The following is a 72,089-nucleotide window of genomic DNA, read 5'->3' on the forward strand; positions in this document are numbered from 1 at the left end:
GTATAATTTCGTTTCTAATAATTCATTGAAATCGACCTAATATTACAATCCATTACAATCGATCCTAATATTACAATCCATTAAAAATTCTTTCAAATTGACTTTTAAAATAGGATGCAGAATTTTTTTATATTTTTAATTGCTAAAATTTCCACACAAAAAAAATTAGTGCAACTGATGAAAATATAGTTTTATTCAATTATATTTTTTAAAGTATGGATAAATTTCTCCTTTGTTCCAAATATTTCAATTTTTTTTTTTTTTAAATAATTGGAAAAATTTCAACCTGTTTGCTAAATACTTCAAAAAAAAGTTAATTAACTTAATTCAAAGCATACATAAAAAAATAGTTCCAAAATCCAACATAAAAATATAATAACCTGAAAAATAAGATATATCTATTCGAATTAAAAAAAAAAAAATGACACCATTTTATTATGCCACTTTTTTTTTCATGTAAGAAAAAAAATTTAATTGTAAAAATTAATCGCATTTTTCCTATGATTCTGATAATTGAAATACTTCAATTATGTGTAAATGTCTATAAAAAATTAATTTCCAAACGATATTATAAAAGCTTGAATGAGTAAATAATGCTGAAGGAAAACATTAATAATTAGCATCAATAATCAATTTCTTAATACTTCAGAAGGGAAAAACTGCATTAGTGCTTATGCACTGCATTCTTCTTTTTCTTTTTTTTTTATTGTTGTCATTATCTTCCGCAAATGCAGTCCTTTAACTTTCCTGGAAGACGCAGGTGATCATCACAGATAAGTAGTTACTCACTTCTTCCCGCGCTCAAGGCTAAGGATTTTTTTTTTTTTTTTTTTTTTTTTTTTGTTTCAAGCGTTCTTTTCTTCTCTTTAAATTGCTAAATAAAATTAGGCGAATACAATTAACTACAGACTTAAAATGTGAATAGAATTGTTAAATATTCTAATTTATACATCATCACCCGTTTGTTGATGTTTTTGTTCCGGGAAAACGAAATCGCAACTGCTTTTTTGAAAAGTCGCCAACCAATGTGACTGTTTGCAAATACTTTCATCTCACTACTACAGCAGAAATGATCGAAACACAGAGGTCTCTCAAAAATAAACCTTGAACAAATGTTTTTCGCATAAACAAACAAAGGAGCATCTAGTTATAAAGGATAGGAGTATAGCAGAAAAATAATATCTTACTAAGCGGTTTTCGTCCTCTAGTGGGAAAAAAAAATCATTCTAGGAGACGTTGTTTTCGTCGCGTGATTTGTGACATGTAGTTGCGTTTTCTATTTATAGACCACTTTCCAAACATTGGCTAGGAGAAAAACCATACTTTTTTTTGTTCAAGTTCATCGACGGTGAAGCCTCACCACGCACTAAATGCCTGGAAGAAGCACTGTTCCCCTGCGTGCACGTAGAGTGAAAGAATCCCTGATACTCACGTGCTGGATGACTGTCAAATTTAAATTGCAGACTGGTTTTGAATACACGGCAACCTACATTTCACGTGGTCGGAGGCTGAATGGGCCTCTTTCAGTTTCAATAACCTGTAATCAATTTTCTTTTTTTGTCTATAATCGTAAGATAAGATCATTCGATAAAAGTTAGAATGGTTCTTTTTAACAATGATAAATTTTAAGGGCCACATTAAGATGACGAATGAAAACTGGACTAGTTAGGTATAAATAGATCATTAAAAAAAAGATATCTTGAGTCATAATGAAATAAAGATTTTAAATACTACATTAAGCACATTTGGGCTAGTTAAGTATAAATTGAACACTAAAAAAAGACGTCTTGAGTCATAATGAAATAAAGAATATAAATATATATGTGCATTAAGCAGATGAAAGGGACAAATTCTTAACAGAACTGGCAAAATACTCATGGTTTTAGTTAGGAGGAGAGGGTTGGACTCGATATGTTGCAATTACACAGTCACATAAACTTGCTAACTATCGTTTCCTACGGGACTGTAAACATTTGTTGGGAGATGGGGTGGGAGGGGATGTATACTGTCTAGTAACACTGCTAAAATGTTCGGCAGACGTCCCTCAAGAATTGAAAACATGTTTGATGTTAAAGCAAAATAAGCATTAATCACAGTTTTCCATAATAGTGTGATGGGGGGGGGGGGGGGGAGAAACAAAATGAACACATGGAAATGGAATTTACATATAGCTTTGAAATGATCGATCCGATACAGACTTACATGTAAGTTCCATGTAAATTATCTTTTTTGAATTTTTGACTTTTATAGCATTTCAAAAAATCTATTCGATATTTTTTTTTTTAGTCAGATAAATCTATAATTCCACTTTTATTTAACAAGCACGTACAGTAATTATAACACATAGTTTCTTTTCTTTCATTTCTTATGTTACAGAAATTAAAAGCGCATTTCACCTTTTGTACGAGAAATAACTAGTTGTATAGGCATTCAATGAATATAGCAACACTCATTTAAATGTTTCAAGACAAAAAATAAATAAATAAAGCAATATAAGTTGTTGTTATTTTTTTTTTTTTTCGAAAAATTAATCTGTAATTTCTAGCTTTTAATTTTTTTAAACTATTGATGTCAAGAAAATTGATGTACCGGCTAGAATATTGTTAAAAAACGCCTTTGGAATGCAGAGGGTCAAGATATAAAAAAATGCACTAGATGAAATTAAAATAAATTACCATTCAAGAGAAATTCCTAAAATATTATATGATAATAGACTTTTACGCAACAATAATCTCTCATATTTTATCTAGAAAAATAATTTTAAGAAATGATGCCTAAATTTTGTAGTACAATGATAAAAATCTAGACTTTATTTGGATTGCAAAATGAACAATCCATGAAAGCTCCAGGTGAAAATGTTGTGGAAGGATGCTGTTAACTTGTAATTACCCTACTTTTAACAATTTCCCGACTTTTACAACACTTTTTATTGATCCCACAAGAAAAATTTAAAATTAATTAAAAAATATTAGTAATTTAATTTTTATTAAATTGAGAATTCATATTTCTATTTGCACTTTTTTCAGGTATACACTTCCTCTTGAAAAATAAAAAAGGAAGTAATACAGTTTGAAGATCAGTTCTGATAGTTCAAGAAGTGATTACTGAATGGAATGAAAATTGAAGAATACTTAAGCATTCAGAAAGATATAATATAGAAAATATAAATGTAAAAAAATTAAGTTCTCTTTTACCCTCTATTTTTCTATTCCACAGTTAAGTGCATTATGGAAATGAAATCGAAACTATTTCCATTTTTTTTGCCATTACAGAATAAAATCAAAGGCTATTTTTGCTTTTCATTCGTTAAATCTCATAAATAAGTAGGGAATTTCAAATCAATTTTGAAAAAAAAAAAAAAATCAATTATGGATATCCTCAAATAAATTTAACATTTTCAGCTTTTAAAAACTTATTTAAAAGAACCTATGAGTGTAGTGAAAAATTATAATTTCTAATTTACATGTATTATACCTGATAAAAGGGTTTAAAAACTCATTTATAAATAAAGTATATTGATGTTTCTAATACAACTAAGGATAAGCAAATCAAGTCAATTGACATCTTATTTCTCTACATATCTGTACTTACAAGAAGGTTTTTTAAAAGAAACTGGCCCAATTTGAGACATACATGAAAGGAAACTTGTCATTTCTAATCGTAAGAAGGAATATGAAAAAAAATATCTTCACGAAAGACTTTTGAGAGAGAAGTGCTCCAAATTAGAAAGATATATATGGTAGGAAATGGTAGGAAACCTATCAAAGCTTATTACAACAAACTTTATTTGATTATACATTTTACCAATTTATTTTCTAAATTATAGTAAATATTAGTAAGGTAAATATGGAATGCAGTATATTTTCTAGCAAATGAATCAATTCACTCAAACTATTATACAGTGTAGTTCACTGGGATAAGGATTTGCTTAATTTGCAGATAATAATCAAGAATCTCTCAACAATTTGCTCACAAAAAAAAATCTAATAAAGTTAATTTAAGATGCATGAATTATTGTTTTTGTGAAATATCAACCAAATATAGAGTAATAAAGAACTATAACAACTATAAACTTTAAAAACTTTATTTGGCAAAATAACAAAATAGAGATAATATACAAATTTGTGTCCTAAAAGGAACATAAAATCTTGTCAAGACATTTTTCAAGACAAAAGGACATTTAAAACAAATATAATACAAAAACGAAGCCTCAGAAAAATATATAAATCGAACAATCTTGAAGATTTTAATACACATAAAATTCTATCATTATTATTGTCCATTTTGATACGATAAGGTCTTCTGCATCAATATAATTGTGCAATAAGAAATATTTTCAAATAAATATTACCATTTAAAATTAAGTAAAATAACAAATTGATTATGATGAATTTTAAATCTAAAATATTTTTAAAGCAAATTTGCTGGCAAAAGCTTTTTACTTAAATAAAAAACAAAACAGTAAATAGACATGATGAGACAATTCCTCAAGTATATGAAATAGCTTGCCAATGACTAAATCACTATGAATAGTCAAGTTCTGAAAAATAACTTAAGGAAAAGGTATTATGCATATTATACAAAAATAAATGAAATATTTACAAGAAAAATTAGAAAATGTAGTCCAGTATCACTGAACTTGCATTCTCTTTACTCAAAAAACAAATCTAAATTTTCTGTGCTTTTGTATCTCTAATTCTATGTACCCAGCGTTCAGGATCAAAGATTACTTCATTATTTCTAAAAGCTTCTTCGTGATACTTGTAAAACTCTTCAAGAGAGAATTCAGGAAAGAAGAATGCAATTTCTCTTCTAGCTGTATCAGGTGAATCTGAAATATAACATAAATGTTATAAACTGCAATGAATTTGCCAAATTTGTCAGTTGAAATGCTACTATGTTTCATTAAACAATATTTACCCGAGCCATGCACAGCATTCCTAGTATCAGTGAGACCAAATTTTGCCCGTATTGAATCAGGAGCTTCATACTGAGCCCTAAAAAAAGATAAAATACCATTAAAAACAAATTAATTCACATAATTTGATCATTTTCTTGAAATTTTAAAAATTTAAATATTTGTTACATAAAAGCATCAGAAATTAGATAAGCAACCCATACACAGCATGACAATCATTTCTCTGACTGCAAAATTTCTAATGTGAGGGTAAAAATATAGCTATTAAAGTCTTATCAAAGAGATAGAGAGAGAGAGAATAACATATTTGTAAGAGAATAACGAACTTCCAAACCTTTTCCACATTACCGAAACATGAGCTGAACTTATAAATTGGAGGCCTATTCCATGCATTTTTCTGACTATATAATTAAAACCAAAATTCAGGATTCGTTAAATAGTTAAAATTAATGCCACACAGTTTTGAAATAAATAGAATTAATAACACGATAGAGCCATTTTGACAACAAGAAATTAACTTTCTTCCATTAAAACCTTTTCTATTTACAATCCCCTTTTCTCAGAGAAAAAACTTCCAAGAATTCAATTCTGTTTTTATCCAGACAATTTTGCTCTAATTGGAAAATAAAGAAAGTAGATAATAACCAATATTAAAATGTAATTAAGTGGAAAGTAATTATTTAGTATCAACATTCTTTTCTTACTCAATCCGAAAAAGATGTTGATATAAATTTACCAATTCTATTTTTTTCAGCACAATCCCATTTGAGTTTATAAACCATAATTTGAGAAGCCATGTTTTAATATACTGCAAAATTCTTTTATAAACTAAAACTAAAGGCTTATTTTAAATTCTGAAAACTTTCTTATTTAAAGAGTAATATTTACATAATGAAAGACTTGTTAATGCATTCCTTGTCTTAGAAAAAAAAAACTAAACTTTTAGGTAAATCAATGATTACTTTTTTAGATCACATTTTTAAAATGAAACTGCTTACTTAAAAACATGTGTAGGTCCCATTAAAGCCCTCCAGTCTTTGATAGCATTTTCTTTTGCTAAAATATGGGCAGACATAAGGCCACTGAAAAATAAAAACAAAATTTAAATCATAAGAACTAGAAAAAATAGTAATAATAAGATGACTATTAAATATTTCAGAAATACAAAAACTTCCAAAACCTGAAAAAAATAAATTTATTTATGCCCCTCCCCCCAAAATCTGATGTACTTTAAAAGTAAAGCACTAAAAAATCTAATATTAATAAAATTTTCTATGGAACTTCTTAGTTTAAAAAAAATATATTTCCTTTATATTTTTAAAGGATATTAAGAAACAAATCATATGTAAATTTATTGATTACTCTATTAATTATTACTCTATTTCTTATTTACATTTTATTTCGGTGTGCCAGACCAGTCTATTTAAATTAATCTGCAGGTTTTGCATCTAAAATACAACACTTTAAAGTTTTAAAGGTACATTATGAAATTTTTAAAACAGTTAATTAAATAAATATACCAAGTAATTAACAAAACTTTCAAAACCATTAATTTTAATACAAGAAACCAGAAAATATGTAATTTTTTTAATCAAAACTTTTCAAATCTAAATCTTCATTCAAATCAAACAAATTAATAAATTATTACAAATCATACAAAACAATCTCACAGAAAAATTGTTATGTGAAAAATTAAGATTTTTAACATTTAAAAAAATGATATTGAAATATATGAATTATCAATAAAAGCATATTTACCTTGACATAAAAGTAACAAGGCGATTATAGAAAAATTTATCTGAAAAAACAAAACATAAAATAAATAATCACAAAACGGTAAATTTTGAAATCTAATTTTTAAATAATTCTAAGTAAAAAAAAAAAATAAATAAATAAATAAATAAATAAAATTTTATACAAAATATTTATACATAAATTAATTAGAAACTAATTAATAAAAAAATTATAAAATTACTTTTATGCTCAATATAAAACTTTTCAGCTTCAACTTTGCTCAGCTGAGTTATCTTTGTGCCAACAAAATAAAAATTCTTCTCCATAATAATTTCACGTATCAACTAAAAAAAATAATAAAAGAAAATCAAAAATTCACACACTAAAATTATCTAAAAAACTTCATTCATATCATCTACACATCTGAAAACAAACTAAAGAAAATTAATGATAAAAGAACATTATCATAACACTCTTATCATTTCACGTCTTCTATTTTGATTTACATGTTCAGAACACGTGCTTTAAGGATGTAAATTGATCTACTGTTTATAATATGGCTTTAAAATAATTTGGGAATATTTTATGAACTAAAGATATGAACAATGTGAATAAAGTGCATTTTCCAAACGCACCAGATCATAAGAGTCATAATAAAATACAAATAATTATAACAGGTTGTAGATTGATATATGTGCAGATCAATTCCATTTGAAATTTCATTTCCTGAATAATTTATTAGCTTTAAGAAAGTTTAACTTTATGAAATAAAGAAAAATATATATATATATACATCCCATAATTTCTCACATGCCTTTAAGTTATTATTTTAATGATATATTGTTTATAACTCTGCAAGATTAATTGTTTAATTTAATGTAAATTTTGCAGAGCTGAATAAAACAAGTAAGAAATGAAAGGCCATTCATTATCTTCTAAACTGTTATATTTTGATAAATTTAAAATATTTAATCAACATGATGCACATTATATAAATATTTCAGACTGAAAATACACTGATTTAATTAAAATTTAGCTTATTTCCTTTCAAAATGTATTATAATTTTAAAAAAATGGAAGTGTGTCAGTGTCTGCAATGGAAAAATGTTAATGGAAAAGAAATCTAAAAAAGTAATAATCAATTTTAACAAAATTAAATTTAAGAAACAAGATCAACTGCTGACATTGCAAAGTGTATGTGTTAACATACAAACATGCAATATTGCAAAAGTAAGCCAAAAAAATAAGTTATCAAAACAAAAATGGTAAACTTTAATTTGAGATTAAAGAAAAACTCATATTCACAAGTATTAGTGAGACTCCAAAAACGTTAAACTTTTAATATTGTCAATAATTTGGAACGATTAACTATGTACGAAAATAAAGTGCATAAATTTGATACCAAAAATTACAAGACTTTAAAATTAATACCAAAAGTCCACTTATTAGCAAGTTTACGATGTTTTAATAATGCGCATTTCATAAAAAAGACAGGTTAAAAATTTATTCTTGTAATGTAGCGATCGGTTTTAATTCGGATAAAATATTTCAATCTCAGATATTAAATTAAAAAATACCGGTTCAATTTTTTAAATATATATGTTTACGGCAAAAAAAAATATTTACCTGTAAAGTATACGGATTTCTGCAAACATCAGGTTTTATTATAGCTAAAGTCAATTGAAGCGGAGCCAAAAATTTCGACATGTTCGCAGTTCAAATTTACCGCAGATTATGAGAACGAAACACCACACAACTTTCTGCGAGAGCGATCTTCAGAGCTTTTGAATCGAAGACAAGTTTTATTCACTACTCCCAGACATTATCTGTTCACATGGTTGCATCGTGAATTGTTTATCAACACATTGACCTGGCGCTGCAGGTCTGTAAAAGAATCTATCTGGCACACATTCCAATCAAAAATTTGTTTAGAAGATAAGTAGGAAAAGATAGACAAAATATTATAAAAGAAAAATTAACAGAATTATTTCGTTGATAAACTATATTCTTAAATTTCATTTTCTTACAAATATAGCGCCAAATTTAAATACGCATTATGTCAAAACAATGAACACAAACAAACTAATTACTGCGCATCTTCTTCAACCGCTTTCTTAATTTGAATTTCGTAAGGCTCGGCGTTTGTTATTTTCTACTTAACTCCTAGTTTCGTTATTCCTTAACTCTAAAAAAATTTATTGTGTAAAGAAATGAAACGAGAAACTGCTGTGATTCTACAAATAATAAGAAATGGGAAATATTCTGTGTTGTGCGAGATCATACTATCCTTATGTCATATTTAAGGAAATAATAATATATTTTAAATAATTGCATAATATCTCTTATTCTAATCCAATTCCTTAGTGACTTTATAATAATTTTAGAGTAGGAATATTATTCTTAACTTTCTAATATTATGACTACATGTATGAATTAAAATTTATTTAAAAAGGTCCTCAAGTTCGAATAATGCCACGAACTCTTATGTGCTTTTGACAAAAAAAAAAAGGAGGGGGACTACTTTTTAGTGTATAAAAAGAGAAAGTCGGAAAATGTGGTATATTTTATCTGTACCTCAAGATCTGTATTTTATTTTCTTCATGATAGAATGAAACTAAACCCAAAGAGTGAAATATTGCTTATGCTTACAAAAAAGTATGCTCGAGGAGAGAATATTCCTGCTAATTTTTGTCCACATATATTACTACCAAGCTTTTACATTTTCTCTTAGTTTACACTTTTTATTGGTTGATTCAGAATAAATTTTAAAAGAAATTAATTTAAGCTGTTTCTCACTTTTTACGTTTTCCGCTGCTTACACCTGCATTCCTCTGGCCTCCTGAAAAATTTCAGAAATGGTTTCATAGTGTATTTTTTTTTCTCTCCTACATGATTTTTTAATCCAAAAAATTTCTTTTACATAAATTTTGCAAATTAAAGTTATGATAAAGCAATAAACAAGGGAATCTATTTTAAAGATATAAACTCATAATTTGAAATAGGTTAATTTACAATCGGACTAGAAACTATTAGAATATTACACTGCAATGGTATTTACATTATTAGCATAAAAAAAAAACTTTTCATTCAAGCTAATCTAAATCATTTTTCGATTGTCACTAATGCATGAAATTATATAATAAAAATCGGGTTAAAGTAAAAAGCAAGTAACATTGAATAAAAATTGTTGCTTGCAGTTGTCATTCTATCATCAATCGTTCCTACTTGAGATAAAGCCTTATTTTTACTTTGATTCAAATAACTGCGTCCTTGAAAGAAGACAAAGTCGATAACATTTGATAGGGGGGAAAAGTTACGATTAGCCTGCAAAAGCTGTTATCATGATGGTGATTCTATTCGTGAGAGTTGATTCCTCTCAGATAACAGATTCTTTCAAGTGTACTGCCATATTTAGAAAACACATCGCAAAAAATGTCAGTTTGAAATACGGTGGAACTTATTCAGGTTAATTTTATATGTCGTAACTAAATTTTAATTTATATGTATAACGAAAACGATACTTTTCTGCTATTCTCATCAAGGGAAACTCCATATTAAAAAAGATTAGTTTAGGATAATGTATGCGAGAAAAAGTAACTTTCATCGGATATGTTTGAAGATCTCTTCTTTTCGGAGGATTATTTTGGAAATGCCGATTCAGATTCATTTAAATAAATCAAAAGAACAGTTAAGAGATCTGGGTAGAGCTGAAATAAATATTAACTTTTGTTCAAATTTAAAAATAACTGCTTATTTTATTAATTATAAAAAAAATCTATAAAAACAAATAAACGATATTATTATCAACTCCTTAGCTGTTTTGTGCATTTATCCAATTAAAAGACAGCCTCCTTTTATGAAATGCAGTATTTCTAATTTAACAGGAATCCATAGAGTACTTCATGGCTTTGTGCGATTTTTCCATGGCATCTATGAATGATTCATTTTCATCCTAGAAGTTTGTGAAGCGATAAATCGATAACTAATATGAAGCAAAAACCACGACGTTTAAAGAGTTAAAACATCTGAAATATGCAAAATATTTGAAAAAATTATAATTTAAAAACAACTACACAAAGAATCGGCAGCAGATAATTGTGCAAATGAAAGTACTTCATAATGTGCAAAATTTTGTCAGGTATTGTAAGTTTTGGAATTGTTAACTTTTATAGTCCAAACGTTTCTTATAAATCTTACTGATGGAAATGTAAAAACAGTTTGATTGATGGGCCCATTCTCTTGCAATACACGCAAATCTTTGATCATGGCTAGTCTTCAGCTTTAAGTATTATGTTTCATCTATAGCTAAAAAAAGAAATCCATCGGTACGAGATCCTGAAAGGACGAGTTCAATACATCGCTTTATTCTCATCATTTCCTGAACAAAATTCTATCTAATTAAAATATCCAGCCGATAGAGTAATTTGAAGGTGATCCATCTTGCTGGAAGAAAATATTCCTTCACAAATCTCTCTTAAAAGCATTGAATAACATATTCTTCTACAAGTTTAATTAAAGCAAACAGGTCTAATTAATTTAGAGTTACGAAACTAATTTATACAGTTAACACCTGATAAATTCTCAAGGTATTTCATTGTCAAATAAGAGTTATCAATTGTCATGTAGCTGCAATTGGGGCAAATGCATGAAGCATTATTTTTGAAAAAGTATATTTAATGTAAATTAATGCTATAAAAATTAATTAGAATTGTGAAAATTCCTATAGCTTTCAAGATTTTACATTAATATTAATTTGAATTATGATTTAATTATTCATACGTAAAATATAACAATTGAATATCAGTTAACACATCATTATTGTTCACATATAAGAAAGAGTTATTCAAAATGTGAATACTGTTAAAGCCACCTTATATTAAACACTAATGTAAATTCATTTATTCTAATTTGTAATGAATAAAATCGATCTTTAAATGCTATATTATTTTGTAAAATATAGTACTCATAAATGTTCAGTGAAATTTCAAAATCTTTTTCCTTCCACCCTCAATCTTTCATACACAAACACTAATGACAATACAGGAGATGTAAATACCTCCATAAATATTCAGCATAATTTAATGCAAACATGACATCTTTTATTTAAGTTTCAAGTTTCTTTATAAAGTCTAGAATGATGAAATAACTTCATATACATGATTGAAATTTTTATTTTAGCTAAAGTTTTATTCATAAATGACTAACATGAGAAAAAATTTGACAAAAAATTGTAATAATCTACTGAATTACCATCAATTAGGTACTTGTGCCACTAAACCATACAATCAATCGGTATGAATTCTTCATTAGATTGATTTTAAATGCAGTAAGCATCCAACATTTAAATTCTAGGTCAATTATTTACATACTAATTTGAAATTAATTCTATTATAAATCAATTTCTAAAATTTGCAAGCTATATAATGAAGTATATAACTGTTATATGTTAATCTTGATAAGTCTTAATTTACTTATATAAAATTTTTAGTTAAATATTGACATCTGAAACTACAAAAATAAAGTTAACTATTCAAATTCTTCAAATTAACATTAAAAAAAAATTCACTATGAAAAATTCAATTTTAAATAAATCATACTCACAATTTCTTGAAAAAAGCAACTATATGGAATCAGTATATGTGATTTCAAAACAGTTAATTTTATACAAACATCTTAATTATTCACAAATCAGGAAGAATAGATTTGCAATTGCTAGTCACATAAGTAAACTTGATGAGTTCATATAGAAGTGGAAATCTGTAGATGTTACTTCTGTTGTAAAATTATTAAAATTACACTGAGATAACTTTAAAGTATCTGAAATTCAAACATCAGAAATTTCCCAATGTTGTACCTAACAATAATTAATAAATACAGAGTAGAATAAAAAAGAAAAAAGTAGAATTACGAATGAATAATTTTGGATTGATTTTCAAATCTAATCCATGAAATATGATGGAACATTTGCTCCATTTTAATTTGTGTCCTACATTTATAAAAGGCAAAATAATTAAACAATTTGAATGAAATGAACTTAAGGTAATCTGTACAGAAAATAATCAGATATTAAATATCTATTCCCAAATATAAGATTCCAAAAAGTAAAATACAATAGGGAGAAAAATGAAAATTAGTTTGTACAGAGATAAAAGTATATTAAAAAGCTTTAAGCCACTAATATGAAACAAATTATTATGACGACCTGTGAAATGTTTTAGATCTATAATACTTCATATTTTTAAAAAGTAATAAATAATTTTACATTTAATAATTGTGGGCCTACATTGCTGGGTGTCAAATCTTAAATTTCTGGTCCTAAAGCTAGTCAGCTATCATAAACAATATGCAATTATATTCTTTTAAATGATTTTAAAAATTTATGAACAGAAAATCCTTACTTAACACATACATGATGTTGTACATTAATGTATTCTTACATATTAAACCAATTTTCAAAATAAATAAAGTAAACAATCTACATGGTACTAAACAGTAAATTAAAAAAAATGTGATTAGTATATATAACCCAAGGAGCAATGGACAACAAATAAAACAAAACAATGATATAAAAATTGATTTATTCACATTTTTACAAAGAAAATGAAAGATACTTTGTACACGAATCTATTAACACAATTAAAACAAATAGATATTTAAAAGATGGTAATGCTAGAATTTCTATAAAAGAAATTTTACAATGTTTCTGTGATACATTTCTTTGATAATGAAATCAGCCTCCAAAAAATTTAAGACTCAGATTTGGTTATAACTAAGTCTCCATAATAGGCAGTGATTGTCTTAACTTTCTTGTTAAGAGCATTTTGTTCTATTTCCACATGATTTCCTTCTCCTGCCAATTGAACCAACTAAGGGGGAAAAATGAAAACAGAGAATTAAAAGTAAATACTTAATATAAACAGATAATTTTCATTGCCTTAATGCTAATATATTAAAATCAACAACAAAAAAATAGTAAATAGTTTAATAGTAAACCAATTTTATCTTTAAAAAATAAAAACATATTTCAACAAATAGAATTCATCTTGTTGACCTAAATGATAACTTACCATTTCACTGTGAGAAAATCAACACAAAATTAATATATAATTTTAGAAACAAAATTAAAAATTTAAAAAAAAAATTAATAACAGTTAATGAACATGATACTAAAAAAGTACTCACATATCGAGGAGGTAGTAAAGTAATAAAGTAAATGAGTGGCATAAAAGTAACACATGTGGTAAAGTGAAAATATAAGGTGACATAATTGTCAGATATAAGAAAGAGAGATATTGGTTAATGAATGAAAATTTATAACAGGAATGCAAATCTCACTACAGTATAAATTAAGTACGCAAGTGGACTAAGTGACTATTGAAATTGTGTCTGACGAGTCAAAATTACTGAAAATGAGGATATTATATATATATATACCAATAAAAAGAAACCGGATAATTGCATATAAAAAAATTGGCATAAAGGATACAAATACCAGATGGTGACAAGGAGATGAAAGAAAACCATATCAATTAGATTTGTCATAAATTAGCTGAATGTCATCTATAAAGTATTTATAATGGAAACAAATGATACAAAAAAGACAGACCAATTGTATTGATCAAAAGCGGGGAAGAGTACTTTCATAGAAAAAAGATTTTTTTTATTGTCTGATTTAGATCACATATCTGCTATTACCTATTCTTTAGTCAACATCTTAGATATTGACCATTACAGAGATATTGATATTATAAGCAAAGTATATATATATATATATATATATATATATATATATATATTATTGCATGGATGTTCACAAATTTACACCTTGGGAGGAGGAAATTTAGACATACAAACTGACTTATAGCTAAGATATTGCAGGAATAAACAAATGATCACAAATTATCAAACAACATACACATATACAAACTAAAGATAAGAATGAGAAAGAAGTGTTCAGGGAATTTTAGAAGCATTCTTCAGAATTATTATTATTTTTTTTTTACCTGGTTTATGACTGTATTCCTTGGCACAAACAAAGCAACATTATTTGTAATCTGCTTAGCTGCTTCAAAGGTTTTATATGTAAGCAAGTTAAAGAAAACAACAAATTTTAATGAAAATACAAACATAGTGAATTTCATTTAAGATAGTTTTATTTCATTAAAACCAATATAAACAAGTGTAATAATAAATTGTCTTGAAATATTAAATCAACAACTATAATTTTCTTGAAAAAAAATCAAATACTACTTTCAATGTCTGTACTGAACAAATATTTATTTTAATGCTATTGAAACGCAAACAATTGACATTTTCTAAGATTCCTTTCCAATGATTTAAAATTATAAAATCAATATATTATTATCTATAGGCAAAAAATTATTATGATACAAAAGAAATCTTATGTACTTGCACTAAATTTTCAATGGTTTAATTTGTAATTATCCGAAAAACTACAAATTTGCATTTTTTACTTATTCTTAAAAACTAACAAAGGAACAATATCATATACTGCATATTAGGTAGATATTAACGAATATAAAAAAAGGATATATGTCTGGCTCTATTTTGCTGATGTCATACTCTGAATCCTGCAAATAACCAGGACCACCCCATGGTGGACTCAAGAAAACAACATCTGCCTTTAGTTTGGGTGCAATACTGAAGAAATCTCCAACAATGAAATCGATACGATTCTGAATACCATAAACTCTTGCATTATTCTTAGCTAATTCAATTTTCTTAGGGTCAATGTCTATGGCAATAACTAATAAAGTAGAATATAACTGTTAAAAGACATACAAAAAAATGGGCAATACAAATATTCACATAACATTTGTAACATTCAAAGGCACAACTTTGAAATGAATGAATAGTTACAAATAAGCTGTAAATTCAATATTGTATCCTCTATTAAGCAATATGTAAAATTTTTCCTTCTTCTTTGTTTTTTTTAAGAAGCTTGGAAGATTACTGATTTTAAAATCAAATTGACATAGAAAAAAAATTTTTTTTTAGTGGTATCAATTATTAACTTATTAGATTACTTTCAACTTAAATCGAGAATTTCTAGAATTAGATAATAATAATACAGAAATACAAAACTTAACATTCTACTGCCAAAAAGTGTTATGATTGTATTTCATACACTGTAAACAAAATGCACCATAAAAAAAAAAAAGAAGAAGCCCACACTAGTATTTGCTTTCTTTTTGAAAAAGAAGTTTAGCCTTTAGAATGAGCATTCTGAACACATTATAAATATTAAAACACAAAACAATGCTACAAGCAAAACACAAGCTACAAACAATTTTTTCAACATTCCGAGTAAATTTTTATATTAACCATAAAGAAAGAACTAAAACTTTTTACAAACAGAAAGAATTTAAAAAAGAATTATAACAATTTTTTAATTAGAAATAATTCAAATTGACACAATATTAATTTAAAGTATTACAAATTGCTCAAAATCTTATATAAAAACAAAGAGCAATTCTTTTAAAGATCAAAACAAAATAATCTCACAGTTAAGAGCTTTACAATTTTTTAAAACTTTTATTATTCTACCACAAACACTTGCCACTTTTTGATGAGCAATGTTTCACATATAAAAGAAAAATTTAAAAATGTAATATTATACAAAGAGAAGGAGAAGAAAGTTAACATTCAATTGCTGCTAGGAATTAATACACTAAGCAGATTAACCCTTAGGGTGCATTTGACATATCAGAACGTTCTGTATTTCTTTGAATTTATGTTCCCATTTTTTTTTTCTTTTTCTAATTCTAATTAGCCTAAGTTCAGAAAAAAAATTCTTTATAGATATCATTAATATAATCATATTTTTTCATATGCATGATACAGACATACTAAGGAAAAAGGACATTACATTATGCAGTTAAATTTTCTGAGAAATTTTTTTGTTAGAACTAAAATATATACATAATAAATGCTGCCATTTTCAAGACAAAAAAAATCTTTTAAATAAAATAGTCTTTTAAAAAAATCACACAAAGAAGACCCTGAAAAATGTTAAGACTTTTTTTTTTTTGTATAAAAATTCTATAAAAATTACCATGATGGCAAGTAAATGCAAACTGAATAGCATTCCCACCAGCTCCACAAAATGCATCTACTATAATATCACATGCACATCTTTCAGCAATATGGTATGCAATCTTCTCAGGAGTTACTGAAAACCACGATTCTAAATGAAAGAAACAAAGATCCTTAATATTGAGCAAAACAGTTTCACTAAAAATGAATAAAACAATTCATTAGTACTTCTGTCATACAACTTGTAAAATAATAATAAAACTTACAATTAAGTCTGTCTAACAAAATGTGTATAATTCTTTTATGGAGCTCTCAAAAAACATGCTATTTAGCTATAAAATTTGGCAACATCTAAATGCTTGATTATGTGACTTCTCTTTCAAAAAACACATATATACGAATTTTGATATAAGCATTATTTTAACGGATCACCATTATTATTAATACATGAATCTTGGCCATCCTGTAAAATATTATTAAACCATTGATAAAGGAGGAAGAATGAATACAATGAGCAATGGAAACAGAAAAAGTTTCAAAAGGTTTTCAGGAAGAAGGAGTAGATAGTTTCAAGATGCTCAACACATTTGCATACATGTGAATAGTCAGCATATTGATGTTGAAATTATTGATGTTGAAATTATTCATATTGGAACATTGATAGAAATTATGAGGTCTGTTTTTGGAAAAAGAATTGAATATCAACCAAATGCTGTTATGCTGGCATGGTGTGCTTTCAGGTATTATTGACAGATAATGGCTATGATTAGCTATATACATTTGAGATCAGTGAAACGAATACTATCTGGATATCAAAGAATGTTGGTTGCAATCATGAAGCTATGGGAAGATTATCTTTCTTGATGTATAAATTTATTTGCAGAATGTTACTCAAAAATATATTAAATTTTTCTGAAGAATCCTTGAAAAGACGTGAAAATGATTTTCATGAGGATTCACTGATGAGAAGATAAAATACTTGAATAGTAAAGAATAAAATAACTGTAATTTTTATTAGAAATAGTAATGGTCAGTCAGAAAAACATGATATTAGTATTTTTTTTCCATTGCTGATAATTGCTAAAAGATTTCACTGCCAATGTTCAAATCATATGGTGTATCCTCTTCTCTTTCCTCATGGAAAGAGCGGTTGAAAATCCAATATGGAAGCTGTTAAATAAAGGAGATCTGCAAAAAATGCCAGAATAATCTGATTACAATATTATTTAATCTTATTAGCTTGCTGTTTTTAAAGAATCCTTCATCTGCCTTCACAATACCTGCATTAAACAAAACAGGCCCTTTTTAGAGCCAAAACTTTTTTATACCATATTGATGAATGTAAAGATATCAAAAAGATTTTTTGACTTTTATAAATTCACAAAATTAAATTTTATAAATAATTGAACCTAGATGACACATAACAAATTCTATATCATTAAATCAACATATTTTTTTTCAGGCTTCTTTTTAAACAATCTTGAACTCTTATCTCTTTTATATGTACTTTATGATTTTTTTTTTGTCTTCTTCATTTGTTTCCAGATATTTTTAAAAATAAACAACAACAACAAAAAAAATATTTTTTAAGAACAAACATCCTTATTCAGTTCTGACTTGAACTACAGCATCATATGCAAATAAATTAAGATCGCACATAAGTGTTTTCTACAATGTCTATGGTAGGATCTAGGGTTCTTATCATAATGAGCATGATTCTCTAAACAAATCCTCCTAATCAAATATATTTCACTTTAAAAAAACACAGAAAACTTTGTAATATTTTTATAGATTTTTTTTTAAAGCAGTGGAATTTACAGGAAGTGAAAATTCAAAATAGTTCCCCTTTTAATTCTAAGAAGGGAGGGTACACTGTAAATTAACTTGACAAAAATTGAGGTCAATAATGTGTAACATTAAAAAACTCTGAAATCTAAAAAATACATTGTTTAAAACATCAACATGATTTAAAAATGATGTCAAGTTTATACATGTACACACACATTAGTAGTCAAAATTATGGAAATCTTCTGCAGAACAAATTTTTCAAATTAGTTGGCCTATAGCAATTTTATTAAGATAAATATTTTAAAGTTATTAATATTATCAAGGTAACCTAATTAAAAATTTTACAGAATAATTTTTAAAATAGATAGTTGGAACAGCAGTTATGAAGAAGAAAATGGAAACTAATAATAATAATGACAATGTTCAAAAATTCTTAGTTGGGCAAACTTTAATAACAATTATGACCTTCTGAGGCCATCTTATAGAGTCAACCAATGCTTTTAGTTCCTTAATTAGTATAAAGTGATGATTGAATAATTGCTTTAACTAGTTGAGTTTTATTGCTGGTTTGTTCCCATGCAATAAGTTTCTTCAGCAAGCTTTATAGATTTTCAATTGCATAAATATTTAGGTTATTCCCAGGCTGTTTCAGTAGTGAAATATTATTGTTTTGAATAAATATAGTGACAACATGATATGGAATTGAATCATGTTGAAATATAAGTAGTTCATTATCTGAAAAATGTCATTTACAGAAAACAGCATTTCAGGAACATACTACATTAATGCATTTTTGGGCATTTATAATCCCATTAATCACACAAATTCTGTCCACATCTTTCGCTATTATAAAGCATCAGATTGTCACTAGTTAGGTAAACCCTTTGATTACCAATTTTTAAAAATCTTTTTCTCTGCTATCGTGTAGAAAATGAAAACAGCTTTTCTATTCGATTTTTCCCCCAAATATTTTTAAACCCCTGTAGCTAGGGCATGATGGCCAAATATACCCTTCCTCCCACCAAAAAAAAAAAATCTACTTTTACTTAGAACTACTTAAGCTGATTTTAAAAGGTTAATGGGATGTATATGTCCCATTGGTAGTCAAAGGGTTAACTGATATTTAATAGTAGGTGTAATGTAATCAGGATGAAAAATCTCTTCCTATTCTTCTCATATATTTTATATCATCACTGCCTAATAGTGAGATTCTGGTATCATCATTCCAAATCAAATTATCCGATTGTTCTGTAGTACAGCTAACATGAGAGTTTGCCAAGTTCAATCTCTTCAAAATTTGTTTCATATTTAATAATGACTTTTTCATGGAATTGAGATAAGATTTCTGCAATTTGAAATGAATAGTCCTCACATTTATTGCATTGAGCAATTTTACATTGTGTAATCCCATATAATTTTCTTCTATTGCATAGATACAGTCACTAAATTATTCTATCATTTATTGTTTTGTACCTTACCATGCTTCTATCAGCTCCATTTCCCAATGATTGAATTTTCTAATACTTATTCAAAAATTTAGAATGCTACCCTTACATCTTCTTTTTAATTAATTAAAATTAGAACCTTGTTTATGCAATAGTAAAATTTTATATGTTTTCAAGTGAGTAGGCAAGTTTGTATGCCATAATTTTTTTTTTAATTTTATTTTATGCTCTGACAACTCTCATAAGATATTATACAGATTTAAAAAAACATATAAAAATAGTGATCAATTTGATAGCAGTCACAAAATTTAGGGGGGTTGAGAGGAAGTGCTGAGGGAGGAACTGAGCTTATCTCAGCAACAAAAAGAAATCTATTGTTGAAATAACAAGATCTTCCTTTTTGGCAGTGTAGGCACTATGACTCATTGGCTACATTCGGATGGGAAAATGCTCTCTTATAAATGAAATCAAAGTGTGCTTTTTTCTTCTAATTATTTAACTATAACTTTCATAAAAATTATGATAAGTGAACATAATTAAATGCACTGCGTTTTTGGTAAAATTATCTTTTAAATATAATATCATGGTTTGAAATTACACACAAAAAATAATAAAAGGAATAATCACTTGAATTAAAAACAGTTAAGTAATAATAAATGGCCTTATATATCCATTAATAATAAAAACCGCATACCAAATTGGTTAATATGCATAACAAAATGATTTTCATGATACATTTCTAGAAAAACAACAAAGGCAATAAATAAATAAATAAAATCACAAACAATTTTACCTTTATCTAACCTGATGCCATCATCAAAAAGACTGAATAAACGATATCTTTGAGCCCAATATTTTTTAAATTCTTTACTATTTGGGTTGAAAATTTCTCCATTTTCTTTTGGCTCATCTTCAAAGGCATTAGAATCCTCTTCTTTCATTGCATCCTCAGGACACTTTTCTTCTTTTCCATTAGAATCAATACATTCTTCACTCTACATATAAGAAGAAAAATATATGAAATTACAGAAATGATTTCTAATGATTAAATTTGTTAACTAGTCAACAAAGGCAGGAATATAGATTATTTGATTTAAGATAAACAGTTTAGATATAACTTCATATCTATTATTATGCTAAAACGATATTAAAACCATATTATTTCAATTATATTATTTAAGTTTTATTTATTGTGCACATAAACTTTTCAAATGGAGACAGTCTAAAAACGTCATAGTGTGATGAAAAATGTAAATATACGGTTTACCTACCTTATAAATTTTGCATATATTAATTTCACTTTTTATCTTGTAAACTACACAGATATTAAATAGAATCATTCTTCTTTAGTTTTTAACAATAGAATAAAATCACATGATTAAATATTTATAAACATTAAACACAAACATATGTGACACAGAAATCATACTTATTACTTGTAGTTGAAGGGTAGCAGTAAAATGTAAGCAAACATTCATATGAACAGGGGTGTTTGTGGGACCCCCAAAAATCCCCTGAAACTTTTACGGACTTACTACCGACATTTTGGAGTTTTGAGAAGGGGGGGGGGGAGAAATGAAAAATTACGATTATGAAGTATTGAATGACCTAATTATAAAAGTTCAATGAATTACTTTTTTTGCAAAATTAAGACCTTTGAACCCAGGTCACGTGATCGCACATCTGGTCGAACGAAGTATCTCCCTTTTTTTTCTGCCGCGCCTACTTGCTGAAAAGAATCCAGAAGAGAATGTCCGAGATCCGGGGGAATGAGTCATAACTCGCAATAAGGAAAGAACAAAAAAGAAGTTTTTTCCCCCTTTTCACGCATTATCACTGCCTTTGGAGAAAGAAAGGAAAAGTTTTCACCACACACACACTGACCTTGCGTTTTCTGCTTTCAAAGCAAACAAAATTACCCAGATCAAAATAAATAATTCATTATTATTCCTACTTCCTTTTGAACGACGATCCCCGGAATTTCCGGGTATCGAAGTTCAAAATCCCCGGAATTCCGGGGTTTCCCCGGAGCACAAACACCCCTGTATGAATTTCAAACTGCTTGAATGAACATTTTCACAACTGCATTAAATTCAAAACTTCATGCAGTTTATGATTGCAAAATATTACTAGAAATTTTCTGAAGATATTCATCATGTCCCCAAAAATTACATTGTAAGAGGAAAGAAGATATAAAAGAAATCAAGAAAAAATGTTACAAACAAAAAATTGAATCGAGAACAAAAATAGATTTAACCATTGGCAGATGGTTAGTAATTATGACTTGCCTACAGAAATTGGTGTTCTTATCTTACAAAAATAATCCTTGTATTATCTTAAGACTACAAAAATTATTGTTTTAATGATATCAAATTTATTTCTGAAGAATTTTTTCTTTAATTGTAATAATATTTTTATTTCAATTTGATACACTATATGTACATCATACACTCAAATATGTAATGGTACACTCAAAACATTCAATCATGTGTTTTTCCAATAATTTCTGTAGTAGGTTTTTCACTTTCCTTTTTATTTCATAATAATGCACTTTTTAATTTGCAGTAAGCTTATTTGATTGAATTCATGCTTTTCAATCGTGTCAAATAACAAGGTGAAATACTTTTTTTAAAATGTATCTTATAAATCATTTAACATCCTACAAAAGTCAAAAATCTAGACGAATTTGATGAAACAATGAAAGTGGCCTGAATTTCAGAGCAACAATACAGTCAATTGTTGGAAATTAAGGGGGGAGGGAATCTCAAAATTCGGCAAAAATATGTATAGCTATTAATTAATATCATTAAAAAAAAGTTTTTACAATTTGCAAAATTTATTTTTGTGCAATAATAGTAAGGGAAAAGTGTCAGAATTTGTACTATATTTTAATGAATTAAAATTTTAAAAATTTGTTCGGAGATGCATCTTGGCAGTTCTAAGCCAGTTCTGGCCTTTTGAATGCCAACAAATAAACACACAAATATTTATTAGTACTATTTTCCATCTTTATTATTAGTAAAAATTTTTTGCTATGGGTTTATAGCTCATCTGTCATAAATTAGTTCCATCATACTCATTCTTTAAAAAGAATCACCAGATAGTAGATAAAACAAATTCTTCACTGTATTTAGAATTCTTACCTCTACTGCAGATTCTTTGGCAATTGTTTTCTTAATCATTTCAAATGGGCATCTCCTTTTTGACTGTCGTTTTGTCTTCCGCCGTTTCCGCCTACTCTTTATTCTAAAAGAAAACATATCTTAAGTAAAGTACATTATAAAAACCAGAAAAACAATATAAAATTAAAATCATTAGACTTAAAAAATTGAAAGTAATGAAAGATTGTTTTCAGAAGAAAAAAATACTTGATAGTTCAAACTTTCAATATAAATATATGACTTTGCTTTTATCTAGATAAATGTTCCTATAGCAAATAGAAAGACAAACATCCTATATTACTATGTGACTTGCCTATTCAGAACTGTCTGAATGAAAAATGTGGATTTATACAAAAGTTTGTTGACGGAAAGTTCAAAATGTATGAAAAAAAAAAACAACATTAAAGCAAAGTGAAAAATTACAATATAATCAGTTAAAAAAATACTGTTCAATGTTGCCCACATTATAAAGGTAAAAAGCTTGAAAATTATGAATAATAACCGATTGCATCTGAATATCTGTGATTCTTTATATATAAAAATATTATATTATTCTTCAGACCAGCCAATGTTTCAGTTAATGTTCATAAATAATAAAAGTTAAAAAAAGCCCAACAACTAAAATTATATTTAAAAGAAACTAAAAATGACAACTAGGGAGTGCTAAACAATAAAAATTGATGGATTAAATATCCAATTAATAATTAAAAATATCTATAAAAATGACACAAACAAAATTACAACAATATATTAAGGCAATCATAATGCATTAGTCAAGAGAGATCTATTTATATTTTAACAGATTTATTACAAAAATATGCTTACAAATTTTACTAACAGTTATCTTAATGAATATTTAAGCATGAAACTTATTTTACCATTTAAAAATATACTAATGCTTCTGCTTATTCAGAAATAAATATTTATATATCTTGCATAAGTATATTTATGTAAAAAAAAATTAATATACAATTTAATGGATACTTTATGTATAAAAATACATCATTTTGCTTTTTATTTTAAAATAACAATATCTAATATTAATGTGTAATATGACTTTTAGATATACACTATATTTAATATTAAGATGTGAATATGCACCTTATAAGTGACAAAGATTGGGAAGAGGGGGATGCAAAGGGAATATAGATGTCACATGCTAGTATTAGAGATAATCAAAAAGGCCTTGTGATTTATGTAACTTGATACTGAACAGCCTCTTAGCAACAGTTGAGAAAAAGAGGAAAATAAATAAATAAATAAATAAAATACAAACTGGTAATAATTTTAATTCCAGAAAGAAATTCATAAATCTACGCATTGACAAAGCAGAAAGCAAGTAAAATAACAAAAATTGATCATGAAATTTAAGGATTCGTTCAACATTAAAGAATCTGGATTATAAATTGTAGTGTGTTTTTTTTATTTATCTTTATATACCAATGCCCACATACAAATGAACCACTCTTCCTCAATCAGGATGCAGTAAAATACAATTCTATATTCCTCCATAAGAATAGATTACAAAATAGTACACAGTGCACCCAAAAAATCCCACTCAATGCTTTCATGTTCAAAATCTTTCTAGTTTTTTGAGTTGCTTGCAAACCCCTTGGATTTGATACTCACAAGTTTGCAATCCATCAGAATCAAAAGAAAAGTCCACTAATCATGCACTATAACTTGTTATGTGACTTGAATTCCCAAAGTACAGTGATAATATTGATTCCTACTATAGCAACCTATATGCATCAATATAAACATTAACAACATGAATCCTGAATGTTATTAAGCAATATTTTGCTTAAAACTAAGTTAAATCTCTCTCTCTTTTTTTTGAAAAATATGGTTTCCATTTAAGCAACAGATTGTTATAAATATAAAAAAATCTATAGATAATAATTCTTTTGTAATAATGTTTGTAACATAATTTACTCCTAGCAAATAGTGCTACTTCAGTGTAATTACTTGCAATTGATTATGGAAATATAATTTTTAAAAATATGAAATCTTATATAAAAGTTATAAAATTATATAATTGGACAGGATATTCGAATAATCATTAAAGAAATTATTAATAAATCTCTAAAACATTTCCTTTTATTTCTAATTTTAAAATGTTTATACAAGATATTTTTAATATAATTAGAGCTAAATTTTCAATTTATACATTTTTTGTTCTTACAAGGAAATAAACATATGCATAATTTAATATATTTATATATATGTTTATTTTGCAAAAGATATAACATCTAAAAATACCAGATATTTCATTAATTAAATTCTTATAAAAATAATAAATTTTTAGGAATACTTCTTGCTTATACAAAAACATAAATATAGAAGGGAACTCAAATTGTATGTATATTTTCTCTCAGATAAAATACATAATAAAAAATAATACCACCAACTTACACCAATGATGTAGCTGGTTTAACAACTAATCCAAGACTTTTTATACACTGGTCAGGTGGTGCATCTTCATCACTATCTGAAGCATGGCTACAAAATGGGGGAAAAAAATCAACACCTATGAAACTTTTACATTGCAATTTCAAGTTATTAAATGAACTGCAGTTCCAAAAAAAGTAAAAATTGAAGTACTATAACACATTTTTAGAAAATAGAATTAAAAGAACAAAATTTAAATTTTGAAAATAATTTCTTTAAATGAAAATAATAGTGTAATTACTGTTTCCTAATTTTTTCCATCAATTAACATCCACATTATTATTTTCCAAGTAAAGGAAGAGGGTTAGGTTAAAATACATTGAAGATTAAATACTGATAGATCAAAACATAAGACAGAATTATTAATAAAACATTTATAATACAGGCATCACATTATTTAATGTAGTGTTTTTTTCCCTTGTAAAAAATAAAACTATTTCTAAAATTACATTAAATTTGTATGTTAAATGAGCATTCTAAAAGCAAGAATTGTCCATATTTAGGAATTTTCTTTTTCATACTAATATTTCAAGCTGTAAATCAGCAGTCAAGATGAAAATTCAGAAAAACCGGATTCCCCTCACAAGTAATTTTTTGCAAAATTGTCTGCTAAGTACACAGCAGATATTTAATCTTAACTGAATATGAAATTTTGATGGCTTAAACTAAACTAAAAAAAGTAAACATTTTGATCAGACAATCTGCAGAGTTGCAGCAATTTAATAAAATTATTAAATCTAAGAATTTGCAAATTACATTCACAAATTTCTTTTTTTACAATTTATTTCATCTTATATATTTTATAAAATTAGGTATCAGGAAGATGTATGTCAGTGACTGATAAATTTACAATTAATGCTCAATATAATAAATCCAAAATGTAAATAAGGGTTTCTTTTAACAAAAATAAAATACAATAAAAAAGTTTTTACTTGAAAAGTAAATAATGTTATTTCCAGTTTACACTAATCATAGATGGAAATTACAATAAGTACTGATATAAAGAAAAGTTGAGATGTATAAGGTATTAAAACTTTAACAAATAAAGTTAATAGTAACAGAATATAGGTAGGATTCTACATGATAATCAACAACAACAACAAAAAGCATACATACTCTCTTTTTATTTTTATCGGTTGTTGTAAGGGTGCTTCATTATCACTAACTTCCATTTTCAGGGATTCTTCTGTAACTTTAATTAAATTCCTGCCTGTAGGAAGAACAGAACTTTCAGAATTATCATCATCAGCAAAAATTTCTGATTCAAGTACATTTTCTATGTCATTTTCTCCATTAGTTTCAGTTCTGGGTATGTCCCTACTCATTTTATCTGCAGTAAGACTTAACTCGTCTAATAATTCATTTTCATCAACTTTTGTCCCACAAAAGATACAATTTTGTCGACCACATTCATCACATTTGTTAGAATGTAAACCCTCATTATTCTTCTCAGTGAATCTTTTTAACAAATCATGGTAATGATTTATAAAATATTTATAATGTTGATCATATTGTTCTTGTCTGTGTTGCATCCACAAATCATCCCATGCTTCATCTGTACTAGGAATAGATTCAATAGGATCTTCAAGCTTAGCCTTCAAAGAAAACATGTTATCATACTCTTTCTTGGATTCAGTTTTCAAGATATCATCATATTCTTCATCTTCATATTTTTCAGAAAATTGTTTTACACTTTCAACAAGTTCAGGATCACAAGCAGTTCCAGCAATTTCTTCTTTAATACTGGTAGAATCAGAAATGTATTCCTTGCTGTCAGAAAAATCCTTCAATATATCAGTTTTACCAAGAACTACATCAGATTTTATGATATTATCTTCATCATTGTCATCTGCAGCAACGTCCATGGTCTGCAAAGCAAAGTCATCATTTTTTTCTTTTTCCTGTTTGCTAAAATCTACAAAATTCATTGTCTGAAGCTTATTATTTATATGGTTGAGTTCAGTCGTACTTGCAAGTTTTGCACTTAAATTGGTTAAAGCGTAAACATCTTTAAGATACTCCGGATTTATATAATCTTTGTACTTCTGAATCCAACTATTTAAAATAATACTTTCACCATTGCGTTCCCAATATGATTGCCATTCGTCATTCATTTCAACAAATTCAGAATCATTATTTGATTTAAAGTCATTTGTATTTGCTTCTCCATTTTCATAATATTCACCTTCTCCATTTTCGAAATATGCATCAGGTTCATAATAATTATTTTGACTATCCATCTGTTCATCCTCATTCAGGTCTTCTTCCATCTCTCTTTGTTGATACTGTAAGTAAAGAAGAGAAATTAAATTATCATTCCCTCAAAACAGTTTGTTTTACATGTTTCAATTACAATATAATATTTTTGGTATGAAAAATACCAAGGTAAAAATATAGAAAGAAAAAATTTATTTTAATATAAGACATTCCCTTTAATTAAAGTAATGCTATAACTAAAGAAGATACAAAGAGTGGCTGTTAAAATTAAGCATGCACCGTTTTCTCTCCTCATTAAAGATAGAAAATGGTATTATAAATTCCTTTTAAGCTTAGAAGGAAAAAATAAAAACATGCTAAGAAAACATAAACAAAAATAGAAGATTGATAATATTTAGCAATACATTAGTTACACTCTTCTATCATAAAAATGAGTTTGCACTTAGTATGAAACCTTAATAACAAGGAAACTAACAAAAAATAATGTTTTGCTGCATATTCTTTTACATCCAAAACAGCTTCAAAACAATGTGACAATGAATAACTAAGAGTTATTTCCTCTAAAGAATGATTTCTGCCCATTTTTCTTGCAATATAGTTTTTAAATGCTTTAGTTAATATTTTGTTACATATTGTTTTACGTTCAAAATGTCTTCAAATAGTGTGGCAATGAATAACCAAGAATTATTTACCCAAAGAATAATTTTGTCCCATTTTTCTTGCAACATAGTTTTTAAATGCTCTTAATTCCTAAAGTTAGCTTCCTAAACAATTTTTTTTTTCAATTAAAGACTGCAAATTTTCAATAATAATGAAGTCTAGAAGCTGAGGTATATTTTATAATTCTATAATACCAATTGCTTCACAAATTTGGCTGCATGTTTGGGATTGATATCTTGTTGAAAAATAAAAATTAATTTAGTTTCTGTGCATTTTGATTCATTTTTTCTTTAACATATCTAAATATTTCATTCTATGAATTATGCCGTTAATAAAAACTAAATTTCTCACTGTATGTTGACTTGCAAGGATCGAGTCTCAATCATACTTGACTACATGAATAATGTTTTGGAGAAGCAGTTGAGAATTAATCTTCAGACTTATATTGCTTTAACCACTGATTTAAAAATGCTATACTTATTTTTTCACTGACTTTGATGTTCTTCCAAATATCTTCAGGCAGTGAAATATGTCTTTTCAAGCATAACTAATTATTTTATCTATATTAATACTGAATGAATGTTTTCTTCCACCCTATTTAACTTATTTTTAAAATTTAGCTTTCCTCAGCACCATTCTAGTTGTTTTACCTGAAATTCTAAAACTCATTTTAGGAATTAAAAAAAAATCTCATAGTTATTAAACAAACCTTCATTCAGATCAGAACAAATTCATTATACTGATTTATTAACAGAAAATATTGGTGGCTGAATTCAAATCTTTAAGAAATATATACACAATTTTATGATTCAAATATTAAATTTCAACATTAAAATTGAACTGATTTAAATTACCATCATTTCTTCAATTTTATTCCCTTGCTTAATACATTATTAAATAGTCATTTTTACATTTCTAAAATTATTAAATTAAAAGTAATAATTTAAATTTTTATTAAAGATTTTCAGTGCTATTTTAAACATTTAATAAAGAACCTAAATGGTGTTAAATGAATTTTGAAAGTCATACTGAATATGCTTCATAATAAAATTTTAATTTGACATATTCATGTTTAAATTATAATAAAATTACATATTTCATCAAATTGTCTTGTAATATCATTATCATATTTTTAATCAATTACTTTTTTTTTATTTTTTTTAGAATTCATAGTTTGGTTACCTTTATACAAGTTGATAGTGTTCTCAATAAGCTTTCTAACAACTTTCATTGCATTATACAAGTATTTAAAATTGCATTGTTCACAATATAAGCATTATTTTAATAAGTAATATATTTTTAAAGTCTTAAGATCTTTGCCAATCATTTTCATGTTGAATCAAAAACAAAAGCTTACAAGATTTTCAATTTTAAACCTGCAAGAATAAATAAATCGCAAGACATTGCAATTGATTCCAGGTTTGGTAAGCAATTGAATTTTGCAATGCAGCTTAAATTTTCAGCAATAGTAAAATAAAGAGCTGTCAAGTTCAACAACTCTTAAATCCCTCTGAATGAAATATCTACATTGATTACACCCTCAGCCAAATGCTAACATTTAATTCAAAAGCATAACATTTAATTAAAATAATACACCTTTTAAAATATATTAACACCAGAAAGTTAAACATCATTGATACAGAATAAAAAAAAGCGATACCAAATTATTTATCATTTAAAAACAATTTTAGAGCAAACATTTTATAATGAACCCTGTCAGTATCATTTTCATGGAGAAAATTTGCAACATCCATTTATTTTCAGCGTTTTTGATGCAGTATCATAATGTGCACTTGAATATGAATCACCAATATTATTGTGAGCATTCCTGATTATTTAAATCAATTATATTTATTGAACTTCCTTAGATTTATATAAAACATAAGATGCTTTTATAAGCAAATAATTAATGCAACAAAGGCACTGAAGGGATGAAAAGTAGTACAAGTTGATTAATTTGGAAATTAAAAGGATTATGATAATAAAACAACATATTATATATATATATATATATACACACACACACACTAAAAATAGAGAACAAAGCTTTATATTTATGATTTGTAGTCCTAATAAATAACATATAATGAATAAATAAATAACGAATTTTAATAAAGTAAAAATACTTATTGTTAAAACTTTTAAAAAACGTATTTAATATTTAATTTATAAAAATTTCAAAATACGAAACACTTACTATTCCAGTTTTGATTTGATACACTGAAGAGCAGTTAAAGTTTTAGAATGAATAAATAATCTTAATAATGTATTTATTCAAAGTCATGGAGGGCACAAAATACGGACGTATTTACATACCCTTCAACAATGGTTACCCAGTCATTAGAAGCACTTCTTACTGATATATTATATATAATGTTATGTTATATTCCCATATTCATTTTTGTTACAAACAGAAACTCCAGCATTTTTGTATTCACACTTTTGTAATTTTCTGCATACTTATACCTTTACTTTCTTTTTTTTTTTGATAGTTTTTCCATATATATATTCTTAATATATATTTATATATTGCAGCTTTCCATAGTTTTTCATCATAGATCTGCAATTTCATAGTTTTCATCTAATTCCATAGAACAGAAAATCCATAGCTAATGGAAGGTATGTATTTAATTAACAAAAACAATAAAATATTCATCATTGGATCAAAGAATTAGGTAAAATTTTTGAATCTTTGATTAATTAATTAGCAGAAAAAAATCCCCCCCCCCCTCCCTTTCAAGAAACCAAATTTTTTAATAATGTTAAAGAGGAAAAACACTGCTTTAATCAAATAAAAGCTGAAAACAAAGGGTTAAAAATGGATCAGGTTATTTGATGTTATTCAATCGATGGTAATTGATATTAAAAGATACACAATTAAAATTCAAAATTGTTTTTAATAACTAAAGAAATTTCCTCCACACTTAAATTTGTTCATGCATTATGTAAAAATAGAATCCTCAGGTTCAACATCAAATTCATAAAAATTTTAGAAGCAAATAATTTCTTCAAATGAATGAATTATGGTGAAAGTTATATGCAGTGATATTCATTAAAGAACTTTTCATATCTTTTGAGATTTCTTATGCATGCAGTTTGGAAAATTTTGTTCAGAGAGAATTAATATATGTGAATGTTCTATTTTTTCCAGCAGAAAAAAAAAATGTAGAATAATTCATAAATGTTTAATTGCTTTTAAAGACATGTAAGGAATATAAAAATAAGCCAAAGGCTCATAAAAAAATTAAAAAATGTTATTTCAGTTTTTTTTTTGTATTTTTACTACAAAATTAATATATTTTTCTATAAATCAGAATAATTAAAAAAAATTCTAAAGACTTAAAGAAAACTGTGTTGAAGATTTTTATTTAAATCATATAAAAGAAAAATAAGGAAGAATTATATTAACTAAAAATGCTTGCATTCTTTCTTAAAAGCAAAATTACAGTTGTGCATTTCTATAATTCATTCTATTTCAAAACCTAGTTGTTTACAAAACTCAGTTGAGGAATTATTAATATCTTGTCAGTATCAAAAGCTGTTAAAATTGTGCTCCTTTCGTACTTTCTCAATTATGAAATATTCAAAAAAAAAAAAAAAGTATTGTAATTGCCAAAAAAATTAAATGAATTTTGATGAATTTCCATATTTCAGAATTCTTTCAATCTAAATAAATAAATAAGAATGAAATAAATTTTGGAATTGTGTATATATAGGCCATTTTGTCTATTTGTGAAAACAGTAACTTAAAAACATTTTGAGTTACACAACTGAAATTTGGTACATGGTTTTTTTACATCAAATTTGTATGGTTCTATCACGTTTTTGATGACATAACTCAAGCTTGAGGGGGGGGGGGTGAATAAATCATAGAAAGAGAACAAGAAAGAAAGAAAAAATAATGAATTGTGCCAAACATAAATACCATGAAGTAAAATAAGTATGATTAACTAAATGATAAAAAAGAAAAATCAGTACAAAAAATGTTTGACAAATTAAAAATGTTATGCAATTACTACACAAAAGAAAATTAAAAGACCTGGTGAACCATAAAATTTGATTCAGAAAATGCAGAAATTTAGTAGAAATAAGTTATATCTGCCATTTGGAGGAAATTTGTTATTTATTAGTTTCAGTATAATGAATATAATAACTAAAAAATGTAAAGTGCTAGTTAAATAGAATTTGGTACACAGTTTTATTATTTGCCAAATATTGAAGGAAAATGCCAAATCCTTCAATGTATCAACTGCCTGTTGATATGTATATTGGAGTGTATGTAAAACCTACAATTCAAAAAAGCAATTACATTTATAAATGATATTTTGACATTTAGCACATTCGCTGCCATGACTCACGACTGATATTCTGGTCATCAATCTAGTTCAGTGTTTCCTAAAGTGTGGCATGCGTATCCCCAGGGGTACAATTGAGGCGAAAGTCAACCTCTGGAAAATCACGTGAATCTGTCCAAAATGAAAGAAGGCCCAATCATCTGTGGTCTCCCCACATGACCGAAATCAGAGAAACTTTTGACTTGAATTCATAATGACGTTTTATTTTGCCAGTCTTTATTAGATCACACAACAGGAGAAGATATCTTTAATGTTATGAATAAGTTTATGCAAGAGAACAAAATTGATTGGAATAAATGTGTTGGAATAAGCACAGATGGAGAAAAAAGTATGGCTGGAATTAATAAAGGACTCGTTGCAAGAATTCAAAATGTTGTCCCGAATGACATATCCACACATTGTTGCATACACAGAGAGGCTTTGGCAACACGAAAGATGCCCACTGAATTACAGAAAGTTCTAGATGAAAGTGTGAAAATTGTTAACTACATTAAAAGCCATCCTTTGAATGCACGACTTTTTTCGCAAATATGTGAAGAAATGGGAAGTAGTCATTCTTTTTCATACTGATGTTCGTTGGCTATCTCGAGGAAATTCTGAATAGATTGTTTGAACTTTAGACATGAACTTCAATGTTTTCTTAATGATAGATTTGAGTTGAGAAATTGTTTACATGACTGGAAATGGCTTTGTAATCTAGTATATTTAGCAGATATATTCTCTGTTTTAAATTGCCTTATCGTTACAAGGCAAAGAAATTTCATTGTTTCAAGTTCAAGATAAAGTAAACGCTGCCATCGCAAAACTAAATCTATGGCAAAAGAAAGTTGGTAGTGGAAAAGTAAACTCGTTTCCTTCTCTTCATTAGTTTATATCAAGTTCGACTACTTAAATTGATGTTGTACTCTGAAGTGCATAACACAGCATTTGGAGAGTTTGCAAGTGTGCTTGAAAAACTATTTCCCTGATTTAAACAAAAATATTAAATAGATAAAAGACCTGTTTAACATTGATACAACATTCCATGCCAGAAGATTTGACGCATGCAGAACAAGAGCAATTGTTGGAATTGGCTTCAGACAGATTTTTAAAAATTAAACATAAGGAAAGTACTTTAACATCATTCTGGTTACAAATGCAACATATGTATCCAGTCTTAACAGAAAAAGTTCCGAAATACATCGACTTTTCCAACTTCATATTTGTGTGAAGTTTCTTTTTCAGCATTTGTAGAGATTATGTCGAAAAAAGGAACAGACTATTGGACGTGGAAACGCATTTGATACTAAAATTAACAAACAGGGAACCAAATTATGACGATCTGTCATCTCAGGACAAACAATTTCATCTTCTCATTGATCCAAATAAATGTTACTTACAATATAACTTTTATTTATATTTCATTATAAATAACTTTATTTCTCTTTTCTTATTATTTTGTGTGTGTCACAAAAAAAGAAATATAATTTTGATTGTTATTAAAATACTTTTTTTTTTTGACGAGGGGTACTCAATGTTACAAAAATTATAGAAGGGGTATGCATAGGTCAAAAGTTTGGGAAACACTGATCTAGTTGAATGATCTTTTCTGTGCTAGCTCTTTATATTAGAGAAAGAGGACATCTAATAAGAGATTTGGTACAACAACAAAAAACAACATAGGTCTGCAAATGGATTTAAAAGCTGGCTTTGCTATCATATTCCCCAAATATCCTCAATACATAGAATAAAATATTAAGTGATTTTTTAAAAAAATCTTTCAGCTGATGAGGCAAAATGGCAACTTCTTGCGATACTTGGATGAGGAGGTGATTGTGTCTCGATTGTCATGATCTTGGTGTGAAGTGTAATAACTCTAGGTCTAATAGTTTGTCTTGCAGAGCACCAACATACACATGGATTCATTTTTTTTATTAGTAGATAGTACATCTTATGTATTAAGTGAAATTAATTTTTCAAAATACTGCCATGCTGTTTTAATATAAAATGGTTATAGCACTTGTTCTAAAAAAAAAAAAAAAAAAAGATGTGAGGAAAGATTTTACTTTACTTACTTTTGTGGTAAATGAAGTAGGTAATCCCATGCTTTTCATCAATTCTAATTCCTTTCTAAGTTCTTCATCTTCAAGATCAATTTCAGATTCATCTTGATTATTACAATTTTCAGCTGCACCATCACAACCAAAGAATTTATCTTTGTTTTGATCATCTTGATAATATTCATCTTCTTTATAATAATACATACTGTTGTTGCAATCCCTTTAAAAAATGAACACAGCATTCAGATTTGATATAAAATATATAAGAAAAGTATGGGAGAAAGATATCAATATTTTATCATGTTAATGAATATTTATTAAAAATTCCAAAAAAAGCATTATATATATGCTTTAAAATGAATATACATATTTCTTCATTAGAACAGGCATGCAGGAAATTCATTCCTGTTTAAAAATATTTCCAATTCAATTTTGCACTAAGTTAATAAGGAAAGATTAGAACATTAAATGGAATTCATATTTCATAAGTGAAACTACATGCATATTTAAACAAATAACTATAAATTCTATATATAATAAAATATATACAGTTAAAAAGATTTAAAAAAATATTTTAAACAAAATCAGAATGCAAAGTATTTTTTAAAAGCTTTTGTAGTCATCATTTTAGAAAATAATAACAAAAAAGCTTTTCCTTCCACAAAAACTGCAATAAAAATACTTTGATATACATTATACATTAATTTTTCATACACTACTAGAATAAATTTAGAAGAATGCTAGAAAATCATATTTTATAAGCATTAATACTTAATTTGTAAAAAAAAAAAAAAAAAAAGTACAAGTGTGTAGACGCAAAAGATGTAGCTATCTATCCTTGCAGCTTTTGTAGTTTTTCCTTACCCACAAATTAAGTTGTGAAGGATAAAATTTATTGCAATAAGTTTCATGAGTAAAAAGATTTATATTTCTAATAAGTATTTGATATAGCCAAGAAAGAAACAGTTTGAAGAATGAAAAAATTATAAATTTTTACTTAATATTTATATTTGATTATCCAAAAGCCAGGATAAACTTACAAATTAATAAAATAAAACTGTTTTAAAATAACAGATTGAAAGGAAGCCAAAAAATTCTCAGGTAATAAAATTTTAATTCCAGTAGAGTTTATATTTCCTAACATGTAGACAGTATCTCACACCTTTTTTTTTTTAATTCATGCATAATATAAGATACTAAATTTGGTTAACTGCAAGTTTACAAATACTCAACGAATGCCTTATCTGAGCTGCAATTCAGCAGCATTGCTTTTGGCATAACACACATTATTGAATGGCATCATTCAATGTTTGCAAAGTTATTAAGTTGGTCATGGACTGCCTTCAGGAATTCCTACAAAAGAAAATCACATGGAAACATCTCTGGGAATTGGGAGGGGGCAATGGGAAAGAGATCAACTGAGAGTATTATTATTATTATTTTCAAATGTTGAGAGTATCATTTACTGTACAGTCTCTCATCAGTTTGTAATGTTGCGATAGTTTATCTAGAAACTTCTTGAACATCAGATTCTTCATGAGCAAGAACTATTAACATTGACTGAAATGTTTGTTCAAATTTATGGGTAACTTCAAAAAATGAAAAGGGCTGGCTTTTTTTCAGATATGAAGAACCCCTCCCAAATCTCTTCCCCATAATATCAATTTAAAAAAAAAAAATAAGTTGGTGAATGCAGAACAAGTCCCTTTACTATCTTGCATACAATGCATGAAACAGCATACTTGCAATACCATGCTGGCACTTTTTTCCTTCTTATATTGAAATTTATCTAAGAAGGTTTCTTGATTAATCAAGAAACTCACTTGGGTAAACTTTAATATAAGAAGAAGCTCAATTAGCTTTAACCCTCTGACTGTGTAATTTTTAAAAATCACTATTCAGCTGCAATGTTTGCAAATAAGTTCAACTATTTTGCAAACAAGGTGAAGTGATACTATTTGTTATATGATAATAAAAATCTATGATAGTAAAAATAAACACTCTAAACCGCAAAAAATGCAGGATGTAATAGAAAATGGACTGATTGCCAACATGCAGAAATTGCGGGATAAGCAGCTGGATGCTTAACTACCTTATCAGGTATTTACCTTAGCTACCTTTAATACCATTTGATGATTATAATTAGTATAATATAATACAAAATGACATTGATAGTTTTCTCTCTTAATGTCATTTAATAACTGTCAATAGGTTAAAATAAGCCATAAATTATTTATTAGTTTCTTGACTAAAAACCTGGATGTATTATCATCAATTCTGTGCAAATAAAACTGTTTTTTCCCCTTTTTCCTTTATTAGTTTCTGAATTATTTATTCTTAAAATTTTTACCAACTTTCAGATCAACAGGAATTGGTTATCATACAAAATTCCAGATGCATATTATTTATAGAAAACTGCAAAAAAATATCAAAATAATTTGTAAGATGAAAATGAATATCTTACAATGATGCTAAACAATATATCATTATCAAACACTTTTTTATAAAAAACATAATTAGAGATAATATAAGTACATATAATAAATATTTGTTTCATGTGGCATATTATCCATTGAACAGTCAACAGTAATACAAAATCAATAATTTGGTAAATAGTAACTTAAATTAATAAATTGGATCCTACACTTCACGCTGTAAAGTATTTACTAGCATGTCTTGTAATGACATACACGGCTACACTTAGCAAACTTATAACAAGCATAATAAGAATAATATAAAACTATATAATATATTATAAAAATAATTTGTATTGCAAAATATTATTATGACACGACTTCTTTCAGTGAGTGCATCTGTTGAAAGGGGGAAAAAAAAAAAAAAAAAAAAAAAAAAAAAAAAAAAAACAGAAAATTGAGAAGGATGTTATAAACATAATTATGTTTGTGTCTTATATTGCATGATATTTACTACATAACAGCCTAATTGTGATATATAATAATTAACAGAATAATATTTCTTTTTTTTAAACCTTAATAAATCAAAGCGGATAATACTACTTCTGTTCCTAATATTTAATATAAATAGCTTAAATTATAAACTATGCGGGAGGAGAAGGCACAGATGGAAAAGTTTTTGAACATTAAGATTCTTCAATGGTTGCAGATTTATTTAAGTATGTCATAAGAAACTAGATCTAAATGATTACTAAAATGAATAGGATCATATTTTTTTTACAAGTAAAATTATATTCTCTCTTGAGAAATTGAGATTTTTTCATTAGTCCTTTCTATCACATATTTTAAAAATAGAAATCACTGATTCAAAAATTCCTTTAAATTACAGGCAATAATAAAAGCCTTGATAATAAAATATGATTTAACCAGAAATTTCCAGTACAAAACCTTATTTAATAGAGGAAGAAAGACAGAACTTACAGTTTAACTTTAGAAGTAAAAAAATGCACAGAATCACTATTCTATTTGAATAAATTTTAGAGACTAATAAATCTTACCTTAATTGAACTCGGGAACACAAACAAACATTATTTGTATCTTCAAAATATGCTTCAACTTGAACTTCAAGATTGGAATATGTAGCTTGTGCCATTTTTTTCACTACAAAACAAGCTTACTAATAAGTAAGCAAATTTAGATGAATTACTTTAAAAAGATATAAATCTGGATAGATGCAATAATCTTCAAGAAATAAATAATCACAATTGCATGCTACATAATTCTTTTGACAATGCTTTAACAAAAGCAAATGTTTATTACATGTTCAACTTTCAAATTATCAAAAAGGAATAAAAGCACACAAAGAATTAACAATATGACTAGAATGTCCGCTTTTTAAAAATACTTTTCAAAATTTTGTGTCTCACATTTCATTCTTTACAATTATTTTATAGAAAATTGCAATTTATTTTTACAATTATTTTATAGATAGAAAATATTTTTTCTTTTATCTGTATATCTTTTATATTTGATGAGTATGTTCTTTATTGCTTCAAAGATCAATAAATTCTGACTAATTGGTCTTCAAATATCCATAAAACACAAGTACTAGCATGAACATGTATATTTTCATTTTTAATATTCTAATCACAAGTACAGTTTATATGAGCAGGGGTGTTTGTGGGACCCCAAAAAATCCCCTGAAACTTTTACGGACTTACTACCGACATTTTGGAGTTTCGAGAAGGGGGGGGGGAGAAATGAAAAATTACGATTATGAAGTATTGAATGACCTAATTATAAAAGTTCAATGAATTACTTTTTTTGCAAAATTAATAACCATTAATTTTGCAAAATTAAGACCTTTGAACCCAGGTCACGTGATCGCACATCTGGTCGAACGAAGTCTCTCCCTTTTTTTTCTACCGCGCCTACTTGCCGAAAAGAATCCAGAAGAGAATGTCCGAGAACCGGGGGAATGAGTCATAACTCGCAATAAGGAAAGAACAAAAAAGAAGTTTTTTCCCCCTTTTCACGCATTACCACTGCCTTTGGAGAAAGAAAGGAAAAGTTTTCACCACACACACTGACCTTGCGTTTTCTGCTTTCAAAGCAAACAAAATTACCCAGATCAAAATAAATAATTCATTATTATTCCTACTTCCTTTTGAACGACGATCCCCGGAATTTCCGGGTATCGAAGTTCAAAATCCCCGGAATTCCGGGGTTTCCCCGGAGCACAAACACCCCTGTATGAGTTTCTTTATAGATGAAGCTTTTAATAAATTATTTTTCTCTAACATTGAAAATAAAATTACAATGAGAATTATAATTTGCTTCAGTCTTCAAAACATTATCTTTTCAGGATCACTTCATTTAACTTCTAACAAAAGTAACTTTAAAAATCAAAATCAGCTTGCAGTATGTATAATTCAGACATTTCAAATAGATCCAGGTAATGATTTGTTTTTGCTTCATGAAATCCATATGCACCTATCTTGGATTAACGCAACAATATTATAAATTTGTAATGAAAATTGCAATAAAGCAAACGAACTGTCCCACATAATTGCAAATAAAGAGATCTATATAGCTTCAACTTTACTCTTGTACAATTGTTTCATACTTAAAATAAACATAAATAACAAATTAAATGCATTCAAATTGATTGATAAGATTGAAAAATATCAAAATAAAAGGAATACATTTTAAAAATATAAGCAAAATTGAAAATGAAACAAAAGGAAAATGCATAAAATGATAACTAAAAAAAAAAAAAAAAAAAAAAAAAAAAAAAAAAATCCATATTCTTTTTACAATAACATTTTTTAAAGAAACAAACAGTAAAAAAATTTGCAATGGATCTAATTTTTAAGTATTTAACTAAGCATATGAAAACATCATAAAAGCATTTAACAATTTTTGTTTGCTAATTAAAACTAAGTAAATAAGAACAAAGCAATATATAAAAATTTCCAAGAGCTAGAAATGAAAGAAAAAGGATTGAACCCTTCATAGAAAGGCATTATCTCTTTTGTGATAGCCTGAATAAAAAGGCAAAAAAATTACTAAAAATAATTTCTTTAACATCCAATTATAATTTTTCTTTCATAAAACATCAAGAAATTACAGAGCAAAGAATTTACCTTTGTATTTAAATAATTCATAAATCTTGTTTAAAAATTTCAAATATCAATATCATCAAAGAAAAATGATGTAGAGTTATCTCAATTTAAGTCATTATATTAAACAAACATAACTAGGTAAATAAATACATGAATCGATCGGTTTATTTTATGCATTAAGTGAAAGAGAGAGAGATTTTTTTTTTTTTAAGATGCATATAAAAGAGACTAATTTAGAAAAACATACAAAATTTCTCTCTCTTTTTTTTAAAGATACTAAACAGATAATGTACTATAAGCGTTCAATAAATTTAATCTAAACATATTCTCTTGCTATTTTTGACAGACTGAAAAAAAGTGCTACTTTTACATCTTGCAATGAATACAAATTTAAGCTAATGGAGAAACAAGATTTAATTTCTGAAAGGGGGAAAAAAAAAATAGAGAAGTTTCTGTTTAGGAAAAATCCTGGTATTTCAATAACAAGATTTTACATGCTCATCGGAATAGAATATACACAGAGTATTAGCAATGAAAGCAATAAAAATTTCAAGGAATTTACTTGTTTCTCATGAATGAATAGCCTTTTCTAACTGAAATAAAGCAGACTCTTTTGTAATAACTAACATTTTATCTGATTAAAACATAGAGCTGATATATAAATCTCAGCTCTATAGATTAAAATATCCATAATATATTCGTTATTCCCATTTTTAATTGTTAGCAGCTAATCAAAAAAGTCATGCATCTTCCTACCTCAAATAAAATACTATGAAGTAATTTAAAAGTTAACAAAACTCCTTCATCATGAAAAAAGTCAAAATTAATTTGGGTTAGATATGACTTTTATAGCATTCATTTAATCACCAATTCTTCGAGACAATTCTATCTACAAACACAACCAGTATACGTAGAAATTTACCCTTCATTAACAAAAAGAAAAATGAATACTAAACGGATAATTTGTTTATAAAAGAAATAATCATTTCTTTTCATAAACAAATTATCCTAAATGCGTACCATCATTAATATATAATCCTAATAAACATACAAACCTTGAGTTTAATTTATTAACTAAGCGGTAGATTTCGGACAATTTCACTTAAAAAATACAATATAAAAGAAATATCTTCTTAATGAAACAAACTTTAGTTTTAAAGTATAATATGCATCTCAGTAGAACAAGAATAACTTCATAAAGCTGCACAACTGTGATGAAACCAGCTAAAGCGTCAAACACTGCCGATCAGACATCAACGATCTTCGCATTGTTTTCTCGAAATTCAACAACATTATACGATAACGATTAAATTCGGCCTGGGAGGCTTCATTCCTGTTTTAAGTGGAAGTTTATATAAGTAACTTGGAAACATTTTCATAAAATTATTAAACATAATTGATCAAAATCTAATTTAATTTTTAAAATTTTATTTTGGATAGAAATTTCAATTTTATAATCATTTTTTTAGAATCAACTATTACTTACTTTTTTTTCAATTTTTATTTCTAAAATTGATTTTATTATTCCAAAAAGCTCTTTTTGCAATCTAATTTTGTTTAATTACAGGTTTAAACACCTTTTTAAATATGAATTTTAATAAAAATTGATACTTCAATTAAAATGGCAACACTTGCCCATTTCGTATTTCCGGTTTATTTTCAATTGAAAAGTGTCTGCTGAAGATGGAATTCTTTGACGCTGACCTATCCAAATGGGGTATTGCAGTGTTGGGATTCGTACTCGGCATGTCCTTTTTTGGTTCCGTTCTATTTTAGTCTAACACAGATCAACCGCTGTCATAATCTTACTTTCAGTTATAGAAGAAACATCATTTTATACGCTCTCTCTTTTTCGTTTATTTGATCGTGAGTATAATAATTTTATTTCTTTAGACATATATATTATAAATAAACAATTTTTACAGAAGTTGATATGTTGTTGTTTTTTTCCAGATTGACAATAAATTAAATTCTAACTCATTTTAGATTGTGTAAATAAATAAAAAGTGATTCTTTTTAATTCTTATAATTTCAAGTTATAAGAATCTTGGCAATAACTTATTTTTAAGCACCGAAGGTACATTAACTATTGCACTTGATCTTGAAAGAAAGGATGCTTGAACTGTAAGGGGAAGAGCATCGTAAAAGGGTGGCAAGTATCCAATGGCATTGTGCCATGATAACTCAAGTCATTGTGCTTTTCCCTTTCAGTGAAATTATTGTAGTCCGATGTAAAAACCTTTGTTTATTTCAAAACTAACTCCAGCTTTTGTTTCAGAAATTATAAATCATGTCCAGTCGCAAAGCTAAGGGTAGAAGCACTACTAAAAGACGAGCTCAGAGAGCAACTTCAAATGTGTTTGCTATATTTGATCAGGCACAGATTCAAGAGTTCAAGGAGGCTTTTAATATGATTGATCAGAATAGAGATGGATTCATTGATAAAGAAGATCTGCATGATACTCTTGCTTCTTTAGGTAATAATTTTTCTCCATATTTTACTCATATTATTATTTTAATAAACATTTGCTCTTAAAAAAGAATTTATGTTAGTGGAATTTGACTTGCAAACATTTGTACATTTCTGAATCTTTCTTCTGAGGTATTCTTTCTAAATTATTTTGTTTTCAATTTGTGAAGTAAATTTCTAATATTTTAAGATTAATCTCCTTTATTTTCAATTTATAGGATGTCTATATTTAGTTTCTGTACCTAAACCAGAAGCATTCCTTTGTTTCTATTTTGTCTAATAAGTTAATATGTATTCCCAAATTTGTTATTGACTATCTTATACCATCCATTAGCTAGATTTGAAATAAAAGTAATACCATTTTTATTTTTAAGGTAATTTAAGGAAATCAAATATAGCAATATCTAAATATAAAGATTATGTTTTGAGAATCTTAAAATTATATCTATAAATTTTTCAAAAATATTAGACATATTATTAAATATTTATATTAAATTAATATTATTGTATAATTAATAATATTAATTATACATTTAAATGTTTTTCCTAATTTTTTGTTGATTCTCTTAATTTTTTCTTTAACTTCACAGTTTTTCTTTTGCAATTATCTTAATATTGACCTCATATAAGTAAAAAAAAAAAAAAAAAAAAAAAAAAAAAAATGCATGCAGAAATTTTTTTAAATAAAGATGCTTGTTAATGGATTAAGTCCTCTTAACAAATTTTAATTATGAAACTAATGGCAGTATTAATACAAATTTCTCTGTGAAAATTTTGAGATGCTGTGTTATATAATTGTAGATTTCTAATATGAAATTATTTTTATCTGAAATAATAGAGAGGAATTTGAAAATTATATTAAATATTTTTCCTTCTATATAGAGTAAATGTTTGCAAATATTACCAATTTCTTTATTAATTTGATACAAGACACACTTTTTTGCCCAGAAATATTGATGTAATTTTTTTGTTTCACCTTGCATAATTTCAATTAATTTTTAAAATTTAATAAAGTTATTATATTTTTTGCTATAATTATATCTTGATATACAATCAATTTAAAAGGATATATTTTTTATAAAATCATAATATATATATTACAGATTTTATTGCTTTCTTAATTTCCGTAAGAACTTTTCCCACTGGATCAATAATTATTAAAAAAAATTCATTTTCAAATGAAAAAATTGGCACAATTATAATTCAAAGATAAATTCTAAAATACATTCATAAAATGATAATAATTTTGTTTTATTTTTCAGTTTAATTTTATTTGCAATTAATTAATTTATTTGATTTCAATTTATTAAAAAGAAAGACATAGTTGAATATATATTAAAATATTTTTTTTATTAAAAAATACTAGAATATGCTGATTTTTATGAGAAAGAAATGCTGTGTGTGTATTTCAATGTTATTTTAATTTTTTGTATTGTCTTTAGTAATAAGCTATGCTTTATCTGGCTATTTGTGGCATTTATGCTTCTTGCAGAATAATTTTCAGATGTGTATTTTGTAAATAATTTCTTCATTTAATCATTTCAAGTGAGTTTTCCCCTTATTAATTTGGAATACATTATTAGTTATAATTACTGTCGATGCTTTCTAGATTCAAAATGATTTGGCATAATAGATTTTTCTTTAAAAAAAATCTAATCTTATATAATTGTTTTAAATTTTATTATATTGTTGGGAAAAAAACACGTGAGGTATAATTTATCACCTAAGTGGATGTTGTGAATCAATTTATAAAAAATGGGGAGAGCTTGAAATAAAACAGCTTCATTAAGGATGTTGATAGCTGTTTATATTATAATGGCATCCAGTATATCTAGAATATAGTGGTTATATTACATAGTAATTTCATTATTTCTTTATCATTTACCAATTTGTTCCTTAAAAGAATCTTTAGGTTTAGGTAGGTGAAATTCAAACTTCCTAATTCTATCATCTGGTTCTACTACAGAATCTCAAAGCAGACTTCTTAAAAATTAGAATTAGAATATTCTATTAAGTGATACTGCCCCATCATAATTATTATTTATCATATTATGCTTCAATATTTAATTGATACAAAAAGCTATGGTATGTTTATAATGGATGGAAATTGACTAAAATAAGAAAAGAAAGCTTAATGTAGCATAGTTACACTACATAATTTAATTACATTAGTTATAAATTTCCATGTTATATGTTGTATCTCTGCATAGTGGGAAACTTCATTGCAGTCGACAAAGGAATGTTCATTAAAGGCTCCTCTGAAATTAGTGCTGTTGTCTGAATATATTACTCGAAGTCTTTCTCTCCTAACCACGAAACGACAAAAAGATAACAAAAAGGCATTGGTGGAGGGCAACAAAATTAATTCCAGATGTAATGCTCTGCAAAGGGCTCAAGTGTAGAGGACAACCCAAACTTTAATGCACAAGGGGCCAGCTAAATCTTCATTTGCCATTTGAAACACGGCTGCGTTTTCAACTCATTCAGCAGACAATGAAACTGGATCAGTCATGGGAGATTTATTCTTAAATCTACGACACTTAGCACAGGCATTCCATATTTTTTGGATAGTTCTCCTACCACCTAAAATCCAATACTTTTCACATATTATGCTAAGAAGAAATTGTGTTCCAACATGATAATTCTCTGTATGGAAATGCTCTACAAGTCTCTGTGTAAAGATACAATTGATAGACAGTAAGATTGGTGACAGAAAATAAGGAATATCTATATGTTCAGTAATAATATTATTATTCTATATGATATTATTTTCATTTCTAAATATACATGAATTAAGAATAGATTTCTCATCTGGAAGACATTAAGATTGCACAGATCGAACTAACTAGATCGTAGCATCTCATACCTTCCTAACCTAACCTAACCTAAAACCTTCTTTCTATATCATCAAACTTTCCAGGAGTTTCTCCTTCAAGATTAAAGATCATACAAATCCAACAATAGTTCAACAAACTTATTTTACCCACTGCAATAGTAAATACAACTAGCCATATCTCACCACCAAATGGCCCCTTCCACTTAAACCACCATAACTCAAAAGCCTTCTTCCATAAAGAATCCCATTATCTACCTGCATTCCATTATTCTTATCACTACTGTCCTCTTTTTTTCAACATCATGCTCCTCTTTATTCACCCGGTCTCATGACCAAACCTAAAGTGCTTATTCGCTAATCTTTTTCAGGGTTCCCAATTCAGTTTCCACAGTCTTTCTCATTCTGAGTAGAAGTGCATTGCCCTGGCACTCAACAAATGATCTAAATTCAGTCAGTCCCAGCTTCATTCCAAGACCTGTCTCGTTTCTGTCTAGAGCATTTCAATCTGCACTCAAGGTTGTTAGTCGATCAGGGTTAGCACCCCAAAAATTTTTCCTTGTGTCCTTGTGAAATCTATACTGGACTTTTAATTCAAAACTAGTTGATCCTGTAAAGAATATCTGTGTCTATTCTTTGGTATCAAAACATGTACATACAGTATTTTAAAGTTATATACAATGCTTACAATAGTACCTTACGTAGGTATGGATTTCAGCATCGGATATTGTAAAACTTGGGCATGTGCTTAAAAATTAATGCATGCTCTTTGAAATGTAAAAAAATATATGTACACATTGTGAAAAATTATGTATCAATAACAATGATAAAAATATATTATTTTTACAATTAAACCTATATATATATAATTATATATTTAGAGAATGGAGGAACAACACTGACAATAGCAAAAGACCTACAATTACACATGGTTAATAAATGTAGTAAAAAAAATTTCCAAAGCTATATTATAATAGATTAGTTTACTCATACGCATGAAGTTAGATTAGTTTATTATAATATTTGAAAAAATTAGTTGGTTAAGGAATTGTATCTGCTTAAGTTTTTTTGCTTTGAAAACAAACTGTTTGTTTCCATCAGCAAAAGAGAATTTTCTTTTTTGCTTCAGATATCTTAGCATTTTATTTTAAAAAAGAATAATCATAACCACTATAAAAAAAAATTGTCTCTTTATGCCACCATATCCCCTAATGCCAAGTGTATTATATATTTTCTTCCGAAAGTAATGATTTTTATGCCTTATTTTAAAACAGGCAAGAATCCTGCAGATGATTTCCTTGAAGGAATGATGAATGAGGCTCCTGGTCCAATAAACTTTACTATGTTTTTGACTCTATTTGGCGAGAAACTTCAAGGAACTGACCCAGAAGATGTTATACGAAATGCTTTTGCATGCTTTGATGAAGATAACGCTGGTGCATTGCATGAAGAAAAGCTTAGGGAACTACTTTCAACAATGGGTGAAAGATTCTCTGATGAGGATGTGAGTATAGTTTTGAAATTTGTTATTGCTTGAAATTGTCTCTTCTTTAAAAAAAAATTGAATTGAAATTGATAAATTTATGCTGAATCTCAAATTTTGTTTTTCATTTTATAAGTTAACTGGTTATGTAATTTAATATTTTTATGCATTAATTACAAACTATTTTTTAAAGAGTCATTGGATATGCATATAAAACATTTTATCAACACTCTTGGTATTACCATTTTAAATTTTTTTTCCATTAATAGTATCTCTCATCTGATATTTAGCATTTATCCTTAAGTTTTGTCTGTATGTTGAAATAATTGGTTAATAAAATATATCTTTAAAATAAATCTAGTTTTTATGTAGGTTGAGTATTTTTTTCTTTTGAAATAAGATAATCTTCTGTTTAAATTAAAGAAATTAAAAAAAAAAAAATATTTAGATAAATTAATTTTAAAAAGCTTAAAAATCTAGTTATCTTAAAAATATAATAAATATAAATTAAGTTTATATTTATTATATCATTTATTTTTTTAATTTGATTCATTTTATATTTATAATTTTTATTGATATTAAAATGATTTCATTGTAGTAAAATTAATTCCTGAAATTTTTTTAAAATTTATATTAATTTACTTAGTCAGATCTTTATCTAATTTTTGAAGATAAACATTCATAATAAATTTGTATCATTAAGTAAAAGAACAAAAGTGTGAATCAAAAAGATTTCTGTTACATTTCTACTCAATTTTTGTGTTACTATTTCGGGTGATGCCTATTAATTTTGTAAAATAAAAGTGTTACATTAATAAGTGAAGAATTTAGGATTGATGACTTTTATTATTTTTTCTGCTATTTAAACTTAATGCAAAAAGCAAAAAAAAAATGCCATAAGGAAGTTTAATGAAGGCCATCCAAGTAGAAAATAATTCAGTGAGAAATAGCAAAAAAAATAATTGGATTTCATTACCAATTCTATTATTTCATATTGATAAAATGCTAGCAAACGAAAATATAACTGAAACAATTGCTACTTAATAAATTTCTAGACATTTTTGTAGCAATGTCATTTTTTTTAAAAAATTAGACTACAATAATTTATATATTTCAGCTTTTTGTATAATATTCATTTGTATCATATTCAAAATAAGCAATAGCAATGTTTTATAATATTGTTATACATTTTAGATGTGTAACCAAGTGCTTCTAAATTACAGATTAAAACTGCATTATTCTTTTTTATTTAAGATAAATAATAAAAATTCTACGAATAATAGCTTTAAGAATTGTCTTTGGAAAGGAATTTGAGCCATTTACCTTTTCTTTGATTTCAATCTTCAAATTTGTCATTCACTGTTTTTGAATATTTCATGCTGCAAAACTCAACATGAAACATATCACCATCTGTATGCTTACTGATTATTTTTTTCCCTTTTTTCCCGGTTTTAAGGTACCCTTGAATAATAAAAATTAAAAAGTATATTTAGTTATAAGTCAGATTAGTTTCATTAGCATTAATTTCAATTCTATAAAATAACTGAAAAAGCTGTGCTTTTCTTTTTAAATATTGTGATGAAATAATATTCATTTTTTGAACCCATGCAATTATTGAATTATTTTAAATTTAATTAAGCAGATTTTGTTGGCTCAGGGCAATAATCTACTAACCATATCTTCTTTTTACTTTCACATGTTTTCCATATATAGATTTTTCTGCTTCTTTCTCTACTTCTTCAGAACATAAATATTCATTTTACAAATCTGTAAACTATCAATTTCATGTAAATAAAAAAATTTGGAATCATAAATTTATTAAAAATCAACGAAGTTTTGTGAATGATAGTAGTTATTAGAAATTTTGTCTTGTTTACTGCAATATTTGTTTTGTGTGTTTTTAAAAATTATCTTCTCTTACAGATTGATGAAATGTATCGCGAAGCTCCAATTGATAAAAAAGGAATGTTCAACTATCTTGAATTCACTCGCATTTTAAAGCATGGTGCAAAAGATAAAGACGATGAATAAGAACATATTTTTGAACAGAATGTATAATGCATTTATTTATATTTTGGTACCTATTTGAGAGAAAAATATGTATTTTTCGAAGTATTAATTTTTAAAGGTTCATTTTTTATGAAACAGTTTTAAAATTGTTGTGAAGAATCTCCAAAAATTTTATAGCAATAATATTGTTGCCGTTTTTAATAAAAAATGTTTAGCTCAATTTCTCTGAATATTTATCATTTTTATTTTGAAATATAAAGTTTGTATTTCCCACCATTCTAGCTATAGGCAGTTCCTAACAAACTGAATTGTTTTTGCTTTTAATCCATGGTTCAGAATAAAAAGTCATTACAGAATAGATCTATATCTGAATTAACACGAGGACAAATTAAATTGGAAATACTGTCACTATTTTTGTATATAAAATTTGATGTATCTGGCCTTCATTAAAAGTAGATAAATTCACCACTGCATTCAAAAGATTCTGTACATTTTGAGGTTTCTCTTCTAATAATTAGTCAAGTCATTTTGAGCTAACAAAAATTATATACTGATAAAAAAAATTTACTAAAGTGAAAAAATGAAATCAATATTTTTCTTTGCCTATATAAAAACATTTGATAGATTATAAGTGAAATAAAATATTTATTTGAAGATTATTTTATATAACCTGTTAAAGAGAATATAATGCAACCAATTAGTAATTAATATATATTATAAATGGTTATATTTCAGTTTATTTGATTTTAATAATTTATTATAAACATATTGCAATCCTAGTATATTAGATGATTTTTTATGACTAACAATAATTCTGCAGCTGCAACCCTTCTACAGCCAAGCAGCACCAGACTTATAGCATACAGTCTGTCAGAATTCCACCACTATTTGAATGATAGAATCAGATTATTTACAAATCACCTTCAATATACTACAATCAAACATTCCCATTAAAGAAATCATGCTTATTATTTGGATAATTTATTGTATAATCAAATGAAATAACCGAGTCTCTGTGCTACTAATTCATGATTAAGGTGTGCGGTTACATTTGGAAAGAAGTTTTTTTAAAAACACAATTTTGAATTTCCACATAAAATAGCTAATTAAAATATGTATTTAAAGCCAAAAGTTTTGAAAATAAGAAGTATAAGGCATATAGTTAAGAAATTTATCAAATGATTTGTTCAAAATTTTACAAATATATTACCTATTACTTAAACTATGAGATGAGCTGCATTTCTATCCAGTCTTTAAATACTGACTTCAAATGATAAATAACGTGAAAATCTTAAGCTGTTCGTTAACTTGAAAAACATTTATATATAAAAAATATTTTATAAACAAATGGCGTATTTTATAGTTCAGGAAATGCAGAACATTATTCTAAATTAAATATGTATTGGATATTTTTATCAAATTTAGAATTTTAGAAAATAACATGTTTAATGTTATTAAAAAATTTACATTTTACAAAGTTATGCAAATATAAAACTAAATGTTACTTCCTGAAAAATGTTAGGAAACATAATGCAAATAATGGTTTTATTAAATAAACTGCTCAGAAATTAAAAATATTGAGTAAGAATATTCTATATTGTTACCAAAAACAATATATTAGATGCTTCAATGTAGTTACCTATTGAAGTAAAAAATGCAAATGATAATTAAATACAAAATATCACAGTGCAAAATGATTATCTAAAAGCTATTAGCACATTAACTGAAAAATCTTGAAACATTCTATTATATATTGTGTGGATTTGCTACCTTATTTTGCACTAATTAGATTTAGTGGCCATTTGGTTTGCTGATGTTGATTAATGGTTGCTGAAAATTCCTATAAGATATCTTGCAGCTTAGTCTGCACGATTTTTTCAGTAAAATTTTCAATAGACATGCCACATACTGTTGTTGAAGTCTTGCAATGATCTGCTTGTTATGCTATGCATTAAATATAAAAGAAAAATTATACATCCAATTATATTACAGAATAGAGCAAAAATATTTAAAAGTAGACATAGTTAAATTTTCACCATTGCTCATTTTTGAAGATTAGTATAAAATCCATAATCCATAGAGACATTATTAAAAACATGCCTTAAGTTGAAACCTACTCGTGTAAAAATAAGACGAATGCTCATATCTTGATCTTCAATAATGGAAAAAAAATATTAGCAACAATAAAAACGATTTTATGTTTAATTTTAATAAAATATTGTAAAGTAACCTTAAAAATTTTTAAAGTATAAAATTGGCAAAAATGAAAATAAGTGTCGAATTTTAAGATGAGGTAAAAATAATTTATACTGACATTTTCGGAAATTTGGTTCTTTTCTGTGCCTTTTCTTTTAATTAAAATTAGAAAAAAAAAAAAAAATTATTCCGAAGTGTACATTCCCATTCTCTGAAATTTGTGTCAAATTTGGTAACTAAGTTACAAGCCAGCAAAGAAGCCTTGTTGATGAAGAAGTTATTAAATCAAGATTACAATTACATCATATGTCAATTGTATTCTATTCCAGGACCTATTTATATTCTCTTCCATAGATCTATTTCCGAAGTTAGCAAAATATTTCAAAATCTCTTATGAGAAACATTAGAAATAATTTTCATATATTGAAATTTCATGTAAATAACTAGGCATTTATCTTTATGATCAATGTATGAATTTCTTTGAACACTTAAATTCCATCAAGTTATGCCTTCTGAAATTGTATGATTTCATAAATTATGAAGCTTAGAGTTTTAGTAAAAAGAATGAATGCAAAACTAAAGTTTATGTGAAAACTTGCTAAACAGAGAATAAAACATGTACTACAATATTCTGTTATTAAAGACCATACATAATCGATATGAAACATACAGAATAGCAAAATTTTAGCAGAAATTCTACTTTACTAATTAATAAGAATAACAAACAAAGCAATCATTTAAATATACATGGCATTTCAAAAATAAAAAGTTTATGCAAATAGAATGTATACAAAAACTAAGTGAAGCTTCATTTTTCCGAAGCTGACGGAACCATAAAAATCTATTCAAATATTCAAAAAGAAAAAAACTGAGTTAGCAAGTAGGGGCTGGGACAGACAATTTTTAAGCTATAATTAACAGTAAAGATTTTTTTAAAAAAAATACTGGATAGTTTTAATAAATACTTGAAATTTATAAACAATGAAATATTTTAATTAATGGATGATTGAATTTGTGTTAAAATTCCAATTAAAGATATTTAAAATGAACCAAATTCCACTGTATTATACGAACAAGAATAAAATTTAATTATTCGAAATACAAATGTAGTTTAGATTTAATTAGTCGAAATATATGACAAACACCAGAAGAACTCAATAACCTTAAGAATTATTTCAAATGAATTATTAAAATAAAACATTTGTCTAGGTATACTGAATATACAAGAATTTATAATATTTAGAATAATAATTACATACACAAAGATAAATTTGGCAGTTATAACAAATATGGTATCTAACATGACATACAATTCAAATCAAGTTATTGCAATAATATTACCCGAATTTTAAGCTGACACAGTTTAACAATTTATTTCTCCTAACTATGAAAAATCTTTTCTAAGGATGAGTGAAAGTGTTATTTGCAAAGAAGTTTACACAAATATATATTTAAAAGAGACCAATTGAGAATACCAAGCTAATTATTGAAAGGGAATAAAACAACGAAGCCTTTTTTTAAGGCTTTAAGTAGCATACTTTTCACCAATTTAAAAGTATTTAGTACATTTTACACTCTGCAGTTTGAGCTACTTCGTGAAAACTCAGAAAGCAGATTGATCAAACTTTCCGCAACTGATAAATCTCTTGGGCATTTTATTCCACCTTAAAAAGTTGGTCTTTTTGAAAAAATTTCACTGTATTTACAGTTTTTTTAGACTATATAAAAATAAAATTTGTATATAAATATCAAATTTGAAACCTATATTACAAGAAGGAAAATCTTAAATTATATTTTATTTCAGATTGACACCACATTGGTCACATCCGTCACACTCAAGTACTTTTTGTCGGATGTCCACGTTGCCCATGTATCGACTTTACGGTCATCCATATTTTAACAGAATGTCTTGCTTTTAATCGCCATCTGTTATGTTTTGTGTCGTTAAATATTCGTACCTTGGTCGGAAGAGATCCCCATATAAACATTTAAATATCAGACTAGTTTCTTTTAAATTTTATCGAATTCTTAAACTTTTACACATTCTGCTAGGCTGTTTCATAATTTTTACTATTACATTTCTTCTGATATTTTGGTTAATTAACTTTACTCGTTTTTACCATACATATGATGCAGAGTGGCTACATCGGATTCTTATGCTATTAATTTCAAAACTGAAGGTCTCGATTTTTTTTTATGAAATAAAAACAACCACAAAAAAAAGCAGAGTTTTTTTCTTCTTATTTATTTTGATGGAGTATAAAAATTTTCTACATTTGATTGTGATCTTTCATTAAACAAACATGTGACAATAACAAAAGAATGAAAAAATAAGTAGGTTAAATTTCTCACAATTTAATAACATGCAAAAAAAGGACTAGGACTTCATTACCTTTCTCTCAAATGAAGTAATTTCATAATTTCTAATCCTTTAACATCAATAGAAGAAAAAAATTAGCCTTTAGAGGGCTATATTAAATATCTGCGCTTACGCAATTGCCACTATAATATTCACTTGTATTAAAATAAAATAGCTCTACGATTTTTTTTGTAAATGTCCAAAATTAAAATAGTAATAACGGATCAAATTAAAGAATCATTATCTCAGTGAGCATTATAATCGCCATGTTGATCAGGCATGGTGATCAAATGCTTTAAAATTCAATGGATTTCTGATTGGCTGGCCGGCCGAGCCAATCAGTCCTCCTTTGTTAAGAAAGCATAGCAAAAAAGGTTTTAATGAATTTTTATACATTAAACATGCAGGAGAATTTAAAGAAAATTAACATTTAAAATACTTTGTATGTAGAATATTTAAAACCGATATATTCAATTCTAATATTAAGAATAAGATTTTAAAGTGTTTATAAATTAACTCAACGAAGTGGCAAATTGTTTCAGCGCATTTATACATACACACACAAAAAAAAAAAAATCCGGTATTAAAATTAGAACTAGAATAATAAGCTTACTCTCACTTTTTGTAGTGAATAAATCCTTTTGAACATAGCCAACTATTAAACTTTAAATATTTTAGAAAGTTCACAAAAAAAACAGGAATATGCATTTACCACACAATTCTTAATGATTACTTTTAAATACTAAACATTCACAAAGATACAAGATATTTTATAACTAATACTTTAAGAAGATATTTGATTACAATTCAGTTTTATGCAAAATGTATTATTTTTCAACACAATTATTAAACACATTTTTTTAAAAGCAATTGTTTGTAATAAAATAGTTTCAACAAGAATATAATCCAATGTTATTGACAAATTTTCTTTACAATATCTTCCAAAATGTACGTAAAGGTACATTCCCTCTCTTCTTGGAAGTATTTTAAAAAGGATTAACATTACATTTTATTTCATAGCTTGATCATCCAGCTATTCAACATTAAGAATTTATAGTATGAATGTCCGTCTAGTTATAGAAGTAGATTTTATATCAAATATGAGCATTTTAAAACAATCGTAATATACAAACGCCAAGATCCTTCGGAACATATAACAGTGAAAAACGTAACAAAGATGGAACTCATTCTGCATCTATATAAACAAGAAACTTTTAGGAATCGTATAAGATTTCAAACAAGCATTCATTTTCATTGTATGTCATGCGAATGTTGGAAAAATCGATTTTCTTTAAAACATTTGCCAGTTTCTAAAAAATTTACGAAGGAAATTTGATCTGATGGCTGTAAAAATTTTAAAAACATTTTAAATGGTTAACTGCCTCTATCATTTTAAAATAACCAGCAAGCAAACCTAAGCAAATGAAAAATACATTCTTAAAACTCAGTTATAAGCAACGTTGCTATCCAAGCTACCAAAAAATCATGACAGTAGACCTAAAAAGAATGCCAAATGAACATAATACATTGTTTATCATATTTATATATTTTGCTAATACACTATTGCATTTACCGATATTTGATCTACATATTTAATATATCTAACCAGTATTTAATATATTCAACCAAATCCAAGTTGAAGAACCATAAAAAGGTAATGCGAGATCTTTTGTTGGTTAAGCGACATAATACATAAGTGGCCCTCGAGTTAAAAGTCAGGCTATGATGCAATATATTGGAAGTGGATTTTATCGCACCTCAGACATGTAAACTATATGAGCTCTTATGGTTATCTAATAGTTGAGTGGACAGATTTGAGTACTTTTCCTGAAAAATTTTCAGGATTAAATAGACCTTTATGCTTTACTGGATTAAAAAAAAAAAAAAGTCGAGTAAACCTTCAATAGTGAATCAAACTGCTTTTAGCAAATCTTTGGTGTCATGTCAATTACTCAACTGAGTTAAAACATTAACAAAAAGGTAAGAACCATTGTCTTTTTAATCATATTCCTTTTATGCCATTGCTTTATCCAACAGGTTATTGTGAAACAAATCCATGCATTTAAATCTATTTGCCAAATGAGAATCATTAACACAAAAGCTGTGGTTGCAAAGAAAAGGAACTGTTTCAGTTTTAGTCATCTGTGGCAACGAAATAGTATGATCAAGAATATAAGACTTCATTGCCAATACCGAATTAATCTGAAGACAAGTGAAAATATCAAATTTAAGATAGTGGGAATCTTTCTGAATACAACACACTTCATTACTGAACTAGCTTTTCAAAATGCAAACCTTTTCGAAGAAACTGAATATATATCTATATTTGGATGTTTCAATAAAAATTTGAATTCTATTCAAAAATTCTTACTTTTAAAACGAAACGCCAACTGAAGTGCCAAATATTCATTTTTGAATTTATGTGTGTAAAAATATATATAGCAATTAAAAACTTGAATATTTCTGAATCTTTCATATTTGGAAAATAGAGCATCGAAAAGGGGAGATATTTGAATAAGAAGTATCGTAAAAACATTAACAAATTAAACATTCTATAATAAATTTAAAATATAGGCAATAATTTATCAAAAAAATGGATTAATTTTTTTAAAGATATTATAAGATAGTTCATTCAACCACGTTTCACTCGCACATGGTTAAACATTTGCTTTCTGTAGATGGATTCTGCAATATTGTAATTTAAATGAAGCATTGTCGACACATTGTATGGTATCAAATTTCCTCTAAACAAGCAAGAAGAGTTTCTAGGTGTCCCTTGACAAGAATATTCTTATAAAAGTCTGAATTGTAGGTTCCAAAATGCAAGGGATGGCACAAGTTTCACAGTTATCCTGGACTTGCACATTTTCCTTGTGGCATGGTATCTCATTATTCTTAAACTCGCAGCAAGAAGAGTTGCTAGATTTCCTCTGGCTGTCGTACAAAGGCTGGAATTCTAAGTCTTTGGAAGTGATTCATGATGAAATAATTTCTGTTTAAGATTTTCCTTGTGTAAACGTTGTGCCATGACCCTTTGAAATCTGAAAGAAAAAGGATTGAAATTTATATACGTCTATATAAATTTATTCTTTAATATTGAGCGAGTCCAAATATTAAACAGCACTAATATAATATTACATATTTCACATAATTAAATAACACTGATAATCAATATATGGGGTAGATTAAGAACAGTCTGGCGAAAGCTGGCATAAACAAAAAATCAGATGAGTGACAGTCTCTGCTGCACCCATCATACATTCTAATTTCAAACAATATTAATAAAATATACAAAATTACACATGATAAGCGAGGATTTATAAACTAGGAAATCTACAATTCCAGTAGAGTTTTGGAAGGATAAACTACGTTAATGCAGGATAATAAATATAAGACTGATAAAAGTTAAAAAAAAAAAGGTAAAATATAAGTAAATATAATATAGTACATACCATAAGAGTAAAGAATATGGCAATAGTATAGATAGAGCATAATTTAAAATGCTGTTAATAAGAATTCAGTTCAGTTATACGAACGTCCCGTTTTTTTAAAGCAACTCTAGGATTATTCTGTCACAGACTTCGTAATCTTGAACTGCGGTCAGATGACGAGGACGACTTTGAGCTGGCATTCCGTCTCGTAATTCCTGCACTGCACCAGCGGCAGGACATTTGGCGCCGCTCGATCAGGACCCGCTTAAACGACGGTTCTTCTATGGAATATGGTCTCGAACTTGAAGCTCTCCTGTTCGGAAGCCAATATCTTACCACCAGGCCACCGCGGTAGTGTTAATAATAAGTAGCAATATATACAACATTTAGCAGAACATAATATTACTCATTATATCGAACTTACGAAGTTTGTCTTTGAATTTTCGAGTCTTTCATCGTCAATGGAACTGTATGAAATTTTATTTTGAATTTCAGTCAGAGTGGCTTTCTAGTTTTATGAATCTCATGTATTTCAGCTATATGTGGGTAAAATGTTTAAAATATAACATTGACTTAAAAAACAACAACAAATATTTGCTTAAATATCATTATGAATTTCTCATGTTAAGGATTACAAATTTTTATATTTTCTGAGCGAGTAAAAATTAAAGCTAGCTATAATTTTTAATACTAAATGATAATCGTTGAATATCTAGCAAAATAAAAATTGATATATGAAACAAGTTATCAAAATTTAAATTTTATCATAATTCGCTAACTCACCAAGTTCTTGAATTATTAGCACTTTTATACACCCTTGGAATTCAGGCTTCAAGTCCAGTTAGTCGATGCTGCCGACTGTAGAAGAATGTGGAATTGAGAAGACAATCGTCCTACGTGTGGACAATGATTTTTTTCTTGACTCTTGACATCAATGATGGATTCACTTTTTCCTCTGCAACATTACTGCTCTATAAAAAGAAATCCGGGTGAATATACACCTTCAATGAAGTATTTTTATCCTTAGATTTGTTCTGTATCATAACCTTCAAATACTTACCTAAAAATCTTTACTTGTAATATTTGAAAAATGAAGCACTTTCTAAAATGAAACTAGAAATCCCAGTACAACAAATAAAAATGCTGAAGTTCTTGAAAGTAACATTCGGGGACATTTCGGTGATTTTTAAGTATTTCAAATTTAGTGGAATTGGAAAGAAGCAGTAGTTCTAAAAGCGGAGAATAAACATCTTCAACGTCGCTCATTGTCGAATAACAAGTTGATCAAGATTCCGAATTGCATCTTAAGGTAATTTTGAAAAATTGTATTGCAGATTTTTGCTTGTATTGTTTCACTCTAGATTCTTATAGCATAATCATTGATGATACCAGTTGAAAGATTTTAATTGCAGAATTTTTATTTTCTTTGCGTTTCTTATTCCGCTTATAGAGTATTCGATTTGTTTATTTTTTCATCAACAAGCAGTATGCCTTTTTTTTTTTTTTTTTTTTTACAGTCATTTATTTAAACTAATACGATTTCCACTTCATTCACAAAGCGAATTATTCCGGAAATCTCTAAAATTAAATTTCTAACTTTAGAATTCCAAAACTTTGGAAGTTGTAAACATTAAGAGTTTAATAGTAATCGTGCGTCATTTTAGTTTTGCCTTATGGTATTCGTAGTTTTAAAACATTGCACATATTAGGTGATTTCCTCAGTACCTTTGCATTCTTTAGGCAACTGTCAAAAGACATGGCAGAGTTGTTGTTTTTTTCAAATAAAGAATCTTGAACAAATTTATTTAGCTCTCTTCTAATTTCGTACCATCGGTATTAGTTTCACCGACTTTGCAACTTTTTTTTGGTAGGAATTTGAACAATGTTAAAATGTTAACAATATCCAAGCCGACATTTCCTGCAGCAAGATTTCAGCAATATAACTTGAGATAATGCCTGACTCTTGATGTCATTAAATATTCATCAAAATTATATGCCACCAAAGCTCATTGGAAGAATCGGGTTTCAAATCTGAAGTCCTTTAATCCACAAGTAGAAGTCTTAATCTGTCGATACTGCTTCATTCAATGGTGGAGGCGTGGCTGGCTGTACACAAAAAGTCTTGGTAAAATCACACCGATTAACTTCATCAATATGAATAGAATATAGTCTAAAATTGTCACTTCGTTTATTTTATTGCAATACTTTCTACAATTTCGATTAACATTTGTTTATTTATCGGCGACAGCTCAGGAATTATTCTGCTTAGACCCACCTAGATCACTAGCGATTGCAGAAAGTAAGATAATTTCGAAATATTCACCAATCAGAATTGTGCTTATGGAGTATTTGGAGACGACTTATTCATTCAAACTACAAGAAGTGCATCCAGATGTATTCCAAAATCTGTCGAATATTTTAAGTTACTGTATGTGGATGGAAATGTGGTACTAAAGTGTTGAAAGAGTGATTAAATTATATGAAACAGCATCCATTCAAAAATTCTTCGCCTCCAAATTAATGAAATTTCAGTATTTCTCATATGGCTTATGATAAAGAGTATTTTATAGCACGAAACTCACTTTAGGCTAATTTACACCATACTTATGGTAATAAAATATTTGTACCAATATGCAATAAAATGGAAACATTGGATGCCTACGAAATTTAATTGGCTAAAAATATAAAAATGTACCAGTCACGAAAAAAGTAACAATGATGTGCGATAAGGACAATACTAGAAACATGGCTAATGTTTATATATGATTATAAAAAAATGGCCTTGATAAAACCTCTCCAATAAATTTACAGAACTTAGATTCAAGTAATATTGTTCATCTTCGAGAGTGAGAATCTGCTGAAAATTTTATCCCTCTAATAAATAATGATTCAGTACGTCGAAAATGTTTATTTTAGCATAAAATGCTTTCATTTCAGGACATTTTAAATGCATTCGAAATGCTCCGTACAATAGATTTACAGTTCAAAGATCATCCCAATTCTGCTTCTATTAGGTTAGGAGTTCAGTTGATTCAAAGACAATCGGAAGATGCTTATATTCGGTACCATTCTTATTTCAACCCAAGAGATCCTATTATATATGAAAATTTTACTTATCACAAAAATAAATGGGAAGATTTTTAATATTAAAGATTAAGTTTATAGTTATGATTTATGAAACAAAAAGATATTACTTTCAGGAAAGATTAGGTCATTTGTACTGAATGCTTTCGAGCAGAATGAATGCAGTATTAAAAGATTTGCGAACCTTTAAAAGATTCGATTTGCCGTTTCATGGGATTCTAAATTCCGTGGAGTTGGTCATTTTAGATTGGACTTCTCCTCAATTTTAGAAAACAGAAGTTAACGATCGTCAGTTTTCAGAAAACAAAGGAAATCTCTGGTTTTTACATTTCTTCCTACATCATTGCATATTTTGAAATGCCAAAGGATTGGATAATTAAGTAGCGTCAAAAGCTAATGAAATTATATTCGATCCTCACCAGTTGTATATATTTTTGATCTGAATAACTCTGGTTTTTGGGTATCTCAGTAATAAAAAATATTTGCACTTTATTTTATCAGTAATACGATAGGAAATACTTATAACATTCCACATAATTTACGAAGTTAATCTTTGATTAGTTCATTTATAAAAAAGAATAAAATATCAAGTTCCTCAGACATAGAAGTAAAAACTGACATAAATGACGAATATTTTGAATTTTGCAGATATCGACTCATGTTGATTGAATTCTATTGCAATAAGAATTTAAGTGTATTGTAACTGAAACGGGTTTTTAAAATTTAAATCAGTGTCAAATGAATTATTCTAGAAACAATTTTTATTCAAGTAGGATGAAAACGAATAAGTTTGACATGCCATTTTAGGAGCTAAAATAACTATAATGAAGCATTTTTGGGAAAATTGAAATAAATTTCGTATTCTGCCTTTTCAAAGTAACCATAAACGTATCTTCAAGATCACTGTGCAATTATGACTTAGAAATAAGCCGTTTTAGTCAACAGAACGGAAATACTTTCTAAATCGAACTCTTTTGGAGAAGGCAGCAAGCAAAAATTCAGTTTTTCCTATCAGTATAGTTCTCACGGGGACAGAAGCGCGATTTTCATTTACGGCATCCCACTGTAAAAATACTGAACATGAATCAAAGAAACGATAAGATTTTTATTTTAGAAAACTTATTCAATAAATTTGACTACCTTAAACAACCATAAAAATGTTTCCTTGCGTATATTTTCGTATCAAGAATTACGCAAGTCAAATTCCTAACCAGTTTCATACTGCTTTTCATAATTACATACAGCCTCAATATATTATCCAATAAAATCATTTAGAGGAATAACCACATTATTTTCATTATTGTTCTCATATGCTAGGTATCTCATGTCTCGCTTAGGACACTACTCATTTCCCAACATTATATTACATAAAATGCATTACCTATGGCCACAATCTAGAGCCCATTAACTCAAGATAATCCTTACCATCAGTACTGGTATGATTTCGGAATAGAAACAAGATTCATACGACACATCCACACTACCATCATTTTGATTAAACTGCCAAATTACACTACTCGCCCCCAAATATGACAAGGAACTACTACAAGCTTTTCATCTATTGTTCACAGCCATCTATCACAGCATTTTACACACTACAATTTTTATTAATCTGAGTACAACATTTATCCACAACTTGCTCTAAACAATGTAAACTGGCACATATTATTCAGTGCTAACATTTCGCTATTCATCATATATGAATTCTATTCTCATGTCCCGATAACTACCTTTTATTATAAACCAGTTCCCACTCGAAGCTCATTTTTCCACATCCACCAAAATGCGCTTTCCGCTCCACACATTCATTACCCGGACTCACGAAAAAGCACTTTCCGCTCCACACATTCATTACCCGGACTCACGAAAAAGCACTTTCCGCTCCACACATTCATTACCCGGACTCACGAAAAAGCACTTTCCTCTCCACACATTCATTACCCGGACTCACGAAAAAGCACTTTCCGCTCCACACATTCATTACCCGGACTCACGAAAAAGCACTTTCCGCTCCACACATTCATTACCCGGACTCACGAAAAAGCACTTTCCTCTCCACACATTCATTACCCGGACTCACGAAAAAGCACTTTCCTCTCCACACATTCATTACCCGGACTCACGAAAAAGCACTTTCCGCTCCACACATTCATTACCCGGACTCACGAAAAAGCACTTTCCGCTCCACACATTCATTACCCGGACTCACGAAAAAGCACTTTCCGCTCCACACATTCATTACCCGGACTCACGAAAAAGCACTTTCCTCTCCACACATTCATTACCCGGACTCACGAAAAAGCACTTTCCTCTCCACACATTCATTACCCGGACTCACGAAAAAGCACTTTCCGCACCACTGTTATTCATTGCCCACTACCACCTCTCCGTTATCACACCACACATTCATTCATTGCTCACTACCTCCACCAGCTCTCCGTTCCCACACCACACATTCATTCATTGCCCACTACCTCCACCAGCTCTCCGTTCCCACACCACACATTCATTCATTCATTGCCCACTACCTCCACCAGCTCTCCGTTCCCACACCACACATTCATTCATTCATTGCCCACTACCTCCACCAGCTCTCCGTTCCCACACCACACATTCATTCATTCATTGCCCACTACCTCCACCAGCTTTTCGTCCCCACACTGCACTTTCATTCATTTCCTACGACTACCACCAGTTCTCAGTTCCCACTACATACATTCAAACCCACTGCCACCACCCCTGCCGAAGCATTACATGCATATACTGCACTGCATGATATGACTTGCATTGCATATACCTCTGAAACTCGTCATTTCTACGGATTAACATTTCTATCAGTGATGTATTCGAAACTACAAACTCAATCCCGTTGGTGGGCTCATCGCGAAGATAATATTTAGTTTAAAGCAAATAAAATGCTAAGAACATCAAAGTATCATTTAGTGTGTTTACGCCACTGGTTTCAACATATTCTTACTAACTGTAAGCGCAATTATAACTTTGTATATGACCATACTAAATTCTGTAATCTGTACGCAAAGTTGCAGACAATTTCAACATAATTCTAATATTCAGAATAAATAGCCCAACACTAGGAGTTTGTATATTGAAGAGACTTTAAAAAATTCCGTAGTTGATTAAATTCCCTTCAAGGCTCCCTTTTCAAAATGAAGCGATAACGCAAAAACACGTCTAAGGCAGTACAAATGATTACATAACATTCATTGACTTTCTGCAAAATGTGCTAAGATTTCGCTTTTATTAGACAAGAAATTGTACAGCTACGGAGCCCAAATAAAGATTTGGATTGACATGTACGCACGTCGAATGAATTTAACAGGTTATTTATGTGAATTGAATTAAATAGTATGCAACTCCCTATTTTGGATAAGCCACATTGCAGATTGTAATATTCAAGTATAAGATAAAATAAATCCTTTACTTCAGCTTAAAGAAATGTTGATAAATGCTCCGCTAACTGAAAATGATCAGTTATTCCAGTTTCATTTTTGAAAATTTTCATCCAGAATCAACTAGTATCTTGCCAGTCGTTAGTGAAACAAATTGTAGCGGCCATGGAGTTGGAATTCCGTACCTGGTTAAAAAGCTGAATTAATCTACATATCTTTCCCCATTTTCAGTTTAACTTGGAAATAATAAGTACAAGGCGTACAATTTGTTCAACTTAATTTGGAAGTCTCCTCAAAAATTTAAATTTAGCTTAATGAGCAAATATATTTAGTATTACACTTTAAGGAATCATTTACCGATTAAGAAATTTATTCGGTTTTTTCGGCACTTAAGTAGGATAGATAAAAGACAAATATTGACTTGGCTAAAAACTAATTTTTCGGCAGTTTACTTCAAACCAATAGTCTTACCGATGCGAAAACAAGGTAAAATTTAAAACAAATAAAATTAAATTGAAAAAGTTAACTAAGGCACTAATTATTAAAAATAAAGCGTGTCAAGTATCGCCTTGGTGAGAAAGTTTAAAACTAGCGCCGAAATTATACTAAAAATAATAAGCCAGTTAAGCAGATATTATGTGCCAACACATCGAAACCTTTCTTCCGATTTGATGTTATTCAGATCGAAAGTATGTAACTGACAATAATTAAATACAATAACATTTATAAGCTTGACACTACTTAAGAATTTGCCTATTTTGAAGTGAAATGCATCAGTGATGCTCGAAAGTGTTGTAAAATTTAGAGATTTGTTTTCATTTCTGTAACTTGACTTGCAGAAAACTTTGCCATCTAAAATTATGGAGAAATCCAATACAAAATTATTAACTCCAGAGAATTCAAAATCTCATGCAAAGGCTAGCAAATTTTTTTTAAATTATCGCAATTCCTTTTAATATTCCATTAGCCTATCTAGATAAGCAGCACGTTAAAAGGGACTCATCTCTGAGGGGATGGGGGGGGGTATCTTCAATTCATTTAACAATTACTGAAAGTTTAAAGAATACCTTAAGTATTTATATATAAATACGTATTTAATTCCCACCTTTATTTCCCCCCTTTTGAAACTGCTATTGTTTCTTTTCCAAATTTTTCCTGCATTGTCTTTTGAAAGCATACCACAGAAAGCTACACTTATAATCCTTTTGCTTTTTCCATACTGGAATATTACTCATTTCAAAATAGGAAAATTAATCTACGAATACTTCGTTCTTTTAGCTTCATGGCAAAGAAAAAAATCTGTCGTATGACAGAAAGGTTGATTGGACTTTCGGCCAAATATCACTTTATGAAACTAATATCAGTATAATCCTTATCGAAGTATACTTATGATCTTATATCAGCCAAAGAACAATTAGTTTATTAAATATAAAATTGAAGAAACTACAGTGAAAATGAGTTCCTTTACTTTAGTTTAAAATTTTTATAATGTCAATTATTTGCCTATCTACTCAAATGCTGTAGACGAATGGTATCTAATATATTCACTGTCAAATTACTTTTAAATCAACTAACCTGAAACATAATAGAAGCAGAGACAGAATTAAGATCTTTGAACTGTAAATGCATAGACAAGGCATTTGGAATGCATTTAGTATGTCCCGAAATGAAATATCCGAACCCGGGCTAATTGAAACTTGGAACAAAATAAACATTGGTGGACTGATGAGAATTAACTAGCAAATTGTCAATCCAAAAAATTAATAAGCTAATTAATAAATGGAAAGAAAATCATTAAGGTAACAAAAAGTTAACAAATTCTAGTCAATTTTTTCAGTTAGTCGAAATAAGCTATAGGTTACACGCCTAATTTTTTTTTCTTTCAAAATGCATGATATTCTTTTATTTGACGAAAATCTAACATGAAAATTAACTCACTTTTCCTGTCATTTTCCAGTTAACCGATATCTAATTCTACATGTCAGTTCCCATTTCTAAAAGAAATTATTCGAAAGTTTTTAGAATAACATTAGGATGCACTTGTTGTGGTCCGAATGAGTAAGAAAATTCCCCTAATAAGCCAAAAGATCAATTCCGATTGACGAAGATTCTAAATTCATCTTACTTGGTACAGATAACTGAAGAAATACCATGAAGGTTGTCCTGCTCGACAATTCATTGACATCCATAACATTATAAACTCGCTGATATCCAGTTCAAGCAGGCGCATTGCATTCAACGCTGTATTTTGAGAATCTATATTTAGCAAGGATACCATCCTTTTAGACTTCTTGACCATGATTTGATTTGTAGGCCGAATGATGTAGACATCTTCCCATTATATTAGAATGCTGGAAATACAGGATCTGAAAAATAAGAAAATTTTGTTAATGGCAAAGAATAAAGACAGGAGGTAATTCAGTATTTTTTAACACTTTAATTCGATAGTATCAAATCTTGAACAAGTATCGGATATGGTTATTTCGAACAACGAATAAAAATCTTTTATAATAAGACATTTTAAGGCAAGCGAAGTAGCAATTTTATTTTTTTAAAAGATTCTACCAATTTCTGGGAACAATTGATATTTTCCATTTAGTGATCCGACATTGTTGAAGTGAAATGTTGATCCAAAAATTGGTTGTGGTTTTGATAAAAATTCGATAAATAAACGATACACTCGATAAATTCCTTGTCGACTTGAGGGAAGCTCGTTTTAAGTAAATATTTAATTTTCCTTTTACTGAAGGCTTTTTTTAATTAAAGCTTAACCCTTGTTGCACATTTTATAAAAATAATTTAAATGATAAATATATATTAAAGCAAATATTAACATGGCTAAGCGTGATTTAAATTTTAGAATTTACGTCGGATCTTGGAATCAGTTTAAAGATTTGAATCTTCACTGAAAAGCATGACAATGATTTGTTTAATTTATATTTTACTTTTAAAATTCTCTTATGATTATATATTACATTTGAAAATACATTTAAAATCGTTATAAGTAGGAAAGGAAATAAAACCATGAAAATTACAAAAATGCAAACACATTAAATTTAAAAATAAATTTGTGCAGTTAGAAAGCTATGTAGAAATAAAAATTTTATTACTCAAATTTAATTAAAATGGTATAAAACGACTTATACAATAATATACTCTGAACTTATTGAAAAAATGTTACACTTTTATTAATTTTGTATTGAAGTTTTAAAAATCATTAAAGAGCGCGATTCACCTAAGAAGCAACTAATTTGATTGCTCTAGTTCCAATTATTTGTCCAGCAAAGTATTTTTTTTCCCATCGCATATCTCATTATGCATTCGATGTTTGCAAATTGTATAAAAATCTATAAACATTAAAATGATTCTTGCACATTTACGCTACGTAACCAATTTAAAGCTATGCAGTTTTTAATTAGACGACGCTAATTTGAAAATTTTTCTAAAAAGTGAGGACACATCGTGCATTTAAGGCTGTATGATTTTTTCTTGTTTTAAACTGCTTCCAAAGACTTAAATACAGTTTAACATCTAATATTTTATATAGGATAAAAAAATCATCGCACTCAAATTATACCAGTTTAATTCTTAAGAAAAATTTCAAGATTAATAAGCCATTTTTTCTATGGTTTTACTAAACACGAATACTTATAGCATTAAAAAAAGTTTTATCCATTCGCATCTGCGTAGAATTAGAAATTTATATTTATATGATTGCTGACATTATAAAAAGGCCAACATTACTGGGATGTGCTCGAAGATCTTGAGCATACTTTAATGATTTAAAATAAAATCTCAATTAGAATGCGTCATCTAATTGGAAAGAATTCATTCGTCATAGGAAGAATACACAACTTGAATTTATGGAGAATTAAGTATTCATTCATATTCTATATTTTAAATTTAATCCTCCAATTTAATACTAGTAAAAATCCGAAACATAATTTATTAAATTATCTGGCAAGAAAAATGCTAGTTAAATCTTAGAAATAATATCAAACTTTAAGAGTTCATCGATTTAGTGAAGTGGGAGCATCGAAGTTACACACGAACATTAAAAAAGACCAAACAATTTAAATTTGTTATATATTGGAATGAAAATACATTCAATATAGTGATTTCACATTATTCAAAAATTTTCATAGGTATACTTTTTAACAGAATCACAAATAAGGAATCTTTTCTCCAAGATCTATATCAGAAATATAAATAGTGATTTAAGAGTGCAGGTCTCAAACCCCCTTTGGTAATTAGATTAATTATTGAAGCTTTATGTCCTGAAGTATGTCTTCAGGATTAAGCATTCATATTTCATTACTTTCTCTTTTACTAACCGAGAAGGTGTTATAACTGCTTAAAAATCGAATTAGACAGCGACGAATCTCCACATTTCAGACCATCATCAATCTGAAAAACTCAATTGTTTAAAATTATCTTTGAGCACGATAATTCAAAAACATTTGGAGTTAGACTGATGAAATTAGGCATTAAATATTTTTGAAATTAAATTTGGTTTTGAATTAATGGTTATCGAAAAGTAGAAGTAATTGTAAATGAATAATAAAAATATACATTGGACATTGTACTATGGATTGAAAGACTTAATTTAGAAAAAAGACTAAGAGAAAAATTGGCATCACTATAAAGTCAATTCAAGAATTTTAAATTGGTGTAAAATTTGGTTTTGTGTAACAATATGCACTCAAGTTAAGGAAAAGAGGCTAGTTTAATAACAAATTTAAATTTTGATAAGTTTTCTTGCACACCGCTGTTCACCAAATATGTAATTAGCAAATGTGGTAGCTCCAGTGCATTGATATCCCCAGTAGAACATTCAGTAATTTTTGCACCAAGCAATTTCCGAATAATGTACAATATATAGAGCTAAACATTCTGAAAAATTTAAAAATTATGCAACTTTCTCTTAACAAGAGTACATTTTACTTAGTTGCATCTGTAATATAAGGAATAAGGCAACATTTGGTTATCTAATAAACTTCACTTTTAAATTGTTAAAAAGTTAATAAAGTTTTCACAAGAAATAATTTCATTGTTAATAGATATTTTTATAAATCGCCAAAATCTCCTAAATACGAGGAGACTTTATTATCGAAAAAAAATTCGATAATAAAATATTTTGGCAAGATATTAACATGAACAATCTATATCACTTACCTACATTGTCAACATCCCAGAAATATCACTGCAGGTTAATTTATACCACGTTATTATAAAACAACCAAGGAAAAAAAAAGATTGAAAACGATACTATCTTTCCACAAAAGGACCAATAAATGGCGAAGAAAATCTTGAGTTCACTATTTAAAGTCTTGAAGAGTTCTATGAAAATTCTGGAAGCATCAATCGATTCATGCGAAAAATGAAATGAAACCTCTCGCTAATGATATTGCTTTACTACGCTGCAACGAAATAGACACAACTACTTCATTGCTCTCTTCTTCTAAAACTTTATGCTAGGCAGACGCACAGAAGACGCAGGAGTTGTTAAATATTCGATTCGAATCCAGAAACGTATGCATGTTCATATATTCTGCAAGATCATTGATTTTGCAATGGTATGAAAAATAATGATAATAATAAATAAAAAATTCGATGATAATGAAATCAGCTATAAATGAAAATATAAATCGATCAACTAACCAGGATTAATAATCTTCATATCATCGATGGTTTTTTCCCCACCCAGTTACACCATAAAGTACTAGTCCAGCAGCAGAGAATTAATGGGAAAATACTGTGAAAAGACTCAAAAGAAAATTTGGGAGTCACTACATTACCCAATTGCTTATTTTCCTATTTATTGATTTTATTTCCTAATTGTATGACCTGGTGGAGTTTGAGATTCAAGGTAAGATTATCAAAACTTGGAATTTTATTTCATTGCAAATGCTCTTTATATGTAGAATTTTCGCATGTTAAATCTGTGGAAAGCCAAAAGCTTTGGTTTAGGTATTGAAGAAGGAAATGGCGGCCTATTTGTTGTCATCTAGCATTAACCTAATTATACATCAAATTTGTTGATTTCCATCAAATTTTGAACGAAATCCATTGGAAAGTTTGTCTGTACGATTAATCGAATACAAGTGAGCATAATAACCACAAAATGTAAAGAGTTAGATAAAATTTGGTGCACAGAATTAGCAATCCTATTTTGTCTAATCCATTTCCTATCTAATTTAGAACCAAATCAGTCTTAAAAGTGACCGTATGTCGGTCTGTACTTTTCCAAGCATGTAAACATAATTCAAAAAGGAACAGCTTAGGTAAATATAATTTGGTTCAGTTTTAGTATTTAAAGTATAGATTGTTATCAACTTTTGAACAAAATCTATTAAAGGATTCACCATTTGTCTATGAATTCTGTATGTTTACATGCGTGCAAACGTATAACTCAAAAACGAAAGGACTTAAATAAATGAAATTTCGTTTGCGAACAAATTATAGTCCCGAGTTGAATTTTGGCCCTAATTGTCAGAAAAAAAAAAGCATTTTAAAATACATATCCGATTTTTTTTCTTCTGTCGTAATTAGGGTTGCGTGTACTTTGTTGTGACTCCAATTATTGAAACGTTTTAGAAAAATAATTTTATTTACAATTTAACTAAAGAAATTAAAAATTTGATTTCTACTACAAGCTTCACAGAGGCAGTGCCCGAAAAAATTTATTCAATTATTAAAAAGCATAAAGCATCATTTAAAAATTCTATATTTACACATAAAATGAATAAGGAAAGTCGCCCATACCTGAAGAAAAAATTAAAACTCAATAAAAAAATATTTAAGATAAAAAAAAAACCGTTAGTTGTTTTGATTTCAGAATGAAGTAGTGTCCTTACTTTCCTTCTCTAATAGCTTCAAAGTTTACGGTAAGAGAGAAATAAATTTTTCTAACCGGAATGTTTTGTTTTATATATCTGTTGCCTCTATTAGATTCTCTAATATCTGAGAAAATATTAGCATCAGCTTAGTTTTAGTAGGAATTTAATTAATAATTATATAATTTGGATAGGTAGTCATTGAATGCAAGTGAATTAATATTTTGCTTATCTTTTATTGTCTGCTGTATGAATCATAAGTAGAGAAAATTTTGAAGTCTTCAAAGAAACTCTATACAGAAATATGGATGACAAGATATTAGGCCTTTTTAAACCGAAAAAAACAACATATTTTTAAAAAAAATTATGTTTATATTTGTCTGCTTTTTTATACACACATACACATCATAGTTTTAAACCCTGACGAAAAAGGAAGGGGGATAACAGTAGTGAATCTTCACCAAATCCCCATTAGGAAGATGTACGTTATTTTAATGTATGCTCATTTTCAAGTTCATACTAGAATCTTATATTTCCGAGCATACTTATATCGAATCTACAGTCCTTTCAGCATTTTGCTAATTGCACATTTCTTCACAGGAAATATTTTTGCTTGTAAATTAAATAGAAAAAAAATGAACAGCTATTTTCTATATAAACATTTCTAAAACAAACTTTTCCAGAATATCTATTTGTGCAATTTAGTATAAATAAATTATAAAAATGCATTCCTTATTGAAATATAAGATATCAATGTTAATCTGGGCCTTAAAGTTGTTGCCCTTTACCGAAACTTTCAAAACTAATCAACACTTTTCCCTTTCCAAGGAAAACTTGATGAAGCAGACGATATCTCCTCGAATAATAATCATCCTTTTCTTCCTAATCGAATTATTGACACGACAACCGGCAGATGGCGCCTCGATCACATCGGTTATTAGCGATAATGGCTGCTGTGATAAACCGTTATTCCTTCTCATTTGTCAAGTTTCGTAGTTTCGAACTGACGGCTCGTTCTCAGTTTACACCCCTAACTTCTCTCCCCCGGCAGAGCATCATTAAAGTTGGAACAATTTCTCCTAATGTATGTTTGGTGGCATCACTTTGAGGCAGTAAATATACTAGTGTGAAGAGTTTATATTGTTGAACCCAAATAAATTGTTTGCATTGCTGGGAGTATGAATGCAATTTGAAAGAATAACTAAAGCATAGAGAATAACGATTAAATATTAATGTTAAAGATTGTTTATAACATGAGAGCTCTGATTCTTTAACGGCAGAAAGACAAAGAAAATGTTAGGAAGTTAACTCTTCCAGTTTAACTCTCATGGTTTAAATTTAAAATATGCACCATTTTAAAATTAATTTCTCTTAATCACTTAACTGTTTCATTTTCTTTACTATCTAATAAGATAACATCTTCTATTTTGGGAATATTTTTTAATTTGGTTCAAATGGAAATCCAATAAAGTACTTGACTTATCTATATATTCGAAATAATTTTAATATTGAATTATAATCGTTATGAATGGTTTATTTCTTGCTTACAACTATCAAAATTCGATAAATAGATGCACGTATGGTACTCGGACAAAACAGTTAAGCGGTTAATGG

General features: G+C 27.6%; 3 protein-coding genes across 5 annotated transcripts; 1 reads left to right on the forward strand and 2 right to left on the reverse strand.

The window, feature by feature from the left end:
• Window positions 1-4,068: 4,068 nt before the first annotated feature.
• On the reverse strand, window positions 4,069-8,666 carry LOC129969584 (nucleoside diphosphate kinase 6-like). The gene is made up of 6 exons (XM_056084218.1): window positions 8,279-8,666; window positions 6,894-6,996; window positions 6,677-6,716; window positions 5,917-6,000; window positions 4,921-4,997; window positions 4,069-4,831 (listed from the first exon to the last, which is right to left on the reverse strand). The coding sequence occupies exons 1-6, from the start codon at window positions 8,357-8,359 to the stop codon at window positions 4,668-4,670; spliced, it is 549 nt and encodes a 182-aa protein (XP_055940193.1). The 5' UTR covers window positions 8,360-8,666; the 3' UTR covers window positions 4,069-4,667.
• Window positions 8,667-13,213: 4,547 nt separating this feature from the next.
• On the reverse strand, window positions 13,214-41,645 carry LOC129968681 (trimethylguanosine synthase-like). Of its 3 annotated transcripts, XM_056082819.1 has the most exons (12): window positions 41,419-41,645; window positions 38,297-38,415; window positions 34,840-35,044; window positions 27,739-27,838; window positions 26,670-26,763; window positions 25,518-25,604; window positions 23,085-23,187; window positions 20,735-20,936; window positions 16,728-16,859; window positions 15,202-15,419; window positions 14,656-14,730; window positions 13,214-13,518 (listed from the first exon to the last, which is right to left on the reverse strand). In XM_056082819.1, the coding sequence occupies exons 2-12, from the start codon at window positions 38,389-38,391 to the stop codon at window positions 13,399-13,401; spliced, it is 1,431 nt and encodes a 476-aa protein (XP_055938794.1). In that variant the 5' UTR covers window positions 38,392-38,415; window positions 41,419-41,645; the 3' UTR covers window positions 13,214-13,398. The 3 variants fall into 3 exon arrangements, with proteins under 3 accessions (XP_055938794.1, XP_055938793.1, XP_055938792.1); XM_056082818.1 differs by having other exon boundaries at window positions 26,670-27,838; window positions 38,297-38,399; XM_056082817.1 differs by having other exon boundaries at window positions 26,670-27,838.
• A 379-nt stretch (window positions 41,646-42,024) lies between these two features.
• Window positions 42,025-49,379, forward strand: LOC129969467 (myosin regulatory light polypeptide 9-like). The gene is made up of 4 exons (XM_056084047.1): window positions 42,025-42,229; window positions 42,642-42,840; window positions 46,941-47,170; window positions 49,073-49,379. Exons 2-4 carry the CDS (start codon window positions 42,654-42,656, stop codon window positions 49,178-49,180), a joined length of 525 nt encoding a protein of 174 aa, XP_055940022.1. The 5' UTR covers window positions 42,025-42,229; window positions 42,642-42,653; the 3' UTR covers window positions 49,181-49,379.
• Window positions 49,380-72,089: the final 22,710 nt, after the last annotated feature.

This window comes from Argiope bruennichi, chromosome 5, assembly GCF_947563725.1.
Source record: "Argiope bruennichi chromosome 5, qqArgBrue1.1, whole genome shotgun sequence".
In the NCBI taxonomy this organism is placed as follows: Eukaryota; Metazoa; Arthropoda; class Arachnida; order Araneae; family Araneidae; genus Argiope; species Argiope bruennichi.

What these genes read in the sequence shown, in the direction of transcription:
- LOC129969584 (XM_056084218.1), bottom strand. Translation starts at nt 8,359, where the DNA reads ATGTCGAAATTTTTGGCTCCGCTTCAATTGACTTTAGCTATAATAAAA. An exon ending in GAAATCCGTATACTTTACAG is followed by an intron (nt 6,997 to 8,278) that starts GTAAATATTTTT and finishes TATTTTTTTTAG; the next exon opens with TTGATACGTGAAATTATTAT. An exon ending in GAATGCTGTGCATGGCTCGG is followed by an intron (nt 4,832 to 4,920) that starts GTAAATATTGTT and finishes GTTATATTTCAG; the next exon opens with ATTCACCTGATACAGCTAGA.
- LOC129968681 (XM_056082818.1), bottom strand. Translation starts at nt 38,391, where the DNA reads ATGGCACAAGCTACATATTCCAATCTTGAAGTTCAAGTTGAAGCATAT. An exon ending in AAACCAGCTACATCATTGGT is followed by an intron (nt 23,188 to 25,517) that starts GTAAGTTGGTGG and finishes GTTTTCTTTTAG; the next exon opens with AATAAAGAGTAGGCGGAAAC. An exon ending in TGGCATCAGGTTAGATAAAG is followed by an intron (nt 16,860 to 20,734) that starts GTAAAATTGTTT and finishes TCTTTCATTTAG; the next exon opens with AATCGTGGTTTTCAGTAACT.
- LOC129969467 (XM_056084047.1), top strand. Translation starts at nt 42,654, where the DNA reads ATGTCCAGTCGCAAAGCTAAGGGTAGAAGCACTACTAAAAGACGAGCT. An exon ending in TGATACTCTTGCTTCTTTAG is followed by an intron (nt 42,841 to 46,940) that starts GTAATAATTTTT and finishes ATTTTAAAACAG; the next exon opens with GCAAGAATCCTGCAGATGAT. An exon ending in AAAGATTCTCTGATGAGGAT is followed by an intron (nt 47,171 to 49,072) that starts GTGAGTATAGTT and finishes CTTCTCTTACAG; the next exon opens with ATTGATGAAATGTATCGCGA.